The sequence below is a fragment of the Pholcus phalangioides genome, unplaced genomic scaffold (genome assembly GCF_987345545.1).
Source record: "Pholcus phalangioides strain wild (caught in Gottingen) unplaced genomic scaffold, Ppha-v1.0 ptg000007l_1, whole genome shotgun sequence".
NCBI lineage: Eukaryota > Metazoa > Arthropoda > Arachnida > Araneae > Pholcidae > Pholcus > Pholcus phalangioides.
In genome coordinates this window covers 36,551,797-36,623,885 of record NW_028301600.1, presented here as the reverse complement: position 1 = coordinate 36,623,885, position 72,089 = coordinate 36,551,797, and the positions used below count along the sequence as shown (strand labels likewise).

Here is a 72,089-nt window from a genome sequence, read left to right as displayed (position 1 = left end):
TCAGTATATTATCATCTTAAGTGGCGATGCATTAAGCAGATGCTTATCAATCAGTGTCATTGCTATCAAACGGACCTAAAGTAGAATTACACTATTTGATATATTTCATGAATAAAACTGAGATTCAATGTTGAACAAAAACTAGAGCATCCTCAGCTTTAGATTAAGAAATCTTGAGATTAAGAAATCAAGTGAAAGCATGTTAAGTTTAGCAAAATTAAAAGCCAATTTTAAAAATGTCGACAGTTGACATTCACCCGATTAAAAATATTCCCAATCCTTTCTGCTTGCTAACCATATCACCGTGCTTACGTGATATCTCGCTTTCTTAAAATCCCCTTATTAGCAATGAAAAGCATCGATATACTGTAGAACTGATTTTTTAATGTTTTATCTTTCGTATCTTTTCTACTCTGCACCTGCTGAAAATTGTAATCTAGCCTACTTCATGAAGAACTTACTACGATTCTAGTTATTTCTATTACGACTTTTACGATTCGAATCTGGGAAAATGATTGTGCTAGGGAGAGTTGAATTGATTACCGAGTGAATTCAAATTGCACAAGAATTTTATGAAATCGATTCTCGGGCTAAAAGTCTATTAGCCTCTCTCTTATGGGAGTGGTTCTACGGGTACTTCCACTGAATTCTGAAACTATATAATCAAATTTTTTTCCAATATGTTTCACTTGATTGCTTTATTTCTTCAAATCTCTCTGTGGCACCTTAAACCACTGGTCACAGTTCTTCTTTCACATGTAGAAACTTATAATATCCCAGAGCTGCAACGGGGATAAAAACTAAGGTTGAGGTCAACTGCTTTAAATCAACATTTAAAAGAAATCAAGAACATCTGAACACTATCTTTTGACGATTTCAACATTGATAATTTAAAATTCGAAAACTACATTTAGAATGTAATCAAAGCCTTACATATCTTTATCGATTCGGAGAAGAAATTCATGTGAGATTAAATTCGTGTTTCATTCCAAAGGGAGAAGGCCAACACGTGCGGCACATCTGAAGTAAAGATGAGATATTTTTGTATGCCGCTTAATGGATTCCGCTGAGACTATCGTTTCGAGATTAAACGATACGTTTGTGAAAGCAAACGGGATATAAGTTTGAATTCAACTAAGAAAATAAAAAAAGTGGGATTTTTTTCTGTACTACACACACACACGCGCACACATAGTGGCAGAAACATTTGTGAGCCTTTTGCACAAAGCATAAAAGATCTTGGTGATGCCATAGGATAAAAGATGAAAAAATCGTTTATCCGGAGTTGCGGACATTTGAGTAAAGACGCATTCATCCGAAAAAAAAATGGAAATAACTTTCTTTGTAGCATTAAAGCGGCAAAAGAAAATGTTTGGCTGAGTTTTCATTGATATTTAAATTTAGATTTTTCTCTTTTCATGTATGTGAAATGCTTTCTTTTCCAATTTCTTTCCGACAGAAACAAAATGAAGGAGAGAAAAAAAAAAATTGGAAAATGAAAATAAAAGGAGTTTAGTACATGTTCAAGAGGTACATGTTTCACAAATAAAAAATTTGACTACTCGAACAAGTTTCTGGCCTTGACAGAATGAAAAAAATAATAATAATTCCGCATAAAAGAACTGTATAAAAACCAAAGGTTTTCGATGAAGTTACAAGTACAAGAGCTTACTTGTTCTCAATTTTACTTCTCCGCCATTTTTATTTTTAATGTTCTGCGAAAAAAGTTTTTAAGGAGAAGTTATGGGAAATTATGTTTTCATTTCAGCAACATTTTGCCTGATTTTTGATCGATTTGTATTTTATTTCTTCTTTGCGTAAGCTTGAAAATAAAGATTGTAGAAAGGAATATCTATTCTGTAAGTCTGATTGATGTTCGAAAAATTCCAAGACCAAAAGTATCCCTTTTTTTAATAGTTTTCGGGAATGAAGTCTTATAATTTTTGTTAGACTGTTATTTGTATTTATAAACACCTTATATACTACTTCATACGAGGTAAAAACCGAAATGATCGATAAAATGCTTTTCGTGTACCACTTGAAGATGTGCAGTGTAGTTTTTCATGCCATTTTATTTTTAATTACGTAACGTAGATAAGAGTTTCTGAGTTTAGGAGTGTATTCATTTGCTTATTTGATTTAGAAAAGTGTGAAATGCGTTCGCAGTTTGACGAAAAATAAATTCCTTCCAAAAAAAAGAGAAATAATAAAGAGAAGCAAACACTTTTTCGAAATAAAATTTAATTGTATTCCCTCAAAGGACATGCAACACATATTTATACATATTTTTATTACACAACATTTCTTAAAAAGTATCACAACGGTTGTCACAAATAGAGGACCAACTTTCAACGCTAAACAGAACACCTGGAAATAATGTATCTGCAACTTCCATTTTGAAAGCTATTCAAGCTGCGCGAAGTCACGTCCAAAGCTAATCAAGATTTGATGGAGGTTCATCTTAACGTATCTCATTATTTCACATTATACATAGCATATTCACATTATAACATAATTTCGATGCAAGATTTGTTGTTCAAAGACGAAGTGGAACATGCATAACTGCAAATAAGGTGATGTGTTGCTCTAGTATGAGAAGTGGCATATTTTCTAATAAAAAGATACTTTCTAGGATGTTTGCCAGTGAAAAATTGTGACTGTGAGGTAGAATGCCATTGAAGTAACGGTTGCTTGAAGCCTTATGCGAACTGAGCTGCTGTTGAATACAATATAACCTTATTTATGCATCCTGCTTGTTGGAACATGTGCCAAGTACGAATACATTATTCTTAGCACCTTTCATCTTATCACTGGATGACGCACGTGACTATAATTTCTGCCCAAATATGAACGTAATTCATTAAAGCAAACAATGTCATGTCACCCAGTCAGACAGACTGGAAGTTTGATGTACAATTGCAGTTTGACGGTACGTTTCTGAGGTGGAAAGGGTAACCTAAGACGCTGAGTAGCCTATTACCAGTTTCATATTGCTGTGGCGATGCTATCGAGGACTCAGAAATCAACAAAATGCGTACTGATAAAATAATGGTCCTTTTTTGGCGTCGTTTGTGGACGATGGCAAGAACTTTTTATTTTGTGCGCCCTGGATTTATAATTGAAACATACAGGGTGACAAATTAAGTCCCTTGGCCACAAATTACTTCCGGACCGTTGATTCCAGAGGCATACTTCCAGTTAGAAAAAGCATCCAGAAAACGTGTATACTTCAGATATGTCATTCATATTACAAGGGGTTGTTTAGTTATTAAAATGAAGTTGGCTTTTTATTTGATCACCCTGTTCTAAAAATTCCAAGTATACGGTTGTTTCCTTGTCTTTTCTGAGGCTAACAAAAAAGTTCCACTTTTGAAAAAAAGTACAATATTCTTCGAGATATATGAAGTCAAAAATCGTAGAAAAGTTGGAGAATAACCGCATAAAATCAGCTTTGTCCGTTAGTTTATGCTGATATTTCTCAACTTTTCTGCAATTTTTGAATTCTAATATGTCAGCAAATATTGCGCATGGAAAGGTGGAATTTTTGTTGTTGGTCTCAGGAGACGCAGAGAAACAACATTTTAATTGGGTATTTTAGGACAGGGTATCCGTATAAAAAGTCAACTTTTTTATTTCAATAACTATACAACTCTATGCAATATGAATTACGTATCTGAAGTCTACATGTGATTTGGATACTTTTTCTAATTGGAAGTATGCCTCTAAGATCAAGTAATGTGCTGCAAGTGATTTAGTCGGTCACCCTGTATATTCTTCCAACTACGAAAAATCTCCGATCGCCAAATCTCATTATCGCCAAAAGAAAAATTGAGTTTTCTCATGACGAATCATCTGCCATTTGTCAAAGTACAATACGGCTATTGAAGAATCGAAGCTAATTTACTTATGGCAACGCTTGGAGCTCTCATATTCATATCTTTGGAGTTTCAGGAATATTGACACCGTCCTATTTTACTTCACGTATCCCGAAAAAAAATGAGAGTTATAGCAATACATTCTTTCTAGGTGTTCGTGAAGAACAGTAGTGCTTGTTTAGTGTTAGTCAAATATATTCAGTTTTAATCCCCCATGCTGTTGTACATATTTATGGAAAACTAGATAAACGTTTCCTAATACCACTCAGAAAAATCAACAACAAAAAGACAAGTACATTTGGTGATTTTTCTACATATTTGGTGAGTACATATTTATATATACCTCAAATTCACGTATCAAACTTTATAAATAAAATGATATGCCTATCCACAGATATAATGCTGATATTGTAAAAAAATATTGGCATTAGAAAAAAAAGATGTATTACGCAAAATATGGTCGTGGTCTGAACGTGTAGCTAAAGTAATTCAACAAGGGTTTCTCATTGAAACTTAACACAGTCATAGGAATAAAATATGCATCAATAATTTATTTTGACAAAGTCATGAGAAAAAAATGAATAATATATGAACGCCAAATAAGTAGTCCCTAAGTATTCTTGAACAGTGGCACATTTTGTGATCTCAGTAACTTGGAGTGTATCTATCAATTAAATTATCAAATTCATTCTGATATCAAAACTGTCTTCGCGAGAGTTTGTTATGTAATGTGAAAATTTTCATTAAAATATAAGTGCAATGTTTCATAGATAAATATTCCATCGAAATGGCGTTTTCCTTGGCATTCCATAAAAATATTGTTATATTGCACATCGAAACACACGCACGTTTTTTCACGTAACAGTTTATCTATTACTATTTCGGCTTTCCGAATTGGCGTAAGTATATCATTCATTTTCAATACAGGACCGATATGTCTACGTAGATACAAAAAATGTTGAATATATTTACATATCACAGATTTTTTTTTGTTTCTGTTTCAAATCGACCAAATGAATCATTAACTGATGTACATGCATACATTATATACATTCAATATATTGAATTTATTCTATTGTACAACGTTACACACACGCATATTTGCGAACCGAAATCTGATTTCAAGTACAGGAATCGTATGTTTTAAATTTGTCATATAGAAATATATATCAATTTTCCATGAGGGGAGGGAATAAAACTTCAAAAATTACGTGATATGGAAAAAAATCCAAGTATAAGGTGTCTAAAATAAAAATTAAAAAATCCTTAAAACTTTGCGATGATGCATAAATTATCTTACGCAATATAAATGCAAATCTCATGGGTTAATTCTTCACAACTTTTACTAACACGCGTTATACCTTTTTCGCTTTGAACGATATTGCAAAGATCCATTATGCATATTCATCACGTTTTCTTTCTTTTTCAGTAGACTCATTCATTAATGTTCAATTGAATTTTTTTCATCTCAATTCAGCGCGAGTTTTTTGTTGTTATTGTCTTATTTAGTGGTAAATCCCCGTAACTAATTATTTAGGCGCATTTTCGCTTACATTTACATTATTTGGTTTGACACACTTTATTTTCCCAGTCCGATTTCAATCCGTAGAAACTTATGTTTCTTATGCCATACATGAGCTGTTTGTTTTCTAATGCGCGTAGAAGATGGTTATCTACTACGTTCCTAATTGCAGTGTTAAATGGATCTCCTATAGTACTTTGATGAGAAAAATACTTTGAAATAGATGCTAAAACTTGACTTCGCTTGACTTCGCAATGTCCAATGATATTTTATACATCTATACTAAAACAGACCAATTATTCTTTCTAATGAAATACATTTTGGAAATATTATCATACCGGCATACATCGATGTTGATGCAATGTAAAATAATCCTATCTATGGTTAGAGAATTATTTAACAAAATGAAGACTGTTACATTTCTAATGTTTTTTTAATTTGTTGATACAGAAACGAACAAGATCTGAAAGGATATACAGTAAACTCTCGACTATCCGGCTTGCGACTATCCGATCTCCGTATTACCAGACTTAGTTAAAAACTCATGCATAATAATTCTCCACGATCCAAAGCTGCTCAAAAAACCAGTTTTGGGGTGTGACTACACAAAATCGACCAGTGAAATCTTACGCGTTGTGAGCACAAGTGGAGGGATATTTTGCAGAAAAGGGATAAAAGGGAGAAGCAAACAGCTATCAACTGACTATTCAAAAAGCTGTGTTTTCTCTTTCATCTTAGGGCTAACTTTTGAAATTTGCGTAATTTATTTATGAACAATGATATAATTTTTAATAATTTTTGTAACAATCAAACCTACGTTTTACGCTAAAGTTTTGCTTATTTTAATAGCATATGTATTCATACAGTACAGTAGGCCTATACATGATTTTATATTTCATGCAGCCAATTTAGACATAATGGAATATATCCTAAAATGTGCTCAATATTTTTATTCTTGCACCGTTTATTTATGCTGTAATAAATTTTTAAAACATACAGTGCAGTACGTAACAATGATTTAATAAGTACTTACCTGTACTCAGAGGCCGGGAAATATGAATAAGAGCGGGTTTTGGTATAACAGGGTGTTTTTCATGGTATGCAGTAGGGGTAGGAATTGAATATTCATAGAACTCCGGTCTATCCGGCTTTTCTGTCACCTAGCCCTACTTCTGCTATATTAGCCAGGATAATCCAGAGTCTACTGTAGTAGGGAAAATCAACGTGAAGCCAAGTGTCAAAATGTTCTGAAATCACAAACTCAGCAGGACAATATTTCATTGGAGATCATTATGGGATGAGAGATAAAAAATTTAGCAGCAAGTAATTGGTAATTGTAGCGTTCAAACACTAAAAATATGATTTGAAAACAATTAAAAATGTATACCATATTTTTTTTCAATACTACGATGAAAATTATAAATAAATATTTCTGTTGCAACGAAGTACACAATAGCATCATATACAAAGCAAATGTGAATATACAGAAGATTGAAACTTGTACTTTTTCCTTTTATAAATTTAAAAAAAGAAGAATCAAAAGAATTCGAGAAATATAGATTTTATAGAATATATGAATTCTTTTGACAACTAATTTCATATCACTATCTTATGGACCAATCTCATGTTTAAAATGAATTAAAGCGATTCACGTATAATTGTAATACTTGGGCATGTGTTGCAAATAATAGTTTTAGTTTGTTGACTTTTTGTGAGCTAGGTAATATTTAAATATACTGTGAAAAACAACTATTTCATTTTATTGCTTTATAATCTCTCTAGTTAATGACATTTTCTGCACATAAATTAATAATCAAGACTTCTGACAAATGCTCAATTTGAAAAACTTGGAACTTCAAAGAATTTGTATTGGATTTCTAATTCTTTATATGTGACAAATAAATTGTAATAGTTTATATAATTGGAAACTTCTTAGTTTATACTTAGTTATGACGGTTTATACGAAATAAACTACACACTTTTCTTCACGACGATCTGGAGTTTATTTTTGACGATCTAAATTTTGAAGTCTCGCAGAGGGGTCTTCATCCACTTCATCTTCTTAATGATCTATCTTGCATTTTCGACGTAAAAAATAACTGGAATCTGAAGATGCAAGTTCAGCAACAGGAGTTTCTTGTCTTTCACGGAAACCTGATTTGCATTTCCGCCATAAATGGTAACATTGAGCTGAAAGTGATGAGTTTTCATCAGCATTTTTGACTGCAATTTCTTCACAAGAACCTGTTTTGCGTTTTGAAGGTAAACATTGCTGTAGACATGGAAGTGAAAGTTTTTGATCACTGGTTTTGTCAACATTTTTTTTACAAGAACCTGCTCGTTGTTTTTGATGACCCAAAGCTGAAGTTGACAATTTCCCAGCAGGAGCCTTGTCCACTTGTTTTCCATAGCAACCTGCCTTGCGTTTTGGACGCAAACAGTAATGTGAATTTATAGGGGAAAATGTCTCAGAAATTGCAGGGTTCACACCTTTTGTCTGATAATATGACATTTGCTTTTGGCAACCAAAGGCTAAAGGTGAAAAGTCCACATCCACAGTACGAGCTTTTTCCACTTGCTTTCCACGGATACCTAGCTTGCATTTTCGACGTAAAAAATAATGCTCCGTTGAAGGTGAAACTTTTGCAGCAGAAGATTTTTTTTCATTTTTTCGACAAGAAACGATCTTTTGTTTTTGACGATGTAAAGGTAACAATGAAATTTTTCCAGGAATATGTCCTCTGATGTATTTCTCAGGGACATCTGCTATTTGTTTTTGACGGTTTACTGTTGGCAGCAGAATTTTTCTAGCAATAAGATTTTTTATGCTTTTCTTACGAGCATCTGCCATTACTTTTTGGAAGTCTAATTTAGGCAACAATATTCCTTCAGCAAGAGGTTCCTTCATGCTTTTCTCAGGAATATCTGTTATTTCTTTGTGACGGTCAAAATATGACCGCAGAGCTCTTTTAGCAATTAGATTTCTGATGTTTCTCTTACGAGCATCTTCCATTAGTGTTTTGAAATCTAACGCTGGCAGAAAAGTTCTTCCAGCTAGAGGTTCTTTCATGCTTTCGTTACTCACATCTGCAATTGGTTTTTTAATGGTCAATGTTGGCAGTGACATTTTTACAGCAAGAGGTTCTTTCATGGTTTGGCTACTCGCTTCTGTCATTTGTCCTTGACTGTTTAAAGTTCGCAGTAAAATACTTCGAGCAATAGGTTCTTTCTCGCTTTTTTCGCTAAAATCAGCTAGTCGTTTTTTACAATGTATGGATGAAGCTGCCGATTTCTCTTCTGTTGTAAAAAATGATTGTACTTCATGATCATTTTTATTTACAGCAATCTTTTGTTCGTTCAAATCAGGTGGAGCATTTGGTGAACAGATTCCTATTGTTTTTTTGTTTGAAGCATGATATATGGGCTCATCGCGATGACGGTCGTTTGAATTATTTCGTCCGTATCTTGTATGTGAAGAGACCATTGATACTGATAAATGCTTATGTGTGGAAAAAACCTTCACTTCCTTTATCATCTTTCTGGATGAAAGTGTCTGAGAAGATAAAAATGTTGGTGCTGGAAGTAACGAGTCTTTTTTGTTATGAGAATGCGTACTTATTTCTGTAAACATGATGTTTTTGTATTGGTTACTTTCGCTCGTAATGGGTTCAACAAGAGATTCCTTCGTAATTTTCTTGGGAACACCTGCCATTTGCTTTTTAAAATCCCAAGTTAACTGCGACATTCTTTCAGCAAAACGTTCTTGGTCACTTTTTCCGCAAGAATCCGCAATTTGTTTTTTACAATTTATGGTTGAAGCTGTTGATTCCTCTTCTGTTATAAAGAATGATTTTACTTGATTATCACCTGTATTTATCGCCATCTTTCGTTCTTTCAACCCAGGTGGGACATTTGGAGAAGAGAATCCTATTGTTTTCTCGTTTGAAATATTATATATGGACTCATCGGGATGAAGGTTGTGTGAACGTCTGTAACTTGTGTACCTAGAGACCATTGATAAAAGCTTATGTGTTGAAAACATCTTCACTTCCTTTATCATCTTTCTGAAAGAAAGCATCTGAGAGGATAAAAATGTTAGTGGTTGAGGTAACGAGTTTTTTTTGTTATGAGACTGCGTACCTATTTCTGTAGGCATCATGTTTTTGTATTGATCACTTTCATTCGTTATGGGTTGTGGAATCTCGAACATTTTTGGGGAAACTAAGGTTTCGACTTTATCCGTTTTATTTTCACGTGATTCAGCATCCATCAGGGTCGTCCTTTGCTGTTTTTCTGAAATTAATTCACTAAAGATATTAGGAGGCTCAATGGTGTTAGATATCGAAGTGAAACCTTCGATCGTTTCTCCACCGGCGTTTTCTGGTGTTGAAAGTTCAGGTTGAATCCTTTTCACTTTGCACATAAGTCCATACAGAATGTAATGGTAATGCGTTAAAAAGTTGCGTGTTTTATTTTTCAAGTATGGAAACAAAAATTCTTCGAATTTTTTATGTTTTACCTCGTATATACGGCTGTAATACAGAATTTTAAGTCGCAGTCTATTTTTTAATATGCCTTCAACTTTTATTTTATTTAAGTATGATTTTAGAAATGGGGTAACTTCTCTGCGACGCACAATCGTGTTGTAACTGAAAAAGTCTACGGTGTCTTTGAAATTGGACTTCATTTTTCTGGAATTAAAATGAAAAGCATTGCATTAAAAAAACTTGATACCATAAATAAATCATTTTTAATCAAGAATTGTTATTTGTTTTCTTTTTATAATTATATTTTATTCTTACAATTAGATAATGAATTTCTAATCAATGTCTCAAAAGTACAAAAGTATATATACAGTTCTGTTCCTATTTAGTGAGAAAACTCATGTATGAATGATTTCTTTTCAATTTAATATATACAACCTCTGACAATAAAGTTCGGTGAATAGTCCTGTAGCATTAACGTAGATGAAATGTTAACGAAAGTTACCTTACTGTCCTTCGAAATAGTCACCTCCCATTACTATGCACCGCTGAGATCTCCTATACATGTCCTGGAAATTTTGCAAGAAGTCTTCTTTTGGGATGGAGTTCAAAAGCCTTGTCACGTTTCGTTGGATGTCAGGAATATCGTCAAATCTCGATCCTTTCAAAGCGAGTTTGAGTCGTAGGAATAGGAAGAAGTCTGTAGGATTGAGATCTGTGGACGAGTATGGTGGATGTCAATTTGCACCACCCCCTTTTTTTGCCAAGAACTGTTTGACAATATTGGCTGTGTGAGGGCGAGCATTGTCGTGAACAAGAAACCATGAACCTTGTGCGTACTGAGGTCGTACCCTGCGTAGACGTTTCATGAAACGGATCAAAATTTCAATGTACCTTGCAGCATTCCTTGTGGATAATGCTTTGACTATCAAAAAAGGTGATTAGCATCGTTTTGATGCGTGATTTTTCTGCTCTGACCTTTTTCCGACGAGGTGATGCAGGAGAACACCATTCCATGCTTTGCCGTTTCGTTTCAGGGTCGTACCTGAGACACCAGGACTCATCCTCAGTGACAGTACAGTTCAAGAAATTTGGTGTTGCATCCGCCGTTTCAACAAAATCCTATGAAGCCTGTAAACGTGCCTCCTTCTGATCGTCAGTCAAGTGATGAGGCACAAGACGACAACACGCCTTTCGCATCCCTAAATTCTGGGTAACGATTTGTCGTACGGATTCACGGTTAATCTACAGTTCATCAGCTATCATGCGCACAGTTAATCGACGATCGTTCGTCATCATTTTCATCACTTTCTCAATGTTTTCGTCACTGACGGAGGTCGCCGGTCTTCCGCTACGGGGGTTGTCAGAAACACTTTCCCGGCCTTCTCTAAAACAGCCGGACCACTCGTACACACACTTCATGGACAGTGATTCATCTTCATAAACACGTACCAGCATCGCGTGGGTTTCTTTCGGTGTCTTGCCAAGCTTAAAACAAAACTTTAAATTGATCTTTTGTTCGTTCATTTTCCTGTTCTCAGTTAAGAACCAACGTACTAAACAAGCACTTTGTAAAACAAGTCTTTCACGGAACACAAACGACGCTCAACTGAACAACGGTGGCGGCAGATGGTCAACACCTGCCGCTACGCATGTGCAGTGTTTTGCTTCGACAGTGTTGCCAGATCGGCCGTTCTGACTTCATTCACCGAACTGTATTGTCAGAGGTTGTATATACAGGGCATCCATAATTAAAAGCCCGTATTTTAAAGTAGCCTACAGGCGAAACCAGTCACAAGGAAATTGTGGAATTTTGTGAAAGACTTCATGAAGTGATGGTAATTTGTTCCAAGGGGGGAACATTAGTTGCACATGTCACCACCAGAGGCCGTTTTATTAAGAAATGACACATTTAAGCAAACGTTTACGATTTCAACAATTGTTACTGCAACAACATATGTTCCACATGATGACCATCATTTTCACATACCATGTGAAATCGCAAGATGGCGATCAGCACGTGGCGTGAAATACTGCCTTTAAGTTTAGGTAAAGTTCTTGGACTGTCACGACTTGCCAAACGTTTCAAATGCCCCAAAATTCGCATGGATTAAGGTCCGGGGAAACCATGGATTAGGGAAATGCCAGCGATGGCACGTTCTTTTGTAAAATGTGTTTTAAGAACATTGTTAACACACACTGCAATGTGTGGAGGAGCTCCGTCTTGCATAAAGATTGTGTTCGCAAGGCAGTGACGTGCTTGCAGAACCGGAACAATTTCGTTCTGTAACAATTCGTATCGCTTCTCGGTGATCAAACATGTCACTGGACCTGTAGAACGTAACTTCTCGTAGAAGTAGGAACCGAGAGTAAATGATGCAGTAAATCCACACCATACCGCCTCTTTTGCTGAATGCAACGGAACATCTAAGGTGACGTGCGGATTTTTCGGTTCCCAAATTCGGCAGTTGTAAGTATTGACTGCACCATCCAAGTGAAAATACGCTTCGTCTGTCCAGAGGATATTCCAAGGCCATTCTGAATCGACCTCAACGCGAGGTAGAAACTGCAGTGAGAACCGGAGTCGAAAGCCACGCATTCTTGCTACGACGTATGACTTGGACAGACGTATTGTTTTTTCGTTCTGCTGAGCAACCCAGATTGAAGATTTCGTACTCAATCCAAGTGGGAAACTTGGTCAGCGTGATACTCTTATCCTCTGAAGACGACACCTATAGTGTGTCGAAATGCATTAGGAATTTTTTATTATTTCCTGGTATTCGCCTTATCCATTGACGAATTTTTTGAGTACTTCATAAAGTCCTCCACAAAATTTCACTTTTTTTCTGTTGACTGGTTTCACCTGTAGGCTACTTTGAAAGTGGGTCTTTTAAATATGGGCGTCCTGTATATAGCGTACGTATATTTTAATGGAATATGTTGAACACTTTTTATTAGTACATTGAAATAATCAATATTGAATAAATAAGGAGAATGTCAATTACCTACGAATTTCATAAGGATCTGAATCCATCTTAAAATTTTCAATACTCAGAAGAAATTTAACTGAATACACTTTTCTCCTTTCAGTTCAAACCTTGGCGATTTAGCTGAAATGAAATAATAATAATAATTGAATAACACACTTATATATACCACTGAACTAAATCCACCAGCATGCATAACGAATACTGTACTTAGGGGTAGTTGGAAGAATGTTCATAATTATCATGAGATTACGAAGTACTTGTACTTCGTGAAGAATGTGACCACTGTGTGGAGTGACAAAATTTAAATGTATGAAAAATTCCCACTTACTTCTGAATCAGCAAACTCATGAAGTGAGTATGGGTAATTGGCCAAAGCCAGCTTTTCTTTGTTAATCTAAATCATGGAAATAAAACATTTAATCAAATCAGTTCACAAACGTTTGTGAAAATTAATTAGCACTAAATTTCTTTTGGGAGAAGTAGATTCAGGCAATAATGTGTGTTCTTGAACAGTCAGCGTCTAATTGATTTATTTATCACTGAAGTACAGTACATTTTCTACATTCGTAATAGGTTAAGTAAACAGATACAAATAACAATAATATCGAATTTCTCATAGGGATGGTTCTATTTCCGTAGTTAAAATAATTCAATACGGAATACTGTATAATGACAGAAACTAATATTTTCGTTGTTTTGGTAATTAAAAATGGTGCTCTTTTATATATATATATATATATATATTACCTCGATTTTTTTTACTCTTTTTAAATATCGGAACCACATTAGCAATCTTCCATTCCCCTAGGAAGATACCCTCAGCAGCACTACTTCTGTAAATCTGTGTAACTGGGCGAAACAGTTCATTAGCATTTCCCTAAGAACCCCAGGATAAATATCATCTGGCCTGTACTTTGCTTGCACATTCCTGTTTTAGAAGTTTCAGGATTTCCACATCATCCACTTCAATATCGTTAAAGACATAACACCCAAAGGCCATACAAAGGCCACAACAGGCAAAATGCCTATGATGAGGGCAATAAGGGTAGTTGGGATTCAAAGCGATAAGGATTTGCTCCAGAAAGGATTGAAGCGTGGGAAAATGAATGGATCATGACTTTTAACATTGACAAGTTAAAACAGTTAACATATACGAGAGTTAACATTGACAAGTTAAGAGAGAGAGAGAGAGAGAGAGAGAGCTGGTATCACCGAATTTGGGAATTCTCATTGATGAGCGGGTTAGGTTTTGTGAACATTGCTCAGCGGTGGTCGTAAATTCAAACAGAATGCTTGGTTGCATTCTTAAAAAGGCTTCTTCGCGTTCCCTTAAAGTTATTCTTCTGTTTTTTCGGGGCTTAGTTTGTCCTGGCCTGGAGTACGATGTACGGTTTTAGAGAGCACACCTGCAAAGGGACATAGAATAGGTCAAAGGAGTGCAGAGAAGACCTACGCGCACTCATGTTGAATGGGGGGGGGGTATGGGGCTATGAAGAGAGACATGATTTTTTGAATACTTTTACATTAGAAGAGAGCAGGTGTTGGTGGCAGGGGATGAGATTGAAGTGTTTAAAATCTTCAATGGGATAGATGGAATGGAACACGAGTCATTTATTCACCATAAATCAACTGCATCAATAAGGGGACAGAGCATCTGTTAGTAGGGGACAATTCCAGATTCTGGTGTTGCACGGATTTTTTTTATAAGATTGTAAGTAAAACTAATGGAATAGCGTACCCTCGGGAGACGTGAGACAATCAGGATAGATCGAGAAGTTATGCACACTTAGATAAGACAACCATAACTTATGGGCAGTGCATTATATTCTATGATAATTTTTGTTTTTGGAGATAATTGCTCTTTTATGGATTTGTTGTCTAGATATATTTGACATCCATATTTTTGTTGACATCTCTTTCCTGTCTTTCACTGGGCATTTTGCCTGTTGTTGCCTTTGTATTTGTATTTATATCTATAGTTCGTTTCAGGTTAACTTTGCAGTGAAAGGGAAGCTACGAGGGAACCGCATCACACGTTGCTATGACAACGAAAGCCTTTCAACCAATGTATCGATGCGCAGTCGTGGTAAGGTATAGCTGATTCTCGCCAATCTCACTGAGAAAAATCTTTTTTTTATGCATAATGGTGATCATTTTTTTTTCTATTTTAAAATTCTTAAACGAATAAAGATCGATTCAGAACACTATTTTTTCAGTATTCATTTTCAATCATTCAAAAAATTGAAATATTCTGCATAAATGATCATCGTAAGCCTCCGATATATGGGAACTATATTTTGCGGCGAAGGAATACACTCTCTACCTTTCTCTGCACTGCTAAGTTAACCTGAAACGGACTATAGGCTTTCAACGGATAACAATGTCTATTACATCTATAAATTAAATTTATTATCGGTCATCCAGTAGTATCCGCTATTCAGACTTTTTAACGTATACCGTCCATTACGTATATCTTTTCATCCAATAATTTTTTCTTGTTTTCTTATATACTATGAACAGATACCTCATGAAAACATAAAAATGGGAGTGAATATATTTCATATATTTCAATGGGTAAAACAATCCAATGTAATGGAGGAAACTAGTATTTTAGGTGTTTAAGGGATTAATATTTTGCAATGTTTATTCAGTTTAATACTCATCTTATACAATTTTTTTATTGCTATTTATTACGAGAAAGTTTGCGTTACAAGTGAATATTGTGAGTAAACTCGCATATATAAAGAAAGTAATCCCTCAATGAAGATGTAACGGCACAGATTTTGATGCTCCCTTTTATAGAGCAATGTAAATTTCCGAAACAAAAAGTTATCTGTAATTTATCGTCCAAAAAATAAGTATAACACAGTGGTTTCAAATTTCATCTGTATATTTTTTAAAGTTTCATAGTTATTGAAACTATCATTACATAATTATTCTTCATGAGCTTAAAAATTCTCATATCATGTTGTATTCTTCAAATAATCTTTATAAAATATTATCTGAAATGTGCAATTTTTTTCTCTATCAGTTCAATAATATGAAAAGTTCTCAAAATACGACTATGTACCCACGCAATGTTTTTAAGCAATCGAATTGTTCTCTTGGGTAACTAATCGCAATTTTCTCTTATAAATTTTTTCAAATACGTAAAAATCATGAGCCAATGTATGTGCTATTTACTACCAATATTCAACATTGATAATCAAACAAACTATTATTTACTAATTTCTGGGCTTTTAAATCCGTTGGTTATATAAGTAAAATTCAGTTTTAAATTTTTAATTATTGGATTAGATATGATGTATACTGCAATTGTACATATTTAAAAATATTAAAGCTCCGCGCGGCACTCTTCTCTCACGTCCAATTACATAATGTCGTGAACATCGTTGGAAATAAAAAACATTGTATATATATATTATAGGTTATGTTCATTCACGTTCACATATCACAGGCTAATCAAATAGAATCATTGACATTCCGGATCACACAAACAATATTAAATACCAGGGAAAAACCTGTCTTCAAAAATTTCTATTCAGTAATTAAGAACGCAACTAACAAATCACGTACCTTCTTTTTGTAGCAAAAAATTAGCGCTTCGATCAGACAAGACGAGCAGCACGTTGCTTGCACGTATATAATGAGGAGAAGAATGAGGGAGAAAGTAAAATACGCAGACTTTTTATACCGGCCATCCACATTTCGTGATTTAGCCTTTTTAACGGATATCGCAATGCCCATGATATCTACAAATACTTATTTGTGTGTTGATTAAAATATCAGTGCATTGTGTTATATACAGTAATCATACCATATAGAACATCAAATGATCCACGCAGGTGGGAAAAAATTGTTTGTCGTTAGTTGTAAGGCATTAATTCGTCTAAATCAGGGGTGCGCAACCTTTTCAGTCAGCGGATCACATACGTGGTATTGCTAGCGCTCACGGGCAAGAAAAATTTATATATGTAGGATGACCATTTGACTCGCAACTTACGGACATTAGCTTTGGTCATTTTGGATTTTTTTAAACCCGTTTTTTGCTACGAAGCTGACTTGAACTTTTATTTTTACTAAAGTCAAGAACTCTTCTTATTACTTGTATTATGATAATTGCAACTATGATTACTAGCACTTTTGGTGATTTTTCAGTGCTAAATAACAGCTTTGCTTACCTTTACCGAAGTTTTTGATCGATGGTGTCCCGTATTTTTCTGTAGCTATCCTGATTTTACGTTATTTTTTTTTGAGGAAGTATGCTAAGCATCGGTATGTATCTGGTTGTGTGTATTGATACTTCTCTGCTACTACACTTAACCGTGCATGCGCCTCGTAAACATTCTACTCGGGGATTTCTGACAAATTGATAGATGCAAGATTGCGTTGTTTTTGTGTATACGTATATGTGTGTGGCCTTGAAGTATTTATGTTGTCAGATTTATGCTTGTTTAGTGCTATACTAATGCAGCTGTCTGTCAGAAGATCCGGGCTCTGTCCCTTCCGGGATGTAAGCTATTCATATTTCGAAGTGACAATGGCAAGTGTCAGAATTGCCGCGAGTGCAGAGTGCACAATTTTTTTTATGCAAAGAGGGACCACACGACAAAGTTTCGATACTCCTCTACTGGAAAACCTTTCGCGGGCCACATTCGGTCCGTGGGCTGGAAGTTGTGCACCCCTGGTCTAGATCGTCAGCATACCAGTTTGTTCATCTCGAGATCCATACTATGAGCGAGTATGTGTATGTGTTTGTTTATATGCAAGGCAGTTTTGAGAACTTATATGCATAATACCGATAGATGGATACGGAGAGATAGGGCGATATCCCCTCTTTTAATGGAAAATTAGTAGGCTCTAGTAGTTATTGGCTCTTTGTACCAGTAAATCGAGGCTATTGGCCCCTTTTCAGAATAACACTCAGCATAAACTAAAAAAAAGATAATGAATTAATTATTCTTTCTTCAAACTCACTCACCCTCTGAAGACATCCCTCGAAAGTCTGCATTATCGGGTGCCCAGTAAAACACATGTGGAAAAAAGTATTGGCAAAATTGAAAAAAAAAAACAAAAGAAAAACCTCACGTTCTCTCCTTTCTGAGGAAAAGTTGAATGTTAGCTTCACAAGTTATATTGCTGTATAGTTATCGCATATGTATAGAACGTCCAGCACATCAATATTATCTTCGTATAAGACATCTTGGGGAAGAAAAGAAATGTGCCTTATCCCACAAAATTGGTTTTTGTTACGGCCCTCTTTACTGTTACGGTCATGTTAAATCCATTCAAATACGACTGGTGAGTACGACGATTCTATCGTCATTAGAGTTGAGTTACGTTTTTCCAGGCCCCCCCCCCCCTAAATACAAGAATGTTATGCTGACCAGTCCCGAAATATTCCAACCCACATAAAAAAGAGAAAGATTCCTTATGGGTTCCTGATGAAGACCAATGTGACCGATGCCTCTTCTCTCTATTTAGGCACGTTAGTATATCCTAACAATGTCTACAATGTGAGTATCGTGCATATATATGTGTTCAGGTACTGCCATCTATTTTCCAAAAAAACCGAAAAAATGAAAATTTTTATGCACGTGTTTGTAAACGGTGTTCATTACTAGTTGCGAAAATGTAACGCCTTGTAATTGTGCTTAAAGTTGAAAAATGACCACACAGAGGCCATCCGAATTGAAAATGTAATTATAAAATTAAGTCATTCCTTTATTGATCTCAGCAAGAATTTTTTTTCGCAAAATCTGAAAAAAAATTCATGGGGATATCGGTCATTGACAATCTTGATTGTTACATATCTTTATTTTATATAAGTCAGAAATTTTCGAAATATCTCCGTATTTTCGTCTGAAAATCACGTCGTAAATTTGTTTTTTTTTACATTTATTTTTTTCATTTCTTTCTGTGGGTCATATAACATTTTTTATTTTCATATCAACCCCATGACACTGTCAGAGCTCAATTTTCCTTGTTTTTTTAAAGTTATTCTTATATTTAATTTTCATTTTTTAATCAACACATTATGGAACAATCTTCGGAAATCACTCTGTATATTTTTAGTACTCTTATTTTTTTCTCTCATAGGCTGGGATTACACTATAAAAGTTTTCTAAAAGTTCTTTTATAAAATTTGAAAAATTCAACCAATAAGATTATGGATTGCATTTGCTCGAATGTAAACTGCTTTATTGGCTGGATTTTTCAAGTTTTATAATAGGGATTTTATCAAACTTTTATAGTATACTCCCGGCCTTACACTGGTCCACCTTTTTTATCTTTGTCGAAGGTATTTTCCGATTGCTACTGGAAAAAAAAAACACAACAACAACATTATCAAATTATCTAGAATAAACTACATATACGTATATTTATAGAATTTTTTTCCTTCAAAACATAAAAATAATCTAAACAGAAAAAAGCCATTGAAATCAAGCTTTATTTTATTCCCTCAAAAGAAAAGATACATAAGTTTCTACATATCATCTATGATACATTTTGTGTAAATCATTCATGATACAATTTTTATATTGAAAATTTCATTAACATATATTCTCATTAGCTATCAATTATTTTCATGTGTCAAATTAATTTACTGAGGATTGATTAACATATCATACATTCACTTCACTTTTGCATCGATAAAGGAATGATGCCCATGAACACATGGAATAATTAAGAATTGTGAATTAGAATAGAGTTGTGATTATGAAAGTTGTTTGGATATTTCTGATCGTACGGAAAACTTTTCTGTTTCGTGAAACATAACAATTTTCATATCCATATTATATGCCAATGACTCCAGAAATCCATGGTTTTTTATTTTTATTGTAAAGATATCCCTCTGCTTGATGAAACGTATGAGTTCACATGTTCACTTTCTATGCAGATGACTAAAGAAATTTACGGAGACTTTCAATAATTGTTGGTTGTTCTTCTACTATGGGTACACACATTACTTCGCCCTATATATAAAATATTTAAAAATTACTTTGATAACATTTTTGACTTTTGTCTTTGGTTATTTTCAACATGTGTGTTCGTCGTTGGCATATATCATATGTTCATCTTGTTCGCAGAGTTTCCATTGGCACTTAATGCAGCAGGAGCAATTTTTAATGCTACGTAATATAAAAATACCCTTAGATATTTTCTCGTATCGCAAATTCATTGTCACAAATCATATTTTCCATCATATAGAAAAGTAAGATGAGAAAGAGTAAGAAAGATTACATGAAAATTTTTGAGGGGAAAATGCAACAACAATTAGACACGCGATTTACATAAAAATACTCTTTACAAAGCAGTGGTCGGCTACCTGTCTATCGTCACATGAATGAAAAACAGGTAGCCATGACAACATTTTTATTAAGATAATCTTCATAAAAATTTGAGTACACAAATTTTGAAAATATTATAAGAAATATATTTATATTTAGGAAATTGGTTATATTATCAAAAAAAAAAAGCTCAAAACATAAACTAATTTTTTGGTAAAATTTTGGTCATAGTAAAAGAGAAATATAAGGGATAATATAAGGGACAAACACTGTAGAAAACTATTTTAATCTTTGATATCAAAAAAGTCATAAAATACACCGGCATTTGATTGCTGACAGCTGGTATACACTAATCCAGCGTTTCACTGCTTAAAGTATTTGTGTGTATACAAAATATTGTGTGTGCGTGCAAATAATCCATAAGATATTCGCCAATAAAATTGAACAGTTGAAGGGTTTGCTGCGAAAGATGGACAATCTCCATTTTCATAATTTTTTTGAAATCATAACTTTTAAAATTTCAATTTTCAAGTGACAACTATTTTTGTCACTTCCCATTTAATGTCGTTTTAAGTAAATAAATACTTGGAACCACAACTTTCACACACTAATCAAAATAAATTCTAAAAAAAATAAATTTTAGCTCATGATAAAATGTATAACCACAATTCCACAAAAATTTGGTTTACCTCTTTTTTGCAGCAAAACCTTCAACAATCATATTTTTCTCATGATATTTCTTATCAACATTTGAAGTAATTTACGTCATGTACTGAATGTCAGCTGGCAGTCATCATGAAACATAATCTATGATATATTCTGTAAATTTTTATACAAACGTCAGGCTGTTTTTAAATTTATTTAAGATATCACAGACTTTACTTTTTCGACATATACTATGAGAAGGGCCGTCTTAAGAGCATCATGGGCCCTCGGGCCAAGTGATTTTTCTGAGGCCCTACCTGCTAAAATGTAGAAACCTTTAGCCAGATCTCATTTTCGTGAAGCCCCTCTTCTCTTGAGGCCCCCGGGCCGTTCCCCGGTGGGTCCATGCGTTAACATGTCACTGACAACGAGACTAGAATTCAACCGACTTTTTTCATCTTAAAATTGAAGAAAAAGAAAAAAAAAACATATATAATTATCTCAAACACACTATTTATAAAAATACAAATTTTCTTATGAAGATTCAACGTAATATAAAAATTAGTAATAACATGTTTACAACATTTGAAGTATCAAAAGCTATATAATACTGTATCTCAATTCCTTCAGTAAATTTCTCTAAAAATAATGATAACAGGAATTCAAATCGCATGAATTCATTACTCATATGAGTTTTCTTTACTCATTTTTTATAATGCAGATCAAATATGATATAGTAAACCTGCTATGCAAATGTAACTTGACTACAATAGTTTAGTTGAAAAAATTATCTTTCCTTCGTATTGGCTCATTCAATTTTTTTCACTGGTTTTTTTTTTCATGCCCAAATGCGGATTCGCAAACACAATTAATAACGAAAAAATATTTAATGATTACAGGAATATATATATTTATACATTAAACATGGAACACACCATCACAAGAAATATCATAAAAAATGCTAATTTTAACGATTTTTCTCCTGCAGAGTCAAATCATTCACATTAGAGATTCTTTTTTCTGAGCTAACAAGCAAAAACATAATCAATACAAACACGTTTCACCTGCATCTACAGAAGTTATCTTCAGAAGACGGCAGTGATCGTAAATAATACCAGAGCAGAAACACAAATTAGCTTCACTTCAATTGAAGTGAATATCATATCATATATATCATATCATAGTTTGAATATCATATCAGTTAAGTTTGGTTACATTACTTGCACATGGTAAAGAACAAGTTGAGCTGCCTATTACCTTGAAAATATTCAACAGTCAAGAAAAGACTTGGTTAAAAAAGTCTAAGCCAAAAAGAATAAGCTTGGAAGAATCAAAAGAAAATAGTGAAAAGAGCAGTTACTAAATTCAACACTAGACAAAATATATGTAGCTTTCTGAATTCGAATCACACATATCAATCTTTATGAATAGTTTTGTCATATTTTTGAAGCGTAGATAGCTTGCTTCTTGATGTCTGTTACATATAGCATTTTTATAGTTCTCAGAATATTTGACCACGCAGTCATGTAAATAATCAGAAAAATAAACTTTCTTAGAAGTAAACATAGAAAACTAATTGCACTTTTTTGGTTATTTTATACTGGAAATATTTTATTACTCTAATGTTTGAAGTAAAACAAAGTAATGTGTCTACGAGTTCTCTGAATTTATATATATACAGGGTGCATAGGTAACACAGGGCGTGTGACATTTTACTGCTGAACCGTTAATATCAGAGTGATACTTCCAATTAAAGAAAGTATCCAACTAACGTGGAGTACTCAGACGTGATATTTTGCAAGCGGAAGAAACCGTTTTACCAGCATTTAAAACTGTTTTTTTTTTCTCGAATTTCCCCCGTTTTTCTAATTCGAATATCCCAGTGAATGTTGTACTTGGAAACGTGGAATTTGTTTTCTTGGAATTTAGGAGAGACCGGGCAACAACTTTCTAATTGAGCTTTGGGGAACACAAGGACAGGGCGACCGTATAAAACATAAAATTTTGTCTCCCGGTACACATACCGTCGTAAGCGAATTAAGTGACAGGTCTGAAATGACCACGTTACTCAAATACTTTTTTCTAATTGAAAGTATGTTCCCATAGCCATAGTTTTCGAGTTATTTGTGATGAAACGTACTCAACAATTTTTTGGCTGACGTTGCATTTGCGTAAAGCTTTGTTTAATTTTTTTTTCTGATTTAAATTCATACACATTTTTGTATGTGAGATCAACATATTGGAAATTAAAATATATAATGACAGAGTATCATAGTATTTTTCTTCAATTTGTTTACAAGGAAATGCGAGTTTTATATGTGACCTTTTAAAAAAAATTTGTAAAAATTTTGCCCCTTTTTTTTCTATCTAAAATCTTTTCAACGACCATGAATAGAAATAATTGTTTTTTTTAAATAGAAGGAAATAATTTTTTCTTCAATTATTTTTGTCACATGAAACATGAGGCTTTCCAAAACCATAATTGCTAATCATTTTAATTAAATTAAGTTAAACAGTTTATATTAATTAAAAAGTTGATTAATTTGAAATTTATATTAATTATAAAGAGAAACATGTTAAATTATTATCCAATTATTAAATTTTCTCAAATATGTTACCACTGAAGAGCCAAAAAAACTGGTACAACTGCCTAATATCGTGTAGGGCCCCACGAGCCCGCAGAAGTGCCGCAACACAACGTGGCATGGACTTGACTAATGTCTGAAGTAGTGCTGGAGGTAATTGACACCATGAATCCTGCAGGGCTGTCCATAAATCAGTAGGAGTAAGAGGGGGTGGAGATCTCTTCTGAACAGCAAGTTGCAAGGCATCCCAGATATGTTCAATAATGTTCATGTCTGGGGATTTAGGTGGCCAGCGGAAGTGTCTAAAGTCAGAAGAGTGTTCCTGGAGCCACTTTGTAGCAATTCTGGACGAGTGGGGTGTCGCATTGTCCTGCTGAAATTGTCCAAATCCGTCGGAATGCACAATGGACATGAATGGGTGCAGGTAATCAGACAGGGTGCTTACGTACCTGTCACCTGTCAGAGTCGTATCTAGACGTATCAGGGGTCCCATATCACGCCAACTGCACACGCCCCATACCATCACAGAGCCTCCACCAGCTTGAACAGTCCCCTGTTGACATGTAGGGTCCATGGATTCATGAGGTTGTCTCCATACCCGTACACGTCCAACAGCTCGAAGCAATCGGAACCGAAACTCGTCAGACCAGGCAACGTGTTTCCAGTCCTCAACAGTCCAATGTCGGTGTTGTCGGGCCCGGCGAGGCGTAAAGCTTTGTGTCGTGCAGTCATCAAGGGTACACGAGTGGGCCTTCGGCTCCGAAAGCCCATATCGATGATGTTTCGTTGAATGGTTCAGACGCTGACACTTGTTGATGGCCCAGCATTGAAATCTGCAGCAATTTGCGGAAGGGTTGCACGTCTGTCACGTTTAATGATTCTCGTCAGTCGTCGTTCTTCCCGTTCCTTGCATGATCTTTTTCCGGCCGCAGCGATGTCGTAGATTTAATTTTTTACCGGATTCCCGATATTCACGGTACACTCGTGAAAATCCAAATTTCATCGCTACCTCGGAGATGCTATGTCCCATCTCTCGTGCGCCGACTATAACACCACGTTCAAACTCACTTAAATCTCGATAACCTGCCATTGTAGCAGCAGTAACCGATCTAACAACTATGCCAGACGCTTGTTGTGTTACATAGGCGTTGCCGACAGCAGCGCCGTACTCTGATTGGTTCCATATCTCTTTATTTGCATACGCATGCCTGTACCAGTTTTTTTGGCTCTTCAGTTTATATAAAAAAATTGTGCAATTTGATTATGAATTGGAGGGGTGGTCAAAAATAGGTCACGTTTTCACCTATTATGAAATAGATTATTTGACATAACTCTATGTGTAACCGATTCGATACATACGGTTCAAGATCACGTGTAACCCACCTATATATTCGAATTTAAAAACTTTTATAGCGTTATATGTGAAACATGTTTACTAAACTCGAATTTACAACAGATATTTGGTACATGCCTTGACATGAATGCTCATTAGTTTGTTCTTTAACAATATAAAGTATGCATGTTATCTAAGCATGTTATTATTGTTAACATGTATGCATGTTATTAAAAAATAGTGTTTCTGTAACTTCCTGTCTGACTGTTTTCATTAAATCGTAAGTAAAAGAATAGTAGCTGATATGATTTCCAAAGAAATAAGCTATTGAGCTCTCTTCACAAGTTCTTGCCGTAAGTACTCGCCTAGGTTTTTTTTAAGGAATGAGGCTGCACGATGCTTACAAATGATTTTGCCGCGATCTGAAGTTGACAACTCTCAGAGCGGGAAATTCCGATTTAGTTTTCTTTCCTCTTTGTCGTATCATATTGGTTTTAGATCGCGTTGACTGATACGGAGGTTTCAGCATGGAGACCATGCGCTTCGATATTTTGACATTACCACGACGAACCTTTTTCTTGATGGTAGCTTTCTCAGGAACGGTTGGTGCAATAATCTGCCGATATATGAAGTTATGAAAATCCGTTAGAAAACTCATGGTTTCATCTTTCAGGATTGGTAGCAAATACGATTTGAGTCGTGGTCGTTTTATCTCATGTACGCAGCTGTAACCCACTATATAGCCAGTCATCACCGTTATCGACCGTTCACCAACGTCTGTTTTTTTTAAGTATGAAGTTAGATACTGTGTGGCCATTAGGCGAGCAGCTTCTGAGTGACGAAGGAAATCAACGCTATTCTTGAAATTTGGCCTTGTTTCCCTAGAATAAGAGAATGAGAAGAAATATATTAATAAAACACCAAAACGGCATTGTAAAATATTTTGTTTAATTAAGTAAAAAAATGTTATTTATCGATTTTTACAATTTTATCAATATTAAAAATACACACAGTGTCCTTATAAGTACTAATTCGGTCTTTATCTAATCCACCGCTCGTCGTACTAGAGATATGGTTCTGGTACAAATAAAACTAAAAATGTTTTCAGGGATCATTATGTACCAGTTTCGACAGTGCAAATGTAGTGTGCGACGAAATAAAAATTTAAAATTTTAAACCCCATTTTCTTTTAACTTTCAATAAGAGAGTTGTTGCCTTGTCTCTCCTGAGCCCAATAAAAAATTCCATATTTTCGAGTGCATTTCTGATACATACTTTTATGGGTATCTTTTTCCAGCCACATCGTTGGGAAATTTGCCTGTGGTGTGTTTGGATTTGTATTTGTATTTACAATATTGGCTGCGATATTTGAATTCAAAAATTTGAAAAAGTTAGGAAAAACTGATTCGCTTAAAATAACTGATTTGTTATTTAAAGTTATTAGTATGATTCAGATTTTTCGGCGAGTTCGAACGAATCATCAAATAGCTTATTACTACCCAACAACACACTCATAACTAATTTTAAACCCCTGTTGCGTATCCCCCCCCCATTTTTTGTTGTAAGCATTATTTACCATCATTTCTTCATTCATTTTGAGAAGTAATGCATTTAAGAGGAGTAGGGGAGACAGCATTAAAATAGGCGTACATAACTATACAGAAATTAAATAAAAATATGAGACCACAGAAAAAAATTCATGAAAAATCAAGAATTGAAGGAAATGGTGGTGATATTTTGGAATTAATGAGAATGAGTCCCAGAGAAAATGAAAGACTGATTTTCAGAAAAATATTATAAAACAATTGTTTTCAGAAAAATATTATAAAACAATTGTTTTCAGAAAAATATTATAAAACAATTGTTTTCAGAAAAATATTATAAAACAATTGTTTTCAGAAAAATATTATAAAACAATTGTTTTCAGAAAAATATTATAAAACAATTGTTTTCAGAACTATTTAAATAATTGATTATTAAGAAATACCTTTTGACGTTACCGCCACTAGCCAGTGTCTTGATAGTAGTTTCCACTTGAATATTTCCACTTGTTGAAGGTTGTGGACTATCAGACATTATATTATTATCCGTAGGATGAATATTTCCACTTGTTGAAGGTTGTGGACTATCAGACATTATATTATCATCCGTAGGATGAAGTTTTTCATTATAACATTTGGTACAGCAATCAGATGAGTCAGTAGATATCCTCAGAGGTTTCCAAGGTTTCATAGGATTCTTAGGAGGAGCGTCTTCTGTAGTATGCATCATTCGATGTATGAAGTCATGAAAATCCGATAGAAAACTCATAGTTTCACCTTTTAGGATTGGTAACAAATAATTTTTGAGTCGTGGTCCTTTTATCTCATGTACACAGCTATAACCCACTACGAAGCCAGCAATCACTTCTACCGATGCTTCGCCAACGTCCACATTACCTAAGTATGATACTACATATTGTATGGCCGCTAGACGAGAGGTTTCTGAGTAACGAAGAAAATCTACGCTGTTCTTGAAATTTGACTTTGTTTCTCTAGAATAAAAATGAGAAGAAATGAAAAAAAAAGAACCAAAACGGCAATGAAAAATATTTTGTTCAATTAAAGTAAAAAAATTGTTTTATATATTTTTAGTTTTTTATCATCATAAATATTCATACAGGGCTTCCATATTCACCCTTATTCGTCCTAATTCGCCTTCATCTCATCAACCGTTCGTCATAGATGTATGGTTCTTATTTAAGAATATGGTCATTATATGTGTTCCGGAATTACTGTGTACCAATTTACAGAGTGCCAATATTGTGTTGCATAAAATAAAAATCTAAATTTTTATATGGTCCCCTCGTTCTCCTCGTTTTAACTAGAAAGTTGTTGTCGTGTCACTCCTGATCCTAACAAAAATTCTAAGTTTTCAAGAAGCAATATTGGCCAAGATATTCGAATTTGAAAAACGGAGAAAAGCGGTGGCACGGAGAAAAGAACAGCATATAAATTAGTAAGCATAAATAAGAAGCGTTGCCCGTAAGTTTATGTTTCCTTTCTAAACGTTTCTCCCACTCCCATTTTTGAATTCAATTTTCTCAGCGAATATTTCTTTTATGAACATGGAGTTTTTTGTTGTACTCAGGTTAGACAGGGCCAGCACGTTAAATATAAGTTAGAGGACGGGGGAAAAACCCGTTTGAAAGTTTATATTTTTTTTATTTTATGACACACTATATTTCCACTGTGGAACTGGTACAGAGTGAGTTTTGAGAACATTTTGAGAATTTATTTTCTTAAAACAACGTCCATACCTCTACGAAGAACAGTTGATGTGATAAAGACCGAATCGGGACTTACAGAGCACCCTGTATATTTGCACACAACACGCTGATTTGTTTTTAAAGTTATTACTATGATTCAGATTCATCGACGAGTTTGAATGAATCGTAAAAATAGCTGATTACTCACAACTAATTTCAAACCTCTATCGAGTTCGAGAGTTCCCTCATTCATTTTGAGAAGTAACGCATTTGAGAGGGGTGGGGAGGTAACATTAAAAAAAACATACATTACTATATAGAATTTGAAGAAATGCTGAAAAATGCCAAAACAAAAAATAGGAGCAAATCAGAAAAAAAAATTTATGAAAAAATAAGAATTGAAGGAAATATATGGTGATTTTGGAATTAATGAAAGAATGAGTTTCAGAAATAATGAAAGAATGAGTTTCAGAAATAATGAAAGAATGAGTTTCAGAAATAATGAAAGAATGAGTTTCAGAAATAATGAAAGAATGAGTTTCAGAAATAATGAAAGAATGAGCTTCAGAAAAAATGAAATAATGCTTTTCAGAAATAATGAAAGAATTGATTGAGGAAATATCACAATAATCGATTTAAAGAATACTGGAAATATAGAACAAATGATAAAACAATGCCAGAATTGATGAAAAAAGCCATTCCAGAATTATTGAAAGAAGCAATTTCGGAATTAATGAAAGATGCAATTTCGGAATTAATGAAAGAAGCAATTTCAGAGTTAATAAAAGAAATAATTCCAGAATAAATGAAAGAAAGAATTCCAGAATAAATGAAAGAAATAATTCCAGAATAAATGAAAGAAATAATTCCAGAATAAATGAAAGAAATAATCTGAGAATCAATGAAAAAAATAATCTGAGAAGCAATGAAAAAAATAATCCGAGAATAATTTAAAAAATAATCTCAGAGTTAATGAAAGAAATAATTTCAGAATTAGTAAAAGTAATTTAAAAAAATCGGAAATACTCACTCAGAAGCATTGGGTATTCAGAAATATTTTGAAAAAATAAATTCACAACTACTGATTCATTGAATTTAAAATCATTTAAACATCAGAATTAGTGAAAAAAAACAATTTTGGAAATGTCGAGGAAATAATTTTGAAGTTTATAAATGAGTTGAAATATGAAACTGATGTAAATTCAAAAATAAGGCAACAAATAATATCAAGATTAATAGAAATCCAAAACTGATAAAAAAGATATATTTGAAAATAGATGAAAAATAAAAAAATAATTCCTAAAATAAATGAAATGAATTCCAAGATTGATTAATAATGAAGTGAAAAGTATTTTATGATTTTAGATTCAGGAAGCCCACCCTATAAGATGCCACTGAGACCTACGAACAACGTCAGAAACATGACAAATATTGTAAGAAACTGAAATATGTTTTTTTTTTAATTAATTGTTGGTTTTGGCAAATAAGTGTTTTGAAAAAAAAAGTTTTTTGTTGTATCAGTTAATTTTTGCTCCATTAGTTATAAACAGTTGACAGGAAAAATGGGCATGTGAAAAATTCCATTTACCCTTTCACTGGCATTGACGAGATATCTCGAATTTTTTAAGCAAACTTTTGTCTTTCATTCCAGCAACGACAATCCCAGATATTTTGTAAAAAATCGACCTGAGGGACATTTGCTCTTCTCTTGGCGCCACGTTTTTGGAGCTTCCTGGTTTCACTGATGAGCGGCTTCATTGGGATGGGATTCTCCTGAATAGGATAAGGTCTGGGAAGTTTACAATGGGTTTTTTTTAAATCCCAGACCAGGTAGACTTTAAACTGGATTAGATAATGACAATAATAACAGTTTTGACGGAGTATTACCGACCTCTGTCTGGGATAGCTTAAATGTGTGCTAATAAATGAAAGGAGCTTGGGTAATAAGAAATATTTTTCAGAAAAATACGATAGCTATAGATGGCCTATACCTTGTAGCCATTACAGAATATTGGGCAAAGATGACGATGAATCCATCTTAAATATCTCTGGATACGATACTTTTTTCAGTAATAGATCTGGCAGGAAAGGGGGTAGAGTCGTGATTTATGTATATGTCAAGTATATCCTACTTGAAATCATACTTGCAGGTTCGAGAGTACACCATACAGAATAGTAATATCGAAAATACATGGGTTAAGCGTGAAAACAAAAAGAAAAATCTTGAGCTTTTGGTACTGTAGGGATCCGATTTTTTACTGTGTAAAGGAGCTTCCGGCCCCACGAGCCGACTTGCATGTGTAAGTGAGCGAGAGTTTTTTACGAAGCCATGTGGCTGACACAGCAGAGGCCGCTCGCTCCATATCGTATAATGTATTAATATATTTTTGGTTCATGTCGCATGGTAATCATTCAAATAATTATTTTATTATATTCGCGGAGTGGCAGTATTTTTATCAACATCGGTTCCCCCTCTCCGCAACATTGGTGACCCGGACGTGATCTGACCAAGAAACCTTCTGACCTGTGGCATCCGTGACTTCGTAACTTCCGTAGGTTCAACGCTGTTACAATACCAGACCATTATCCACTGCCTCACACCCAAGATTTTGGCATGGAGCTCAGCAACAAGAAAATTTTCTGTAAATAAGACCTCGTAAGAGCTTACAATTAAATTCCTGTCAACGAAAAGGATGTTCAAAAAACAGCTGTAATTACGCCGATAGAACTTTTCGAATATACTCGCATGACTTTCGGTTTAAGAAACACAAGCCAGACCTTCCAGCGATTTATTGATGAAGTCGTTCATGGTCTCAATTGCTATGTTTACCTTGACGATATTTCAGTGGCTGGCGGAGACGAAATCCTTAATTTGCAGGACTTGCGCAAAATTTTTTAACGTCTCAACAAGTATCGTGTCGTTCGGTAAATGTGTATTTGGTCAAACCGAATTGCGGTTCCTAGAATGCATCATATCTCCCAGGGGTATATCACAATTACATGACGAGGTCAGTGGTATCACCTAGTACCACAAGTCTACCACTATGTATCATTTGAGACGCTTCTTGGCTCTCACGAATTTTTACCATAGGTTTTTGGACGAAGAGACGGATAGCAAGCTGCACTCCACGACATGGTGAAAACTAAGAAGAAAAAGGAGAAGACTCCTATAGAATGTTCTGCTACTAAAAAAACCTTTTTAGACATGTAAGGACATGATCCTTAATGCTGCACTGTTGGCTTACCCTAAGCAAACCGCTGAATTGCTTCTTATGGCCAACGCCTCAGACACAAGCCTTGGAGCGGGGCTGAACCATTTTTGATTCCGCACAGAATTCAGCTGAATCATTTTTGATTCAGATTTTTTTACCAAAACACTCAATTTCAATTGAGCCCATCGTTTTTTTCCCCGAAACTTACTTTAACGGAAAGGAACTACAGTGTCTATGCCCGAGAGTTGCAGGGAATCTATTCTGCTGTTCGACACTTCCGTCATTTCTTGGAGGAGAGATGATTTTCTGTGCCTATAACCCTCTGATCTATGCCTCTTGCCAGAAGACGGGCAAGTGCTCTCCCATGCAGTTACGACAACTCGAATTCATATCTCAGTTTCCCACCAACGTACAGCACGTTTCTGGCAAGCAAAACACTGTTTCCGATGCGTTTTCTCGCATGGAAGGCATAGAATTGCCAATTAATATTGACTATAACCTCACGGAACAGGAACAGCAACGTGATGAAAGTTTGCGTTCCTTACAGCCTGACAGTTCTGGACTGGACCTGAAACCATTCGCTCTTTCTTCTGATGGTCCCGATCTTCACTGTAATGCCTCAATTGGTGTCATTCGACCTCTAGTTCCAGAATGCTTACGAAAAACAGTTTTGGGCTCTATTCACTCTCTGTTACATCCAAATGGTCGTGCTACAGCAATGTTGGCAAAAAGCAAATTCATATGACCGTCTCTGGAAAAAATATTGCATGCATTTCGCTAAATGTTGCATAACTTGTCAGAAGAGCAAGGTCGGCAGACATGCCAAGTCACCAGTTATGCAGTTCACATTACCCAAGTCTTGGTTCAAGAACGTCCACTTTGACGTCGTTAGCCCTTTGCTACCTTCAGAAGGCTACACATATTGCGCGTATGCATCGACATATTTACTCGGTGACCCGACGCTTTTCCTATGATCAATCATTGAATCCGTTTCTGATTGACTATTGAATCCGTTTCCTGATTGGCTATTGAATCCGTTTCCTGATTGGCTATTGAATCCGTTTCTCATTGACTATTGAATCCAATCCGTTTCTGAAGTTTTCTTTGGAGGTTAGATTATAAGATTTTAAGACTCGAGGTCGTTACTACTGATCGTGATGCACAATTCGGTTTTTTTTTTGGGGGGGGGGGAGTACTGTGGGTATCAGACTTATTATTGTGCAAAGCAGGTTTTGGCCTTACGAGCCGACTTGCATGTATAAGCGAGCGAGAGCTTTACGGAACCATGTGACTCACAAAGCAGCGATAGTTCGATCCATATCTTCCCACGTATCACTATCATTTTTTTTTTGTGTCGTATGGTAATATAAATAAATATTTTATTATGGCTCCGGAGTCTCAATATATATATATAAACAACATCGGTTCCACCCCTCTCTGCGACTGAATGAGTTTGACATAATCCACCGAATAAGGATCAGAACTACATCTCTAAACTTAATGGGGATATTTCCTGCACATATAAGCATAAGAGGGTTGCCATATCAGGGGATTTCAATTGCTCGGGCATCTATTGGGAGAGCCTAACGTCTAGAGACCAATATTATAAAGCCTTTTCAGGTTGGTGCTTGATTTTTTTTTTGCATCAGAAGGTATCAGAAGCCTGTAACTACTGCTATTTTGGATTTAGGTCTCACTAGTTTCAAGGATATTACTGAACATGTTTCGGTGGGGAACGAGTTTTCTTCTACCGATTATCGTTTCGGTAATTTCTTCTGTAACTTTTTTTCGGGCCAAGCTGATAACAGAAGAATAGTTCGTTGTTTTCGAAGAACTAACTTTGACATTTTGATATAAAGGTTAGCGGGAGTTTTCAAAGGCCGGTTGGAATCAGTTGGTATGATTCATCAATAGGTAGAATTTATGGCAAAACTATCCTCTGTGTTTTGAATGATATCATACCCTGTGTTCGTAAAAAGTGTGTTTGTGTGTCGCATTCGTTTGGTTCATAGAAAAAGTTATCTTTATCTTAAAAAGAAAAGAGCATTCTCAATATAAAAGTGGGGGAGGTCACATCTGAGCGATTCTACTGTAAAAAGAAGGGCAATAAAGAAAGTGAATAGGGTAAGTAAAAAGGAAGGTGAATCATAGTTGGTAGATAACATTGACACTGACCCAAAATCATTTTTCAAGTATATCGACAATGGATGTAAGGGACAGTTGGGCTCCTCTCCATAGAAGGATCCAGGGTAGAGAGAAATATAGGCATGTGTGGTGGTATCAATGTGGTGGTATCAATGTGGTGGTATCCAAAGCACGGGTTTGTCATGGGGTCATAAAGTGATCAACGATATTCACGTGGAGGATGTGGAAGTTCTAAAACTTCCAGAAAATATATGTTCAAGCAAAGCACAAGGAACAGAGAAACAGATGATATTTATCCCCTAGGATCCTTAGGGAATGTGCGAATGAGCTGTTGGGGCCAGAAGATTTACAGTAATATTGTTGTTGAGGATTTCTTCCCAGAACATTAGAAGCTTGATAATTTGGTTGGGATTTTCGAAAATGGTAGTAGTCGTAACCGTGTCGAATTATTGTTCGATGAGTTTGACGTACTTCCTCTCGAACGTTTGGGAAATTATTATAAAAATGCAATTGGTGAAGTGAATAGACCAGAATAACGTATTGTCGGAAGACCAGCTTCGGTTCGCGAATGGGAAGTAACGTGTAACCAACCTCCTTTGCTTCTATGATCAAGGGACTAAGGCTTCGGGAAGAGGCGAAAAAGGAAGGGGGGAGCCGTTGCCCCCCCTCCCGACTTTTGAAAATACACTACAAATGGTATATATATATATATATATATATATATATATATATATATATATGGTATATACAAATGGTATATATAATGGTATATACAAATGGTATATATATTCGTACCTTTAGTACATGCACTTTGCCCCCCCCCCCCGGAAAAAGTTTAAATGACGGCCCTGAGAGATAACGGGACACCAGTATCGTTGAGTGAGGGACAATTCCAGGTAGTACTGTCACAGGGATTGTCTATTAGGTTTCTTTATTAATGGAATAGTGTACCACTGGAGGTCGTGAATTCTAACATAACTGACACGTTTAAAAAGAAGTACAATAAACATGGTGGATAAATCGAGAAGCCAGCTATACTTACATAAGCCAGCCATAAACTTTTTTATATGCAGTGTATATAGTAATTAATAGGTTTTTTGTCGTGATAATTGCTTTTATATTAGGTTGCTGTATTTTGGTTATATTTGACAACTATATTTTTTATACGCATCTCTTTTCAGCCACCTCGTTGGGCAATTTGCCTGTTGTGCTTTTGTATTTGTACAGTATTTATTTGTATTTGTAAAACTAATTTCTCAACAGAATTTTTCTATTCCTCTTACTTTGTACGTGCTGAAATTCGAAGAATGTCTACTTTATATGAATGAGTTGCACTACGGCATTTTACAGGGGGGTTAGTGAGTTTCGTCGTGCCTGTAAAAGGGTTAATCAGCTAAAAATTTGATTAATCAGTTAAATATTTCAAGCTTTGTCAACCCCCATTACAAATTACCAGAGACATGAGCAGAAAGGGTCACAAGGGGCTTATGCCGAAATGTGATTTGTATATTATGTTTATTTTCACAATTTTGAGGTAAAAAGTTGATGATATGGCAAGAGAATTACGATTAATTTTAAATTATTCTCAAACTCGATTTTCGATAAAAATGAAAAAAAATCTATTGTGTTTCTCTGTAAATTTGAAGAAAAATATATCTTCACTGAAACTTATGAATATTTTAAACATCCATATAGATATAGAATTTTTTTTACCTGAGATCCAAACTTTGATTGAAATTCATCTCGATAATCAGAATGGACTTCTCTCAAAAATTCTCTTTGAAATCCAGGCACGGTCAAATCTGTCAAAAATTGGAGTTTAATCGATAAACCTGAAATATACAAGGTGCATTGGTAACAACACGTATGACATTTTAGTGGCGAATCGTGGATCCTAGAGGCATACTTACAATTTAAAAAAGTATCCAAATTACGCGTAGAACTCAGATGCGTCATTCATGTTTGAAGGGGTTTTGCATAGTTATTAAACTATGAAAATTAACTTTTTATACAGTCCCCGTATGTCCAAAAACCTAATTATGAAACGATTTGCCCACATTTATGTTTCCCTAATTCTGTCCGCTTTTCGAATTCGAATATGTACGAGCAGTTAAAATGTGGAATTTATTTGTTGGCATCAGGAGATACAGGGCAACAACTTCTTAATTCAATTTTCGTGCACGCAGGGACTAAATAAAAAAATATTATTTTTATTTCAAAAACTATACAGCCCCCATACGACATGAATGACGTATCTGAGTACAACACATTATTTGGATACTTTTTCTAATTGGGAGTGTGCCTCTAGCATCAACGGTTCAACAGAAAAGTGCGCATGTGCTGTTACCTATGCACCCCGTATATGTTACTGCCAAAGAACAAAGTTGGCCACTTCGCGAACTGGATGGCCATCCAGCCAATGTTCGAATTTCGCGCTTTCACTAGGCTTTGGTCGTCCCTTATATGATGATCCTTATGCTGTATAAAGAACACTAAAATATCGATATTCGGATTCCTTTGATTGTTAGAGTTGCCATAGCTAACCATAATGATCATGGTTAGCTATGGCTAATTATAAATCACCATAATTATCACAAAAAATACAAAAACGTGGTGATGTCCTCGAATCATAGGGATCGATAAAATATATTATAAAGGCCGGCAAAAGCCCGAATTTCGGGCATTGGCGGGGCCAACTTCAGGCTTTGGCAGTAACGTGTATATAAAATAAAGAAAAGTAATTTTTTTACGTGAAATCATAACTAACTTTAATGTAAATTTCCATTGGCATTTACAGTATATATATTACGGTAAATGTGATAAATCCGGTAATTATGAATAATCGCAATCATTTTGATAAGTTTGATAAATTTCTCAAAATTTATCACTTTTACCGGCGACTATGTACATAGTGAGCAAGCGTCGTATCGTTGCTAAACATAATAAATCGTACTATATGATATACTATACGTGATAATGCATACATGTATTGTATCATTATATCGGGGTGCGATGATAAAATTTATCATCATTATATCAGGGTGAGATCGAAAAATTTATTATCATTGTATCGGAGTGCGACTATATATTCTTCACTAGGCTGATCATATTCTCTTGAGAAAAATACGGGAAAATACGGGACATTGCCAATTATTGCCAAAAAGTAATCAAAGTCGCCAACTCATGCTAAAATAAGATAAGTCGCCAATCACGGAAAACAAGCGCTTTCAAATTTGAGTGAATTAAAAAGAAAAGAAAAACAAATGTTTGAGATGAATATTCTTGTTTGTAGTTGTAATTATCGTAACGAAATTTCTGAGTTAGAAAGATAATTTTAATCGTTGATTTGAAAAATAAATAGTCAAGTTGGCTTCGTTGAAGATACGTGAAAAACTGGGACATTTGTGCAAAAAAGTCGGGACGTCCAAAAAAAAAAGGAAAAAATCGAGACTGTCCCTGGAAATACAGGACGTATGGTCACCGTATTTATTTATCACGCATACCAGACGCAGTCTGAAAGTAAAGTGCCATCTATCGGTGGTCAACCCAGGTTTGGCAAGCAAAGAACTTGTTATCAATGGCCTTCCAATGCCAGACAATTTATCGAGGTGGATTCGAACCTTGGTCCTTAAAGTTCAGTCAAATGCAACCTTCATTGATTTAGATGAAGTAGCTGGTAGGGCTCTCGGCTATCCCAGTGAGGGATTTAGTCATTTTTCTACTGGTTCGGTCCTAGGAAAAAAATTGGTGAAAAGACGTGTGTGTGTGTGTGTGTGAACCCTGAAATTACAGACTATAGCAGGGATTAAAGCGAAATGTCACATCCAGGATAACATACCTCATTTATTTTATTTCATAATGACCATAATATACGTGTTCGGTAAATGTCATAAGTCGGTTATTATGTGCAATCGCCAATCGTCTCGGTCAGTTTGATAAATTTATCACTTTTATCGGCAATTATGCATAACACCCAAGCTTCGTTGATAAATTTAGAAAACATTAAAAAAATTATCACTTTAACGGTCATTATATAGACTTTCCTATAAGTGCTAATAAGGCCTTTATCTCATCAACCGTCCGTCGTAGATGTATTATTCCAATTCGTTGTGTTCCAATATACAGTGTATCAAATTAAAAAATCTATACTGAGCCCAACAAAAAAATTCGTGTTTCATAAGTGCACTATTAGACGATACATTATAATTTAAAAATTCGTTGAAATTATGGAAAGCCATGTCGATATTGTATCCCTTTTAGAGACGAGCATTCATTTCTCGGATTTTTAAAAGAAAAATTAATTTTTAATACTCAAGAAACGCATTAAAAACAATTGTCAGCAAATACTTATTTATTTTTTCAATTTTTTTAAATCGAATTTTAACTTTTTGTTTTTGTGAAGAAATAATTAGTTGAAATTTTTTCAGTTAATATAAGTATACAATTATACCTTCGCATACAATTTTTACCAGAATTTTATTGCTAATAAATCACACATTTCTCGAAAGAACTTTTTCCTGGAAGCCATATTAAAAACTTATGATGAAAGCCCCCCCCCCCCCCAATGTTCATATTCACCATATTTATAACTCAAAACTTTTACAATCTTTTAAAAAAGGGCTTTACTCCCTGAGATCAAACATAAAATTCTGCAGTATGCAAGAGTAACCCACACATTTGTGGCACCACGGTCTGAAAAGAGTAACCTACTGAGTGGGAATTTTGAAGAAATTCTGTCACATCGTTTCTAGAAATCACAACTTTATAATTGGGGCTTAAAAAAATATACAAAAGGTATCCATCAATTACCTCACGGCACTCCGGGATGCCACGACAGACCATTTGGGAATCACTCCACTGTCCCTACAGCAAAGTATGCATGTCATGATTGAGACCTGTGGTCGCTAACCTTTATTCAAGCTGTGCTACGATCAAGGTTATTTTCAATGCGCGTGTCACGCTTACTTTAGGAATTTTAATCCGTGAGACCATATGTCCCGTTCTACGGGATACGAGCATTTTCTCCGTTAATGCAAAATATTGTTCGGCTGTTCTCTTATTTTCGTAAAAATATTCAGTTTGTCACTATTTCGAGTTTTAAATTGTGTTCACTTTTGAGCTATAAATTCCATTACCGCAATGCAGATTCTGTATGTATGTATGTATAATCAAAAGAATCCATGGATATAAAATATAATTGTATTATACATTGCATGTCCTCTGTCCAGACTATCCTTAATCTCTACACATACGACGCCCAGCAACTATGCTCAAAAATGAAAAACCGAACAGAAACTCATTGAATAAGCTAGTCATCACATAATTGTCAGTAATTATTTTAATATTGCCTACCGTACTAAATATAGGTTGCAGCCTACAAAGTGAAACCCTAGATACCATGGCATACCGCGGGGGTTGGCCACCCCCGATTTAGACAATTTGAGTCGTATCAATACTGTAATTATAACTAGAAGCAGCAAAAAAGTATTCATCTCATTGGACGTGATAAATTGCTATATTTTATATATAATGTGCTATATAGAAAATATGATGTTCTAACTTGCGAAGTTAGTTAATTAATTTTTGGATAATTATTTGTTGCAATCCAGCTAATAATTTTACTTCGTAGATAGAAACACAGTATTTAAAAAATACAAGTTATATTACCGGAAAACTATAGCATTGAAAATTCCTGACTAATATAATTAAATATATATAATTAACCAATTGATGAAGGCATCACTGCAACAGATTGGGATGAGAATTTATCCACCACATCACAAACTACCATTTAGTTAGAGATTATTTCGAAAGACAAGCGTTGAATCAACGTTTCCACGCAGCATCCGATTTCACCTATGCGTATAGTTTTTAACATTTTAAAATACTGCAATTCGCACATCTTCAAAATTTCCAGTATACTAAAACGCAATAGCAAGATCTCCAATAACAACTAAAGAATCATTATATTTCTTAATTACTACGCTAGTTATCCATTTATAGCGGTAGAGTGACGACGACATTCAGAGCCACTGGAACAAGCCGTTGAAAAGATAATTTTTGATTTTTTTTTTTTATATACGTTAATAAAGAAAAATTATTATGTTATTAAATTCATCCAACGCAAAATTGCCCCGAATAATTTCAATTAATACAATTACAACATCTTTTAACTTCGTCTACCTTCAATACATTATTTTCTATAAGTTTTGATATAACCATGATAATAATATCTTATACATACAATAATTACAACAATATTGAATACATCGTGATAAATTTCACAAGCTAATTTTTTTTCAATAAATTTTCTCAAAAACTTGGTTATATTTATGGTACCATTCATCAAGGTCGTATTACCATGAGATTTATACAATCATTCCACCATTTTTGAAAGGTATTAATCAAAAATATACATAATTTGACATAAATTTTCAAAAATTACGTCCCAACATGAAACTACTCACGATTTTAAAGATTTTCAACGAACGAAATTGACAACGCAATTTGCAATAATACGCAGAAATCACCTACCTCCTTTCTCTTTACGAAAAAAACAAACAAATGGTCTTCAATGGAAAAAATTGCAGCAAAAAATTTGGGTTCCACTCCTCTCGACGATGCAAGCGAAAATGAGTCAGAAACACTTCTGTTCCGTCTAGCCATACGCTTGACCATCAAATTCATGGTTACCAGTGATCTAGGGCTTTTGTTTTTGGTTACTACTCTCCAATTATGAACTTGTATCGCACACATTAAAATCTTTTCCGACGTTTATCGGATGCGGTTTTATCTAGGAAAAATGTAATTTTCTTTTTTTGTTTTCATCTGATGGTTAGTGATGTTCAATCATTGCATTTTATCTGATGCATTGTTGATTTTCAAAAAGAAAAAAATTAAAATAAAGATCGTAACTACATATATATCTCACATTCATTAGGGAAATATTTGGCGATAATTGGCGATATCCGGTACTTTCCGTAAAATATGTCAACGTCCAGTTTACGTCATGTAATTCGTAGGAAACTCTCTTTTTTTTGTAGGAAACGACGTCTTTCTGGATGCTTTATGAAGTAAATTTTGATTTCTGTTTCATGCATGTTTTTAAAATAAACATATATATATTCATCCATATCCGTACTTATCTTGTTGGACGAAATTGAACTTATACGCTCTGAGATACTACTTAGATTTACGTTCTGCTTATTGGACAAAGAAGAAGCGATGCGCCATAAAAGAGAGTACGCAAATTTACTTCTGTTAATATATATATATATATATATTATTTTATTTAACCCTTCATTCTTAATTTAACGAAAACTTAACTGAACCAAGGAATTTAGTAGTATTGTGAACATATATTTATGATCAAAAAGGAATTTACGAGTGTGAGGTTTTAACAGCTCCTGTGACCTGGACGAGTACACACGTCAAATGTCTGATCTCGTGTTGAAGGCCTTCAACACGAGATACACAACATATAGCATGAATATTCAATCATTCACCCTCTTCACTTCGGAAGACAGATGCACCAGCAAAAACACGGAACAAGCAACATAAATACGTTAGGGCCACGCATATTCATGCACACACAATACATTCCGGCATGTTTCAATTCGTTAGAAATTCCAATAAATATAAATACAAATACAAATACGACGCCACAACAGGCAAATTGCCCAACGAGGTGGCTGACTTAAGAACATCATGGATCCCCGAGCCATTTTTTGGAGGCCCTACCTACTACTGCTACACCCCAAATGCACCCCCCCCCGCGGAACCCCCCAACGAACCCCCAATGAATCGGTACATGCGGGAATGTGCGTGTACGTGTAGTGCAACCTGACGTAAAGTTTTTTGTTTCTGTGTAATGCTTGTTATGTGAAGTGCTGTCATCTGCCCCCAGTTTTTCTAACTATGAGTGAAGTGTTATGGTTGAATGATTTACCGTTGTAGGACTGTTGCTCTCTGTGGCGAGACTTTTTAACGGGGAGATCGGCTCGCATTTGCGCCTTGAAGTTGGGAACCACAGAAAACCAACTTCAGCCGACCACCACTGTGGGGTTCGAACCCGGATCCTCGCATCACGAGTCCGCACTATAACCACTCGACCACCACAGCGGCATAGAGAAGCAGCGTAGAGAAATGTGTACGAGGTGGATGTACGGTTGAGTGTAGTAGCAGTGAATCCGTCTTTACCCTCTTCACTTCGGAAGACAGATGCACCAGCAAAAACACGGAACAAGCAACATAAATACGTTAGGACCACGCATATTCATGCACACACAATACATTCCGGCATGTTTCAATTCGTTCGAAATTCCGTAGAGAAATGTGTACGAGGTGGATGTACGGTTGAGTGTAGTAGCAGTGAATCCGTCTTTACCCTCTTCACTTCGGAAGACAGATGCACCAGCAAGAACACGGAACAAGCAACATAAATACGTTAGGACCACGCATATTCATGCACACACAATACATTCCGGCATGTTTCAATTCGTTAGAAATTCCGTAGAGAAATGTGTACGAGGTGGATGTACGGTTGAGTGTAGTAGCAGTGAATCCGTCTTTATCCGTTATCGTAGGCAAACATTGGAATAAAGAGATATTTGCATTCTCTCAATTCAGTAATCGTGAAAAGAAAAAGATTAAACAGAGAAACTGGTTTGATCGTAATAAGCAGGGGCGGCTCTTAGGCCGTGAGATTCGTGCGGTTACACGGAGTACCGATTTATAAGCACTGGCGGATACAGATGGGAAGTCGATAAGGGCATTTGTCTTGTCATTTCAGTGAAAATATTGTATTATGGACATAAGGAAGATGGAGGTGGACATAAGCCCTCCCCATTCACTACGCATGTTCTCAGTGATTCAAGCCTGTATCCGTTTAAGACGAAAAACATTTCCATTGACCAAAAAAAAAAGAAGAAATGGTTTTTGTCCGCTTTAGAAGGGGTGCCAAATCCGAAATGAATGGGCAAAAAGGTTTTGACCAAAAAAATTTGGAAAAATTATTTCTGTCTGCTCCAGAAGGGGCTCCAAATCCAACATGGGAGGGCAAATTTTTTTTTAGGAATTATTGCAATAGGGATAAATTGGGAGGGAGAAAGGAGAAGGATGCCAAAAATAGGACCCGCTGGGGTAGAGATTGTGTTTCGAGCCATCCCTGATGTGGAGCGGCCCGCGAAACGCGCACTGGATGTCACGCCATAGTGCTTGGAATGACATGCAAAGGTTTAAAAGTATATATATATTTATGGATATATTAATAAATAAAAAATAGAGACGTATGTGGCTCTAGGTATGTGCACATGGCTCTGTAGTAGAAGTTGAAATACTGAGTAAATAAAAGTAATAGTAAATAAATAGTAAATAAAACCATTGATTTGACTTATTTGACCAATTATTTTCTTCCCAGAAGAATTGTAAATGCCTCGGCTGACGACGATGTTTCGATCCGAAATCACGTTCGTTAGCCGAAATTTTCGTAAGCGGAAGCGTGATTTCCTATAGGTTTATATGAAAAATCGTTTTATTCATTCCAGGTTCTGTCCAAAGAGTTTAAAGATAAGTATTTAAAATGCCAAAAAATAAACGCTATATTAAAGACAAAAACTGACTGAAGGCTAAATTGAACAGATTCAAAATTGAATAAATGAGAATCTAAAGAAACATGAGAGATAATAAAGCTCTTTTTATTTTACACCAATGCTTTAGTCTACTAAAGTTGGTATTGGCACAACCCAGTCGAATTCGTAGGGTGTCCCCATTCATTTGCGATCTGATCAGCTTATTTCTGTGTCCAATACATGCAAAAAGAAAAGATGAGCTCCTAGAATATAACCAGATTGTTCAGTTCGACGTTGAGAGTTGCATTGAAATGACGCATGCATCCATTTTTTAAAAAAAATGCGCATTAGCCGAATCCGTATTCGTTAGCGGAGGCATAAAAATCGCGAAAAAAATCTTTGTTAGCCGAAACATTCGTAATCCGAGGCGTTTGTTAGTCGACGTATGCCAAATCACTGTTTATGCCTGTTTCCCGGAAATGAATCAAAGGTTTGCACTAGAGAAATAATTTATTGTTGGAAAACAAATTCTGTCATTTAAAGAAAATGCACGTGGCTCCATCATTTTAGCGAAACTAATTTCAGCGTACAAAAACCATGAAGAAGAAAACATCTTTTACAGCTATACCCATCAATGCCATGCTATCGAAACACATACTACGCCACTCTAATTCGAAATGAATGTCCGTATTTATCATCGTTACATAACATCGAGTATCAACTAATGCCCCAGTTTCTTTCTTCATGATTTTCATAACTTTACGGTAAATATTTTGTTTTTCATCCACCCATCTTGAAAACTCACAACTTCTTTCACTTTTTCTTCTTTTTTTTTGTGAAACCAGCAGCTTTATGATCGAACTCTTTGTAGATTAAACAACTTGAAGCCAAACTTATTTGCACAGTTTCTTTGATGTATTTCCTTTATCCTTACTGTAGTAAAACGAAAATAAGCCACTGAAATTCTGTTTGGAACTACATTATTTGACCGATATCTTTCACACGTGACGTTCATCTACTCACCACTTTGTTTCTTTTATACTTCTGGTTGGAATATTTATAGCCACGGCTCTTTAGCTTTCCCTTCAGCATAAAATTATACCCACTCTTTGAACTCTTTTATTTAAGCCCAGCAAATTTGCGATGAGAATGACTGCATTCGTAGTTAACCTTGCTGCATTGTTCAGGTCAAAAACGATTGTCTGTCAGATAAATGTTTGTCAATAAATTTTTATGATTTTTTCTGACTTCTCTCAGCTACCATCCCAACTTTATCAGCCGGAGCGTTTTTTTTTAATTATTTCATTTTGTTCTCTCTTAATTTTGCATTTGTATCTTTATTACGTTGTTAATGTACCGTCAGGATAGAGTTAATATGATCCGAAAAAGAAAATTTCTTTCAGACATTAAAAGTTCTCTTTCTTCATTGATTTGAGAGTGAAAAGTTTTTATTTTTTTCTGAAGTACTAACATCACTGGAACAGTGTTTTCCATCCAGTGTTTTCCATCCTAGGGAAATTGAGAACAGAACAGCGGGTTACGAAAAGTCGGCTCGTCATTGCTCTCTTCTGAGTTACAAGTAAAAGTGAATCTGACGAATTCTTTAATCACTCTCCATTACCACGATCACCTTTGCCAGCAAAAATGAACTCATATAATCGTGTGTGTCTAATTAATTTCACGAGAATCTTGATGTTAGCGACAACTTGAAGAGGGTCTCCTAATTTCGATATCATTAGGTAATGCCAACAAAACTCGCTTTGATTTCGTCAAGCTGTTGCTATTTTCAAGTTTCCATTTCGTCTTGATGTTGCGGTTTTCATGTCATAAAGAAAACGGCAAATCATCATCAGCTATCGAATACGGAAGACAATGATAGTTTCATGAATGCAAGGAAACAATGAGTGATAAAAACAATGAAAAACTGATTTTTTTCTAACAAAACAATCAAGTTGAATTTAAAAAAAAACAAAAAAAAAACACTAGCCTGAAAAATGTGTAAAGATTACAGGGTGGATGGTAATTGAAGAGTTTTTCTGCAAAAATGCAGCTCTCATCAATTTCTTATAAACTTAAAAAAATACTTTTTAAAATTGCATATTCCAAATTTCTTTAACAATTTTTTGTCACTTGAATTGGCTCTAATAGCACGAACAATATCCACTGTTAATGACAGTAGAGGCTTACACAAGAGGAAAAAGACGTACACTGACTAAAAATTAGATAAAAAATTAATATTTTGGAGAAAAAATTCAAATATCGAAAGAAAATACTTTTTATATACTATATTAACCAATTTCTGTTAAATAAAATGCATTTCGAAGGGTGGTTGCTCAAACTTTCTCGGAAAGAAAATGTTTGTGCCCTTTTAAGCCTTTTGCGCGCAGTCATAAGTTCGTTCTTGAGCACGCCCCTGGGCGACAAGTAGAAATTTGCAAATTTTAAGAATTGCTTCTTTTTTTGCAACAAAACTATGATCAATCACTTTCTGGAACAAGTATTTTACACAAAACTCATAGTACAAAACATTTCAATTTTTTTTTAAATTTTAATTTGATCTGGGATATCAGGACTTGTACTGCATGCATTTGAACACATGCAGACCGAATGTGAAACTTGACACTTTCAAATTGTGTGATAAAAAATGGAAATAAAGTGAAGATATTTAGAGATAAATATTTCCGAATATTTTATACACATATTTCTGATTTATTTTTTTATGTATTGTATAGTTATTTTGTCTTTGGTTCAAATCACGACTTTCGCTCTTGAAATCATAGGTTTTCGACGTCCGTTTGACCGAGTATCCGTACAGTCTTCAACATCTAACTTCAGTTCGAAAAAAATTATTGCATTTTCAGTCTGAATTGTTATTTAAATAAGACAAATTTTTTTTGCAGTAGTCGTGTGTTAGGGGTATACAATTTTTATTCTGTGAATTCTGTGACAGAGAAAATTTGTCATTTTCTTGGTTATTAAGTCAATTATAATTATATTATAATTGCCATTTTCTTAATCATAACTAATCCATTCATCGGTGAGTGAGATATTGCCTCACTCCTGTCTGCCTCTATTGCCGGTTTCCCTCTTAAATATCATAGCTGTTTCAGAAAAATTATGAGATTTCAAAACCCTGGTATGTGTGTTTCTATTATTTCTTTCAAATTTGTTTATAAAACTTCTATGAAAATATGTCTGTAATGTTTATCAAAAGTTATCCATTTGTCAATTTCGAGAAATATTCCAGTACGTTCGTTACGAGGACGAATTAACTCGTCTTGATGAACTTGAAAGAAGTGTATTCTAGTTTCTCGATTTAGCGGTTTCACTGCTCAACACTTCTTTTATTCGCTTCGATTTTATTCAGACAACTGTTTGAATATTATATAAATGTGATAATGTGTTGAATATAATAGAAAAATTGATAAAAAATTCGAAAGCAAAAATTCATGGCTGCAGACTATACTGAATTGTTGAAAGAATTCATTATCTGTCAAAAACTAGAGGCAATAAAGCAAAGCCAACACAAGTTTCGAAATCAACAGCCACGATAAAATTAATGCCTTAAAAAATTAAAATTTCCTTGGGAAGATGCATTTGTTTTAGCAGTGTTGTCATTGGATTAGGTTGGAAGTAAAACATGGTAAATTTTATTCGATAACCCTGTACATACAATTTATGCCACACTTCGATCAATTGTTTAATTTTTTTATGCTATTCTTGGTCGAGACCAATGATGGTTAAAGTGCACTTATACTAATAACCTACAAAGAACGATTGGGGCTGTATTTTGAATATATTAATAAAAAATACATTTGTCATGCATATATGCATATATATACATACTCTCAAATATTCGAAAAAATTCTATATTAAAAATTTAAGTAATATTGTCTATTTAATAATTTATTTTATTTATATTTCTCAGTGATCGTCATGTATTCATCTTCAAGGCTTATATCAACTATTTATTATTGATACGCATTTTTTGCAATGAAAATCCAAAGCATATGAAACTGACGAAATTTAACGTGATTAAAATTTTGAAATATTTGAACATTCACACAATGAAACATAACTTTCCCTATGGAGATTCTCTAAAAATAATGATGATAATATAAATGCAAATCACACAGATTCATCACTTATGCCCATTTTTTCCACTGATAAAAAAATGATACAATATTTTATATTTTAAATTCGTAGCGTGAATTTGTTATTCAAGTAAAAACAACGATTTATTATTTTATTGAGAAACATTTACATTTCTAGAATTGGTTCCTTTTATATTATTTACTGGTTTTTTGTTCATGTGTTATATGCAATTGGTTATTTGCATCATTTATTTTACATTATCATATATTTATATCATAGCAAATATTTTTTTCATATTTAGTCTTTTTTCTTCAATTTTTCTAACCGATTTGAAGACATGAAGGAGAATGTACGGAAAAATAATGAATAAATGGTCTTCACCGAAGTCTTACTCAAAAATAAAGGGAAAATATCAAATGGAAAGGGCAAATTATTTACAGTTTTATCAACATAAAATAATCAAAACAAGGAATTTTGTGTATGGCTTCTAACAGTGTTCGCGTGCATTGTGTGTGTGTACTGTTGGTTTAATTTTTCACTTCAGTATGATGTTGAATTCCATGTGTTAATTTATTTAGCAATATATGTTCATTTGTTTTTTTAACAAAGGCATCAAAAACAAAAAAACAAAAATAGAATATGAAGGAATATACATTGTAATACATGTGAATTGTTTGAGGAAAATTTAATTGCACTTACGGACATGACTTCACGCTCTTGTCGTATGATGTATTACATTGTATTTGAATATTATAAAGCTTGTATTTATACACTCTAAACTTATGCATACGGCAGATATTTCTATTTGTAATGAATGTAACGTTAACTATGTGCTGGGAGCTTTAATGTCACTTACAATTCTACACAGATATATAGATATGAATTATAATCGAATTTATTTTTACTGTCTCATTTATACTTGCTGATATTTCGTTTTACAATAAAGACAGATTGGGAATTATGATATAATGAAAACATGAACCAAAAATCAAAGACTATGTAACTAGACCGGGTGGCAAAATATTATTTTCACTATTTCGTGTGTGTATGTTTGCGTGCGCGCGCGCGTGTGTGTGTGTATGTGATTATGAAATACCACACGAAACAAAATCATAGAAATATCACTACCGATGCAAAAATGAATGATTTCATTGTTGTGAATCATTGTTACCTCAGAGCCATTGTTAGTTTAATTTCTGAAATGTCGAGCAGCAGTCGAAAAGTGTGAACACGCATTACTAGTAAAATTTTTTTAGATATAAACTATCATTTCTTTGTGAAATCCCACAATATTCTCGTAGTTTTGCTATTTGTTCATGTAATAATGAAATACAGAAAACTTTTACATATATTAAAAAATAATGAAAATTTTCACTTGTTTCTTTGCTTATTCACAAGTAGATATAATTAATTAATTTGTCCGAAATTAAAAGTAAGAATACAAAGCACCAGTCTTTTTAAATTATAAGAAATAAAATAAATAAGATTTTATAAAGATTTATTATGATCAATTACAATGGTAGAAGTGAACAAAGTCATAAATCACAATGGATGCTGTGCTATTGATATATAATGTTGCCGTTGGCCTTTTCTCCGCGGTCGTCATCAAATCGTTAGTATTAGTATTCACATCGTATAGCAGACACATTATCAAGCTTTCTTCACATTTCTACAGCTAGAACGTGTCTCCCGTTTTCTACGATATGAAGTTGAAGGTGATAAATTTCCAGCAGAAGATGTAGTCGCTTTTTCCTTGTCCCCAGGCAAAAATGATTTTGATGCAGAGGTAGATGGTTCAACTTTCGGCTGATGCTGGTCAACCTTATTCTGTTGAATCACTGGTGAGGATCCACTGTTCTTCTTTTTCAAGCTCTCAGAATAACGTTTGACGACATGGTTTTCAAGAGAGAACTCACATGTTCTACGTTTGAACTTCTTCGTGGCAGAACGAGTGGATTGGTGAGGGCGGGGAAGGTTAGAAGATAAGTGGTGCAGAATTCTGATGCCGACACGACTCCTTTTCTTAACGACGGCATCTATCTTTGGATTCGGTGGAACCGATAGAAATTTTGGAAATGGTAATCCTTTTCTATGGCTATTAGTCCTCGTGAAGCGGAAAGTTCCTTTTGATCGAATGGACATCCGATATGATCGATATTCTATAATGCACTGCTCTCTTGCTCTCTTCGCTTCCCTTAGAAAAAATGGAAGATTCAATTTCATTTTTTAAATACGTGTTCTAATGTTTTTATATAAATGTAATTAATAACAACACAATTTTTAAGAATGTCTGTGATTTAATTTCTCTCATCTCTCTATAAAAACTTTAAATTCGAAATTTTTGAAAAGAAGAGCATATAAAATACATGAAGTTGAATGTTAAACATCTATGGATTAGATTAATTCTAATATGAATCTGTTTTATGCTTATAGATACTGTTGATTATTCATGAAATTAATATCCATAAATGTACCGGATGTATATAGTTAAAGTTTGTGTGTTCTGAGCTGTTTACAGCCTTAATTACACGTTAGAAAATGTGAAATTTTAGAAACCTCTGGTGTCGTATATTTTCGAACCCAGTAAATTTCAACTGCCCATGCGAAGATTCAAGATCGAAAATCTTGGCATGACTTTTGATGTGGGATCACCGTGATAATAAAAGAGTTTCACTAGCAAAAGCACGCTATTGAAAACTCTACGTCATACTCTTTAGCGAAAATATCAATGGCGAAATGGTTATACTGGCGATATTTAGAAGTCTGCCACGAAACTCGAACAGTTTGGTCGCATATCAGCAAAACATTAGCATGTACACTACAAATTCACATAGAAAACAGAGTCAAGCGGTTAACGTTTGAACTGACTTTGTTTCACCGCCCTCAGTTTGTTTCCTATCTCTCCATTATAATGTTCCTAGTCTCATAGCTACCTCATGGGTAGCAAAAAGCTTAAGACATGGCTGCTTCAACTATTCGTAACCTATATTCAAATTTAGCAAATGCCAGTTTTGTAAATGTATCAATTTTTTACTTAAAACACAACACCGAAGATAATCATTTGAGCCCTTCGCTTGCAAGCTATTGACAAGAAATTCGGATGATCTCTATTTTACGAATCGGAGATAAATATGGTAACCTTGCCCCATAACCGCGCGTCAGGAAAAAGGAAAAGAAGGAGAAGGAAAAGAAATAGAAGAGCAGGAAGAAAACAAAACAAATTACAGGACAACAGTATAATAGATAAGTTCATAAGAGTGTATGTACGAAGTAGAAGTCTCTTTTCACCCTCACTCTGCCTGTTCTCTTTCGCTCTTATATGTACATAGTAGAAGGATGCATCACATGTGAAAACAATCATTAGTAGTAAAACAATAAATGGAGGTAAAAATAACAACTTTTTCATTGGGTTACAACAAAGCTTCGCCATGATAAGTAGAGAGAAACGAAAACAGAGAGAACTTGTTTGAATTTATTCCACTGGTGTTTGGACGCAATATTACGTTCTTGATCATAAATTGGTTAAAGTCAGTCTATATGTATTTTTCTAACATAAAATATTAAATAAGACAAAATATATTAAATTTTACAAAGTTTCTGAAAATAAATAATAAATAACCCAGAACATGTTCAATTTTTTTATTCAATATACAAGGTGTTCTGTTAATGGACCGAAAAACTCAGAGGGTCGTTAGTAGGCATCAAAAGAAACAAAAATTTCAATGGAACATGGTGTCGCAAACCTCGTTGAGAGGGTGAAAATCACGAAAAACGCATGCAGGCTCTTAGTCCAGAGAAGACGAAACGTGACAATATCAGTTGATTGCTGAATGCGTTCGTGGGTTCGATCACCATATTTGACGACCATACCTACAGAGGGACATAGACTTGGTTGAAGGGGGTGGAGAGAAGAGCTACGCGTGCCCTTATTGGCACACAGGGCTTGAGGTATGAAGAGAGACTTCATTTTTTGAATATGTTTACATTGGATGAACGCAGGTGTCGAGGAGATATGATCGAAGTGTTTAAAATTTTCAATGGGAGGGATAGGATGGACCATGAACTTTTAGTACACCGCCAATCGACTGCTTTTACAAGGGGACACCAGTATCGATTGGTGAGGGACAATGCAAGGTTATGGTGTCGCAGGGAATTTTTCTCTAATAAGGTTGTTAATAAATGGAATAGCTTACCCCCGGAGATAGTAAATTGTAACACAATTAACACGTTTAAAAAGAAATACGACAAGCATGTTGGGGTAAATCGAGAAGCTATCCATTCTTAGAATAAGACAACCATAAGTATTCTTTATGGGCGTTGTATAATATTTTATCATGTGTATATATTGATTATAATTTTTGTTAATTGCATTTTTAATTGGGTTGCTGTTTTTTTTTTATATATGACATCCATATTTTTATGGGCATCTTTTTATCAGCCACCTCGTTGGGCATTTTGCCTGTTGTGGCGTTGTATTTGTATTTGTAAGCAGCGTCGCAAAACCCATGCGCTGGCGTAGGATCACGCGCTGCGGACACACCAGAGGATCTCATAACGTGGATTGTCGTCGCTGCGGCAGGCATCAAAAGCATACCTGGTATCTTCGAGCACGTCCGGGAATCGTTTTACGTCGTTGTAGACCGTGCAATGACGTGAGCGGCCACCACTTCCAACAACTCTTGTAATAATTAATCAAATAAATATTTTTGTAGTTATTATTGAACTGTTCGTAGTTATTCCCGTTATTGCGTAGGTAGTACGCACATTCCCGCATGTACCGATTCGTTGGGGGTTCCGCGGCGGCGGGGGGGGGGGGTGCATGTGTGGTGTAGCAGTAGTAGGTAGGTCCTCCAAAAAATGGCTCGGGGATCCATGATGTTTCTTAAGTCAGCCACCTCGTTGGGCAATTTGCCTGTTGTGGCGTTGTATTTGTATTTGTATTTGTATTACTGTACTTTTTGTCGTTCCACGTCGAAACCTGCATGCGTTTTTCGCGATTTTCACTCTCTCAACTCTTCGTGGGTTCGATCACCATATTTGACGACCATACCTACAGAGGGACATAGACTTGGTTGAAGGGGGTGGAGAGAAGAGCTACGCGTGCCCTTATTGGCACACAGGGCTTGAGGTATGAAGAGAGACTTCATTTTTTGAATATGTTTACATTGGATGAACGCAGGTGTCGAGGAGATATGATCGAAGTGTTTAAAATTTTCAATGGGAGGGATAGGATGGACCATGAACTTTTAGTACACCGCCAATCGACTGCTTTTACAAGGGGACACCAGTATCGATTGGTGAGGGACAATGCAAGGTTATGGTGTCGCAGGGAATTTTTCTCTAATAAGGTTGTTAATAAATGGAATAGCTTACCCCCGGAGATAGTAAATTGTAACACAATTAACACGTTTAAAAAGAAATACGACAAGCATGTTGGGGTAAATCGAGAAGCTATCCATTCTTAGAATAAGACAACCATAAGTATTCTTTATGGGCGTTGTATAATATTTTATCATGTGTATATATTGATTATAATTTTTGTTAATTGCATTTTTAATTGGGTTGCTGTTTTTTTTTTATATATGACATCCATATTTTTATGGGCATCTTTTTATCAGCCACCTCGTTGGGCATTTTGCCTGTTGTGGCGTTGTATTTGTATTTGTAAGCAGCGTCGCAAAACCCATGCGCTGGCGTAGGATCACGCGCTGCGGACACACCAGAGGATCTCATAACGTGGATTGTCGTCGCTGCGGCAGGCATCAAAAGCATACCTGGTATCTTCGAGCACGTCCGGGAATCGTTTTACGTCGTTGTAGACCGTGCAATGACGTGAGCGGCCACCACTTCCAACAACTCTTGTAATAATTAATCAAATAAATATTTTTGTAGTTATTATTGAACTGTTCGTAGTTATTCCCGTTATTGCGTAGGTAGTACGCACATTCCCGCATGTACCGATTCGTTGGGGGTTCCGCGGCGGCGGGGGGGGGGGGTGCATGTGTGGTGTAGCAGTAGTAGGTAGGTCCTCCAAAAAATGGCTCGGGGATCCATGATGTTTCTTAAGTCAGCCACCTCGTTGGGCAATTTGCCTGTTGTGGCGTTGTATTTGTATTTGTATTTGTATTACTGTACTTTTTGTCGTTCCACGTCGAAACCTGCATGCGTTTTTCGCGATTTTCACTCTCTCAACGTGGTTTGCGACACCATGTTATATTGCAATATTTGTTCTTCTTGATGTCTACTGACCCTCTGTGTTTGTCGGTCCATTAACAGAACACCCTGTACATAAGTACGATGCAAAATATACTAAAAAAATAATAGATGTTTTTAGTATTTACTTGAAAACTAATAAGTTTAGTACCTAAAACTTTATAGAGTACTATTTATATATAAAGAACACACATAATCACTCCCCCAATTTCTTGTAGGAACTATTAAAACACTCATTTATATTTGATGATCTGGAAATGAACTAATTGGGTTTAAATTTGTATAATTGTAGGTCTGATGATGAAATAATCTATTACGTGTTGAAGATTAGTGTTACCGAATTGGCGTCGGATTGCTTTGATATTCATTCCTTCATTAGACATGATTTATTTTCTGCGCATAGAATACTGATTAAAAAGAACGAATTTAGTTAAAACCCACGAAAATCTAAACGAACTAAGATATAAAATTAGAAATACGCGGGCATGATAATTACCTATAGATCACAGCCTTAGCAGAACTCATCTTAACAATTTCAATGCACAATCTCTCAACACTTTTTCTCTGCAATTCAAGCTTTCTGAACTCCTTTGAATATTGGTGCGTTTTCAAAGATTCTAAAAAAATAAGTGAAAAAGTAGGACCTTAAATATACACTCAAACCTGTTTTTGTGCGGTGGATAGGGACCACAAAAAAAAATCGCACAAAAAAAGACCGCACAAAAACAGGTTTGAGTGTATAGGAGAAAAGGTGGTTAAAAATATGTATCCTGTAGGTTGTTGAGTATAAAACGAAACTTTGAATGGTAAACTCTCAAATATTTCACAAAACATACTTTATTAAACTTTGAACAGTTGTACGAAAAATTAGGTCATTTGCTCTATGAACAAACGAGTTATAATTTTTCTATTTCTTATTTGTTGGGTAAGAGTATGTAGAGTGTGCGGCTAAGAGTATGCAGCACGCTTTTTAATAGTAGTCTAAACGAATATACACATGTCTTCGTAACTAAAGTATTCTTCGTTCCAACAGACTTCTATTTACACCCACACTTCTCTATTTCCCACTAAACATAATCTTCATTGTAGGATCATTCACAGGCTGGGCAGACAGCCTTCTCATTGCATGGTCAATTTTTTTTGTGCAAATACTTTTTTTCATCCTTTTATGGGTTCGAATAGCCTTTGCTACTTTCACTTCATTTAGGATTAAAGACCTTTTACTAGAACTGACATCACAGTTTTGTGCGTACTGTTAGCAGCTCTGTATTGCTTTTCTACATCACTCATACGGTGGATAGCAACATCCTATGATACAGTTGAATCGGTGAGGTGAAGAACGGTACAAGTCTAAATTCCATGTTTTTTACATTTTTTTTTTATGAATCGGCTTGGTAAATGTAGATCTAAACATTGACTGTAAAAACGGCCTTTCCTCATTGCTACCAGGCATGTTTTAAATTTGAATTAGAAAGAGTTAACTTGAAACTTGGTTATCTCGAATTGAGAATTTTGGACTAGTACTGTTCTTCTCATTCATCTCACAGATACAGTTGAATTCTAATGTCACCATATTGTTTGGCAGAAAATGTTCTTCCTTATAATTCAAACCTTGAGAGAAAGCTTTCATCAAACTTCTATCCAGAAAACAATTCACCTTCTTTCGTAGAAAAATTATATATCAACAACACAAAATCACATGCTATACAAAAAATTGGGGACATACAGGGTGTTATCAATAATGGTGGCATCTCAAGACACTTCAAAGGACCTATGTTAACTTCTTCAAAGTCACTTTTAATAACATTTTTGACGACAGCCAAAAAAAAAAGGACGCGCTTCACTTTTTCACTAATTGATTCCCCATAGTTACCTGAACGTATAACGTAACTGATATAAACACTGCTGTATGTTCCTAGTTCGGATTTTTGTCAGTAGAAATGGAAGTCTCGAACATGAAGTAAGAATAGTCGCAAGACTTTCGCGTGACTGATGCTCGAATATCCCATTTATCATACCTAGGCTTATTTTATGCAGTCAGCTCTGGCATCGGTGTTTGTCAACAAAATGACTTAAACTTAATAAGATGGCTCGGGAATAGAGTTTTACTCGTGTCTTCGAAATATGGCTCATTAAATTTGACTCACAATGGTCATAATTAACAGCGGCAAAGAGATATGCGAATCAACCGTTTTCCCAGTTGCACAGATTACAGGAGTACCGTTGCCGAGTGCACAGACCCATGGGATTAGAAACTTTGTAACGTTGTTCGTTTTTTGAAAAAAAAAAAAAACGTACTAGAGAACTTGCGTCTTATTAACGGCCAGATAGTTTAATGAACTTCTGTTTGAAAATTGTAGAAATTACCATCTAACGTTGGCGAGTGTAGGAGATGATCATATACCTTCAAATGAGCAATGTGGTTATAGGTAGGGAAAGTGGTTTACAACCAACGTGCGTCATGCTTTTACGATCATAATGAAGAATTTGTGGCTGTGGGGATAAGTTGCAGTGGATTACGGTGAACGTAGGATAGACGTCAGGATTGGAGTTCATTTGCGAAGTGTTTATTTCCACGTGGAAATAGTCACGAGAAATGTGATATCCGAAGTGTGCTCGTAATTGACGAAGCACGGTTTAAAATGCTCCGAGGCACGCAGAATATTTACCATATAGTAGAGATTCGTTTTATTGTATTGAAATTCGTTACATCGTACCTAGATGTACCGTGAAATCGTATACAACATGTTGTACCACAAGTTCTATAATCTCTTATTTTATAATTATAGTTCACTATAGCGTGATTTGGTCATAGCGCACCTGGTGAATTATGGCCTTTGGCCCAACAGGGACACACTGCCATAATGCACAAGTTCGTTATATTTCTTCATACCAAGCAGAATAACAAAAAGTTAGCGCTGGTAGCAAAATATCATATCGTCCTTTAGCCGTTATGCAAGAGGGTTCACCTCTAGATACTACGTAATCGTGCCTCTTTTCTTGTAAATGGATAATTTTTGAATTTTCAACCAATTTATTTTTTAAATTGTTTCATTGATTTGATACTGAAATTGAAATCGTAAGAAAATTGAGCGTTAGGTTTAAAGTAAAATTTTTAGCGTGATCCAGCTGGGAATGAGAAAAGAGGGCATAGCTTCCAGAACCCTATCGATAATTCCTCAATAGGCATCACACATAGCTCCCGTCTCGCGTACGCCCAAGCGATTTATTAAATAAAAATTGAAATTCAATTTAAAATGATTCTCGTATATATGGAGTATCTCAATGATTGCATGGTATCGGTAAGAAAATGGGGTACGTCAACTTGCTTATACGAAACGTTTCTTCATAATCTTACTACGAATAATTTTAAAATCATTAACAAATACGGATCATATAAAAACAATTAGTACAAATCAAACATATTTGAAGTGAAAAGCGGTGCTTTTTCCCAAAAGTTCAAACAATCTATTCGTGAGTTGCAATTATGATAGAATAAGGGTATTAAAAATATTACAAATTTAGATTTGTTTTAATGATATCGATGTTTTTATTAAATGAATATGACGCTAACAGAGGATATGGATTATTATATATCGCAGTAGTTATTGTAATAGTGTTTTCAAGTAATATAAACTTGGATAATTATATATAAAATAGTGATTTTTATACATTTATTTACATGTGTAAAATGCTTAATATAAATCTGAACAAAAAATGCCCGTATTTCTTTTTCCCTACAATAAGAATGAAACTTTCTTTTTACACTGTTTTATTCTCATGTTTCAATTCAATTTCAGATACATTGTGAACACAATTATTTTTTGTTGTTTGATAGGGAATCGTGAAAAATCACACGCGCGATACAAAAATTAAGAAACTTAGCTAATTAGCTAATGATTTGACTCAATCCATCTAATTTAATCTCTCTATGTAGATGGATTTGAAGTATGGAGAGAAATACTGGAAAGAAAAAAGTGGTGAATGTTTACGAATACACAGAAGGAATAATCATCTAATGTTGGTGTAATTTCAGCAAATGCGGATGATTATTTTTCCATGGCATTGTCAATTAATCAAAAATATTTTTGACTCAGATATCGCCGAATGTTCGCTTTACATTTTGGGTCAAATTTCATTTACTTTAAAGTATTGCATTTAATACAATCTTGTTTTATTTCAATTATAAATATAGTCGACGCTCATTATAACGACTTCACGTTACAGCAATCATTCTATCACACCGGTAGGATAAGTCCCAAATGTTTTCATAGAACGAATAACATATAGGATTTTCTTTCCGATATAAACTCCATTTTCGGCGAGACGACTGGGGTCGTCCAAAATTTTTAAAATGACTAACAGGTTATATAAAGTATATCAAATAATTTGCCAAATTGAAATATATTTTACTCACAGTGAATTCACCTCGGTTTATCGGTCATTCTTTTAAAATAAAATTTTCTGAATTATAGAGGAAAAAAAATTCGTATACAACTCAATTTCACAATCATTTTCTTTTAATATATTTAGTAAAACCAAAATCTACTTTATTGAAAACATGAATCTAACTTATCGTTTAACTCAGTACTTTTTATCTACAATAAACAGGGAGTATATTATTGCATGCAGGTATAAATCGTTTCAAATTGAATTATTAAATAAATATAATGATTAATTTAATTATTTATGATATATTTCTTCTATTTTTTCACAGTAGTAAACCTGTTACAGCTCAATCTCCTTCCTTGCTGGTTGCTGGTCATTCTATTTCATTTCAAATTTAAAATCACCCGTATTGAATTTTTAGTCAAATCCTCTTTTTATTTTATCTCTCAAACCCTCTTTGTGAAAACCACGTATATCGATTTTTAAATTGTTAACATCCAGAAGAGTGAGTACGTAAAGACATAAATAAGGTGGTTTCATATTAAATTTGAAATTCTCTTTACTGTGATGTGAAGTATTGGACGGGTAAAACTGTTGTAATCTAACGTATAGTTAAAATTATGAATCACAAGAGAGGAGTCACGAGTTTCATGCGAGCTAAAAATATTAACATTTCCAATACTTCTGCCATAAAAATTCTCCTATATTACTGGTACTTATATATTTTAAATAAATTATTTTGACATAATGAAAAAGTAGATACATTTTTTACATGATTAAAATACTTCACAACTGTAGTAACTAACGCAATAAAAACCCACCGAATGAAATTAATATTGCGGCTTGCGAATAACATAAACTGGTAATTATATATTATAATTATTATTTTATATATTAATAAACCAATGTCTGAATTATATTGGTTCAATAATATATATATACATGGTATTACATATTATTAAACCAATCTCTAAATTAACCTTCAAAAAGTTTGCCAATAAATGTTGCGGAGGAAAAAGCTTTAATATATTTTGTACAGCAGATCAAATCTCACGAAATCGTAAAAACATATTATTATTATTATACTCCCAACAACCGGAGCATACACCCTCTATAATAAAAAAAATATTATTATACGAATGAGGTATTATTAAAATTTAGTGTATTTTGTTCAGCTCAGTTCTGACAAAGTGAACATCATCATCAACATTAACAAATATATAGCTTTACATGGGTGATTTTAGGAATCGCTCCCGGTTTACGAAAATATATATGCGATTATAGTTGGACTTACCGCTATCAGTTTTTTCCAGCTCTTCGTTCCAATTTGGCTCCTGCAAAAATATGGTTCAGGACTAGAATATTGCTGCTTAATATACGTTTACTGTATCTTGGATGTTGCAATTGCTTCCCAAGAATTCCGACGAAACGAATGTTATCTCCATTGTACGAGTCAAATGAACACTAATTAGTTTTTGCATATTTTTGGAAGAAAGAAAGGATGGACTGAAAGGTGCGATACAACATAAAGGTTGTATTGTTTGCTGGAAACGCTCAATCACGAACAATTGGGCACTCGCAGGTGCATCAAATAATATCAAACTTGAAACTTTTGCTTAATTTATATCGTTCCCACGGATATATTATATTGAATTTGATTGCGCATTGATGTGTTATTGTTTTATAATGTGATTTATCCATTTTTGGCAGAATAAACAATTATTTTTATAAACAATAAACATGTCTGTGCAATGTTTTCATTCATTGTTCTATTCATGGAAAGCTTTCATCAATGCACGTGTTGCCCGATCTCGTAATTTTTTTAGATTACATTCGACGAAGGTCAACTGAAGATGATAGTTGGTTTAAAATTATTGCTTGTTAAACAAAACTTAACCGTTGAAGAAAAAAGTTATTAGAATATACAAAAAAATGCTGTTTGATATTGTGAAAAAAGTTCGTTATATGTAATTTTCAAAATTTTTAGAGGTTCGCTGAAACATATGAAAAAAGAAATGCATGTAACTTATACACAGACACGTTTGGATGAAATGCCCTTGCCTTTGCCTTGTCTGTGTGCGTGTGACTGTTATCAAACAAAAGCTTTCGTTTTTTTAATGATGCAATTCGCATAGGAATAAACCAGAGAATTTAAAAAACAATTTAAAAAAAGAATAGAAAATCATATGCTTATAGTGGAAGCTCGGTCACACTTTTGTTACTACTGCAAAAGATTTAAAATTGACGCATACATGAAATTTTTTTTTCTAGTGTTTAGGACGCCGGTGGCGTATAAACAAAGTTTACATTCCTAGATGCACACCAGGAAGAAAAAGAATTTAGCATTTCGTGATTGATCGCAATGAAGCAATACGTCTCTTATAGAAAAGTACTTGGTGAAATATTATTTGGCGAAGTTGAATTTTTTTTTCTGTTTGATCTTTTTAATTGGAGGCGCACTTTGATATGTGTTGTGGTGTAGTAGATAGAGTTTGGGACGGAGGTTGCGGGCTTGAACCCAACTCTCAAGGTTCGAGTAACGTTTTTTCATTGCATTTTTTTTAAACTGAAAAGTCAAAACTGACAGAAAGGTGAACGATACTTTTTTGAAAGTTTATCAGGCAGTCTTTCAGAATATTTTGATGTAAAAAAATAATTATTTTCTTTGGCAACCGAGAATTTAAATTTTTTTTTCTCTCAAACTCTTTCTCTTTTTCTCGCTGCTATGCACGTGGTCAGCGCTGACAGTTGTATAACTTTCAATTTTAATGCCAACAGTTGTTTACTGCGAATAATCCCACGGCTGCATAAAGTTCGGAGTTTAATTTTGTCACTGAAAAAAAACTTGTTCATCCATTAATAATAATAACACCATTCACCAAATAAATTCACCTTTAAAATCCGCTATGCAAACACCATTCACCAGCAATGTAATTTTGGGGAATGGAAGGAGTTTTGAGGTGGGGGGGGGGTCACATGCATTCATAGAGTTTTTAAAGCGATATTTCTCTTTCAACATGTCGGCAAAAAAAAAACGCAGAAAAAAAGCAGTGGTATTTAATTTGCATCTAGAAATTCAGAGATTTTTAACGCATAAAAATGTATTACTGGATTATCAAAAATTGTTTCATTTATACGCTAGATTTTTCTGTTCCGCATTATCAGAGTTAGCAATTTATTTGACGGAACTGCGTTCCGTTCAAAAAGTTCCGCCCCACTTGACGTTTTGTTACCTTCTGTACTCGTAAGTAGTCTAGGGTAGAGCCGCCCCTCTATATATACGAAGGCGTCTTAATCTAGGGCAGTGGTTCTCAACTTTTGGGGGACCGGTCGCACATAAATGATGTGAAATAAATGGGTAAACATGAAACGGTGAATCTTTCACGGACCGGTTTGACCGATGTCAGGGCCGACGGTTGAGAAAGACCAGGCTAGGGGTAACTCCACCAGAAATTACGCACATTTCCGCCACTAGATGGCATTGCTAGGGATTTACGAAACTACAGCTATTTTTTGTTAAAGCCGTCCCCTTCTCCCAAATCGGAAGGATACAGGCATATTCGAGTGCAGTGTGCATGTGCGTAGCACGACAGAAGAATCCAGCCATTTGTAAGCGGCTGTGGTAGCGCTAGCTTAAAACGTGCTTGATGTGTTCTTAACCTGTCTAATCTTGTGTAATATAATATTTCTCAGTATAGCAAAATAACTTCGAGGACCAGCTATTGGCCACCCCTTGGTAACGACTATAGAGCTTTGAGTCGAAAAGGACCAGATTCATAAGTGTAAATTTGTATTTAGTCCAGCTCCCCCCCCTCCCCTCCCCAGAAGATATAGACAAATGCATGATGAAGAGATATAGCCTATAGACAAAGAAAGCTTTTTTTCTCCCTCGCTTAGCACTCAACAGAAAACAAAAAAGGGGAGCTAGTACTGTATATGTGTTTGAGAGTAAAAGAAGAAATTTTGCATAGATATCAACAGGAAGCCCGATAGGCGATGAATAGCTAAAACTGTTGTGTGTGTGTGTGTGTGTCTCGTCTATCTATATATATATAACATGTCCTGACTGATTCATCATCACCGAGTTTTTTTAATGACGTAAAGACTCGCTAAGAAGGGGGTTTCCAAATTCTAAGTTTCCTAAATTCGACGTAAAGATCACCAAGGGGGTTTTTTTTCGAAATTCAGCCCCTAAAGTGCTCATAAGGGAACTCAAAGGTTTTAAGAGACAATCATCGCTCGCCTAAGCTATAAATATGGTCAGTACTTTTATTTTGTAATGTGAAAACTCACTAACAAGAGATTCTTCAAAATTCATACAATGAGCGGGACATGGGGGTTGGGTTCAAAAATTATATCGGGCAATCAACGCCGCTGGAAGCTATAAATATGAAATTCGGTCAGTATTATATTTTTAGATTACCTTACCACGCGAGCAAAGCAGTCGGTAACAGTTAGTTTTTAATAATTTTCTGCGCCTATATAATATAAATGATTCCGCCACTAAATTTTATTTTCATGTTTTTCTGGGAACGTACTTGAATTTTTTCATATTTTTCTGAGAATGACACCTTCGGACTAGGTTAACTATATTTGATCGAGAAAATTGCGTGAAATCGAGCTTCGAAATAAGGGAAAATACGGGACATTGCCGATTATTGCCAGAATGATGCCAAAAGTAAGCAAAGTTGCCAACTCATGCTAAATCACAGAAAAGTCTTTAATAGAGGGAAATGAAGTACCACTCCCCAAATTTCAGTGAATTGAAAATAATATGACAAATATGTGAAATAAATATTCTTATTTGTAGTCGTAATTACCGTAATGTAATTTCTGAGTTGGGAAGATAATTTTAATCGTTTATTTGAAGAGTAAAAGTCAAGTTGGCTTCGTTGAAAATACGTTATAAACCGGGACAATTTTGCAAAAAAGTCGGGACATCCAAAAAAACACAAAAAACCGGGCCTGTCTCGGAAAATGTGGGACGTCTGGCCACGCTACGCACACTGCATCCGAGCATCCTTGTTTAAACAAATTAACTGGAGACAGAAATGATCCTTGTAATGTGCATGCGCACCAAGAAAGGACACAAGTAGCCGTACGTGGGACTATACACGTGTAAAATTAAGTATGCATGCTTAGTAATTACGCGGCCCGGTGTGTCCGCACCTGTCACTCACCAGTAAGTCTGGAGCATATTGAGTAACGACACAGCTTAGCATGCTCTTTTGCAAGAACAGAAATAAAAAAAAAAATAAATAAATGCAAAGTGGAAATGTATGACGCTACGTGCGCAACTTGTGTCTGTGAGTAAACACGTGGCGCAGCTGTTGAGACTCATTTTCCCGTGACTACCATGCGAGACATGTCTTATGCAACTTGTTTTTTTAGTAAATTTTGAAAACAAAAAAAAATATTCCTTTTTGTAAGAAAGAGTTTTGAGTCTCATTTGAAATATTATTTAATTATTATTTAAACAATTTGAATTTCATTAATTAAATTTTTATCAGTTCTAAATTTTCATTAATTTAATTTTTATTAGTTTGAACATTTATAAATTTTTATTAATTTCACACACAATCCACATTAATAACTCATCTTTTATGAATTCTGAATTTTCAGTACATTGAATTTTTACCATATTTTATTAATTTAAATTTAAATTAATTTGACGTGTTATTATTCCAATTTTGAATTTATTATTGAAATATTTAATATAGAATACCAATTTACATTTATTTCTCTCATTAATCGTTTTGGAATTACAGATATCATTTATCAATTTTGGATTAATTAATTAATTTGATTAATTATTTAATTTTTCAACAATTTTGAATTATCGACAACTTTGAAGTTAGTAATTTATTTCTACTCTGTGCCTGTGGTGTGTCAACACTTCGCTAATCGTTACTTTCTACACCGCTGTATACGCATCACCAAGCTACGCATCTGGTGCTTTTCCCGTCATGGTGGTGCTCGTGTCAGGTCATGTCACAAACATCTCAATATGAATCCAGCCTAATTGAAACTGTCACTACGCCAACCACACAACTTTTTTTTAATAGAACTTCTCACCGTTCGGATCACTACAAGATCAAATTCGCGCATATCATTTAGTGTCGTGGAATTTTGAGAGAGCTGTCAAATATATTATGCGTATAAAATTCAATGATAAAAATCTTATCACCCAGAAAAACTGTTATTTTAGCTATCTATGTTCAAAAGTAAAATACCGAAAGTCAGTCTTGAAAAAAAAAAAAGTCTTCTTTCTGGTCTTAATAACTATTACAAAACGAGAAAGACACACATTACAAATGATACATTACATCCGTCCATTAGACAATTTCCACAAAAATACGAAAATCAATTAGGTACTTCTCTTAGTTCAGTATAATGCACTTAGTGTATTTCTAGCAAGCTTGTTTAATGACAAACTCCGTTTACCTTCGCTGAAAGTAAGTGAAGGTGGAACAAGACGGATCTCTTAGTCCGTCGCACTTGCGAAACAAAAACGATCTTTGGCTCTTTGATCAGTGATTAAGAACCTGGATAAAAGTAACGAGAAGCAGCGAGGTGCACTTTAACGGGGCTCTCTGCGGATAAGCTGAAAGCTATCCGGCACATCTTCTCATCTCTTCAAGCTCTCTCTTTCTCTCAGCCCCTTGGAATACAGCTGCACTTTTCTCACGTGCTCCCAAATATAAGTATGGTACGAACAGCGTAATTGACGACCAGATTTCCGAAGTGAATTTATTGAATATTATAAATATCTCACGAGATCATCTTTTGAAGTGATTTGACAATTCATGTATTTGATTTGACAAGAAATATATTAAGGGGGTTGGTGCACACAATTTTTCAAAACACATTTTCCAATTTTTTAGTTTTCAAATACTATGAACTTTTCTGCGTCTAACCGTGTTCAAGTTTTAGTTCTACCTGCACTAAAAATATTTTTAAATATTTTGATATAAACTGCTGGCAGTCATTAAATACGCTAATGTTTTCCACTAATATGCTCTTTTCTCAAAACTAAGTTTTTTGTTAGATTAAATAATATGTTTTTTCGAACACCACTCATTCAAATGTCTTGAAACTGTGTGTGTTTATATTATGTTACACTATGGTGTAACATACTTTAATGCGAGGATTTTTTATTAAAATTATTTAAAAAAAAAATGTTCTTGAAGTTAAAATTCGAGAAAAAAATTTCCAGCAATTAAAATCCTAAATGATTAAGTTAAATTATATAAAAATAACCATATATAGTATTTGAGAAAAAAAAAATTAGTGCCTAAAGTGAATAGAAAATTTTTAAATGTTCCTCAAAGGAAGGGTATAAGTTTTAACCAAACTTATTTTTTCCTATAAGTTATCATTATCAGGCTGCTAGACTATGTAGAAGGCTAGATGGTGTTCTCTTCCCTCCTCCATTAATGACAAACGTATCCGTACTTGAAGGTCGTAATCAGTCCATAATATTTGCTGTGATCCATATACGTGTGGAGCTGCTTTTTCGATGGCCTTCCTATAGCGAAGGCAAAATTATGACGAAAAAAAAACATGTTCCTTCGATTCATGATCATTTTTTTCCAATTGACCAGACTCAAATTTATTTTTCCGTGAGACTTTTCAAGGGATCTATGGAACTTGTTGTGTACATTAAAACAAATATCACAATTTGATGGTATAGAGAATTTGTTATAATGTTTTTTCTCTTGCTCATATAATCCTTAAATAACGTAACAGTTTGATATAATTACATGCTGCATCTAGTCGTTTTTTGCTTTTATTCCAACATCTAAAATACTTATATTTTTAATTGCAGCATGTAGAACTGTTTTTAAATTGCACTCCTCTGTCGCCAGGAATTTTTATTTTAATTTGAATAATTTTGATTTTTTTTTTTAGTTGACTATTCTGTTTTCCATACTAATTTTTACTAGCATTTACCAGAATGGGTAATTTTTTAATTGACTCCTTGGTAAATTTTTCTCATTTTTTTTGCACTGTTATATGATAATAAATTTGATTTGATTTGAAAAAAAAAATTGTGATAAACAGTTCCATTCTAACGCCTCACAATGGCTGAATCACAAAAATGGAGGATTTTAGCTCAAAGGGAAAAAGAAGAGGCCCCATTTTGAAATAGAAAAAAAAATTGTAACGATTGAACATTTTGCAACCACAATTACGTGAGAAAGAAAATTAGTTGTCCCATTTTACGAACACCCGCTTATAAAACGTCCCATTCAACAAAACGGGATGTATGGTCACCGTTCTTGCAAACGAGATTTTTTCGGATATAGTTACCATTCGGTTTTTACTATTAGAAACTCTGACTCCCGATGAGATCATATTCAACGGCGTGGACTGTATCGGAAAAATCTCTGTGTGAAGAGATATCGATGTTTAAGAAAAGAAAATCCATCCCTGCCCTTACGGGGACTCGAACGCCGGTCTCGTATACGGGACGAGTCATTCACTGCTATAACCCGTTCACATGGGAAATAGAAAAAGCGGACTTAAAACCCACATCGAGAATTTTAACCAATAACTGCTCTCCTTTGTTTTCTTAAGACGGAAAAAAGTCGTCGAACGGGTGCTAGAACTCCCAATGCTACCGTAATATTTGCACATGTGAACGGGGCTTAAGGTTTAAAACCGGAATTTCAAGTTTTTTAGATTGAAATTCGGGTTTTTAAACTATCGGAGACGATGCGGATTTCCAGAATCGGAAATACGGACGCACTATGTTCACACCCTAAGCTATGAAAACAGATAGAATATTCCCTCCTTGGAGCGTGTGTATATATATATACATACACACTTCTGATTTCTTAATGGAATTCACAAAAGTATTAAAATATAATATTTCTTAAACGTCCTTGTAATTTCACTCACAATGGTAAACAACATGCCCGATACATGTGCTTACGTAAGTTTCATTATTGTGGAAATATTTTTCTATTTTTTTTTCCTGGAATATTCGTGGCGTCTTATAATTATGTCTCGCAATGTATGTCTTCGATACATTCTAAAAGATGGCTTAATTGATATTAAACGTGAAGCGATACGGGAATCGGGAGCGAATCGGGGAAAAAATGTATATCCGCAATTGTCTACTACGTCCATTTTTTTTCTGTTTTTTTGCACTATAAACAGTGTTGAATATATGCTAAGCTGGGTAATGTTCCTCAAATAGTAAATTACAATATGGAAAAATAGCAAAAACTAATAAGATTCATACCGAACCAGAGCCTCAACAGCTTCCTGACCCTATCATATTTGGCCCATGGGCACAACATAGTCCAGTAACCAAACTCAATAACAATCTCACGAATGCTCTTCGATTGTCAACGCAAGATGCCACTTGTATATGAAACGCGAAGTGGACGTTTTCGAGAGCTTTAACTGCATATGATATATTAATATCATTCATTATTAGTTCCACATTCGCAAACTGGAACGATGAGAGCGAAAAAAAATTCCAGTAGCATGAATTAAATTCACTATCAAAAACCAAGAAAAGAAGCAAACCTAAATGGAATTGAAGCTCATGAAAGGATTTCATGATCCAGGGAACAAAAGCAAACTAGATTAAATATTGCTTAATTTTTGTAACTTCACGTTCTTTTCTTTGTTTATATCTCTTTGTATAGAGACTTTAATAGAAATCTGATCATTTTCAAAAGAATAGAAGGACGGGCATTGTGTTACCTAAAATAAACCTTAGAAATACAGGTTGGATAGAATAGGAGCTCTTCATTATAGCTTTGAAAACGACGGATCTTATCTGGCAGTTCACCAAATAACTCCACAGCGGTGCTGAAACCTCCATTTTCGCTTAACCATCTCTCCGGAAATTGATACCCGAGGGTTCGAAAACACTGACACTGATAAGACTTTCATACCACCAGTGGCTTATGTACTAAGTTATCTAGAAATGCGTTAAAGTCTATTTTTTGTGCCGTGGTATATAGATTCCCCTAAAAAAGAATTGGTTACATTGTGGAGAAACAAACACTATGAATATTTTTTCGATATAAACATACACATGATGTAATAAATACGACCCATCTGACTGATTATTATATCATGATTTCATGCACTAATTTTTTGCACATGAAGTTTTATTTTTATTTTGTTTAATCAAAGCAATATCTGTAGTTGTATTACAATAGAACTTGGTCAATTCGAATTTGGTTAATTCAAATTTTTGATAATTGAAACTATAACAAGCTCCCGTTCAATTTTCTATCTAATTTAATGTTCACATGTGTTTCGGAAATTTTTTCGAATATTTTGGATACTTCAAAGTGTGTGTGTGTGTGTGTGTGTGTGTGTGTGTGTGTGTGTGTGTTAGGGGAGAAATTATGATTTTTGTATGAGCAAATTTAGTTAAAAAAATAACATATTTAAAAAAAATTCTAGAAGAAGAAAGAGTAATTTTCTCCACATAGTTGTTAAACAAGAAATTTTTAAAGACAAAGTTTTAAAACTCAGTTTTCTCTAGATTTTCTTTGATAAGTTAATGCCCATTTGAACTTTGTTCAGCTGGAGTATATTGATAATGTGTACCACTTTTGATACTTGATACTGTTGCTCAACCTATGGATCAAGGTGTACAATTCAAAATCGGAATCTTTTTATTGTCACTAAAAATATAGGAAGTATCAGAAAGTTCAGATTGTGTAATACGTTAGTGAAAGTATATTTCGTTGATAGCATAAGAATAATAAGCAAAATGTGAAAACAGATTCATAACGGATGATTATAAACTGTTTCCGTAAATCAGGCTTTCAACGTGGTCAAGAAATTCTTCAGTGATGCTGATTCCAGAACAGCAGAATCATGCAACAGCTAAGATCAATTATTATAATTATCAATTTTTAAAATTTGGAAAACAGTTTCGTAACTGATGATAAAGTTTTAATAATTGATAATTATTTTCCTATGTGAATGTTGATGATTAAACTGCAATTTATAGACATTTTACAGATCCAGGATAGAGTAATTGGATAGTTCGAACTTTTTTGTTCAATTCGAGTTAACCAGGTTCGACTGTATTTATCCAATCAGATGTAGATAAAAAAATCAACACGTGGATACTTCATTGTTATAGCATATAACTAGTTTCCGAAATGCGTATACAACTACTGTAAACATGCTTCTTCCACGCTCAGTGATCTCTTCTCTATGTTACACTTATATACTTCACAACTCGTATTTTCACTAAATTTCACCTACAGCAATATTCACTTAATTAAACAGCAACAATCTGCATTGGACAGATGCGTATTTACCAAGTTTATGCAGATGTTTCCGATGTTTGATGTACGGCGAGAAAACTTCGCGCGAGGGAACAGCTAAGCTTATCTTAGCAAGGATCATAACATTTGAGGATTACCTTCGAGGACAAGGATTACTACTTTTATCTACCTCGACATTAGCGCAGAGACAAATATGCAGCTAATACTACTGTCGAAAGTTCCTCTTATTTCAATAATAATCTGCACCATCTTTGAAACGGCTCTTACTTGGAATATTCTATCAGTACTGCTGGAATAAATTGAAAGATTTTGCTTAAAATCAACATACAAAGTATATCAAACAAAACTGTACACGAACCAAAGTGCATATTCACTTGCTTTTACTGTATGGGTTATCATACAGGGTTCCCGCATTTTTCATTCCCTGATTCCTTCACAGTAATTCTTGAAGATATTTTTAACTGAAAATGTACCAAATTATCTCAAGCATAATCTGAGAAGCCGTTAAAGTGAAAAAGAAATATATTTTACGTTAAGGTTTTGGAAAAACTTAACAAATTTCAATCGTTATACGATTCCAAGGTCCTATTAGTATGTGTGTCTATAAGTATACAAGGTGATTAATTGATTCCCTTTGCCGCATTTTAATGTCGAACTGTTGATCCTACAGGCATACTATCAATTAGAAAAATTATCCAGTAACATGTAGAACTCAGACATGTCGTTCATGTTGCAAGGGATTGTATAGTTATTAAGTTAAAAAACTAACTTTTTACACGGACATTCTGTCCTCACATACTCAATTACAAAGTTGTTGCCCTATATCTCCTGAGGTCACTTTTCTAACACCAATATTCATCGATATATTTGAATTCAAAAATAGGAGGAAAGTTGGGAAAGATCAGCAAATACAAACGGACAACTCTTCTTTCCCTTATTTATGCTGGTTCCTAACTTCCCCCAATTTTTTAATTCTAATATCGCCTGGAATATTGCACTTAATAACGAGGAATTTCCTTGTTTCGTTTCAGTAGAGACAAAGATGTTCCCCAAAGTTTGGTTATCATTGGAAATATATTTGCATTAACGTATTACAATTTGTACTCTCTCTTCCAATATTTCCCATATTCTTCTACTATATTACTTTGCGGAATTTCTAACGAATCAAAGCATGTCGAAATGTGGCGCATACGTGTTATTTTCCTAACCGTGAAGTTTGCTTCTGAACAATGCTTCTGTTTCGTATTTGAGAAGTGCAGCCATCTGCCGTCCGGGTTCAGAAGCAACAACACATGTCGAGGGAATTGGAAACGAAATTCAAGGTAACAACTACTACTCAACTTTGCTAAGCAAGCTTATATTATTATCAAAGTAAATCAAAGTAAACTCTGTATATTTTATTCTAAATTAACCATTACGACGAATGAAAACTCCTATATAATTAAACTGCTGTGTTGATGTATTGTATTTCAATTGAAAATATCATAATGACGCATATTTTCCTCCGCATTTGTTAAAAAAATTCCATGAATTTTTATGGGTGAAAATTAAGATAGGTCAACACACAAGCAGAAAATTCTCAACACAAAAAAATCTCATTAATAATGAGAGAGTTACGAATTTCTCAGCTTTGCACTCTCTGCATGTGTTCTAAATAGAAATTCGCAATTTACAACCAGTCATCTCAGAGTTTTGTATGTATGCTAAATAGAACACGAATCGGAAGGCACACTTATTTAATGTTTATTTTATAATCTTTTGTCGATGTAAGAATCTACTATTTTTCATTAACAAAAATATAAGGTGAACGAGCACCCTCATTCCTGACAAAATAGAAAAATTCAAATATCTAGTGATACTTTAATTGAAACATCTAGTGGTAGTAAGGGGAATTAGTACGTGTATGTGAGAATTTTTCTGAATATAAAAACTACAGTAGACTGTTGCTAATCCCGTACATATCAGACCGTGGGTGCACCGGATTACCGAAATCACAGGATTACTGGAAATCTATTGAAAAAGGTCATTTAAATAATATAAACTTCTGTGCAAAAACACAAGCGATGACATATTTTCCTCTTCTACGCTCAAAGAAAACCCTCCTAAAAAACGACTTTTTTTGTAAGAAATTTTTAAAACGTGAAAAAAGTGAAGTATAACAAATATTTATAAAGTATTAACTCCCTGTACTAAGAGACAGAAAAGCGAGTTTTGATATAAAAATAGGGTATAAAGTTAGCTTTTATAGAGAGAGAACTCCGGCCTATCCGGCGTTTTTGCTATGCCCTTCCGCCACATTAGGCCAGGTAGTCGAGAGTCTAGTGTATATGTAAGAAACGTGGGTGTTATCTGAAAATAAAAGTAATAAAAATCTCACTCCAGGTTCATTGTGATGATCGAATGAGAGCTAAATCTTAATAATTGTCTTAATTATAATAGATAATCGGTAAGGCCAGAGAAAGTGTATAAAGTACACAGGACTTGCATTCCACTTGATTTTGTGAAAGTTAAGTAAATACAAAATATCAGTAAGAAAAAGGGAAGATCGGTTCACTTTAATTGAAATTTGAATTTCTGTTAAGGTAACATATACGCGAGAAATGCAAAAAAAAAAAAAGTCATCGCACTAGAAGAAGGTTGTTTATATCATTATTATTTAGGTAGGAAGATTTAATCTGGTATATATCTGGAATTCCTGCAGACATGAGAGACTGGCTGGTGAACACTAACGTAAACGTCCTTTCACCCGTTTATTTACTGAGGTGAGAGCGGGATCTTTCAACAGGGCATCAGCACAGGTTCGTAATGATTAGATTATGGTTCGATGAGCATTTCTCTACATTTGCGATTACATAGGACACCCTCTATCTTTACTAGATTTGTAGCTAATGGAGCAAGCACATTTACGATGCAGTTGAATGTGGTCTGTATATCTGGTTAAGAGTCACCGGCGAATATTACTGAATTTTCGACCATGGTCTCAGTACAATAATATGCGCGTTCTGCGCAATGTTTCAAAGAAATGCAAATTTCACGCGTGTCCTGAAAGTCTTTACGCAGCCATTTTTTTACTCAACCGTTGGTTGAAGAAAAGAAGTCGGGTAAGGACTTTCTTGACACGCTGCATCATGACTATGCAGACTGAGGAGACGTCCTATAGAAGCGTTTCTCAATCTATGGTTCACGACAATGACATGGATTCGCAAGCAGACTTGATAAA

The 72,089-nt window shown here is 34.6% G+C and overlaps 1 protein-coding gene across 1 annotated transcript; it reads right to left on the bottom strand.

The window, feature by feature from the left end:
• Positions 1-48,575: 48,575 nt before the first annotated feature.
• LOC149085238 (uncharacterized) lies at positions 48,576-58,919 on the bottom strand. The gene is made up of 3 exons (XM_089233933.1): positions 58,891-58,919; positions 53,704-53,824; positions 48,576-49,188 (listed from the first exon to the last, which is right to left on the bottom strand). The coding sequence occupies exons 2-3, from the start codon at positions 53,730-53,732 to the stop codon at positions 48,645-48,647; spliced, it is 573 nt and encodes a 190-aa protein (XP_089090059.1). The 5' UTR covers positions 53,733-53,824; positions 58,891-58,919; the 3' UTR covers positions 48,576-48,644.
• Between the last annotated feature and the right edge of the window lie 13,170 nt (positions 58,920-72,089).

Coding starts and splice junctions, on each gene's coding strand:
- LOC149085238 (XM_089233933.1), bottom strand. CDS start 53,732: ATGAGTTCTGCTAAGGCTGTGATCTATAG. Junction 49,189..53,703: donor GCTAAGGCTGTGATCTATAG/GTAATTATCATG, acceptor ATTTTTTCTAAG/GGAAGCGAAGAGAGCAAGAG.